General features: G+C 45.3%; 1 protein-coding gene across 1 annotated transcript; it reads right to left on the reverse strand.

Moving 5' to 3' along the window:
• Positions 1-3,301: 3,301 nt before the first annotated feature.
• CLCN1 (chloride voltage-gated channel 1) lies at positions 3,302-56,386 on the reverse strand. Its single transcript, XM_073552757.1, has 24 exons — positions 56,294-56,386; positions 51,917-52,024; positions 51,525-51,663; positions 51,288-51,419; positions 50,461-50,589; positions 48,781-48,914; positions 37,842-37,919; positions 35,766-35,844; positions 33,853-33,978; positions 33,364-33,448; positions 33,185-33,286; positions 32,822-32,906; positions 30,557-30,706; positions 26,922-26,991; positions 26,730-26,840; positions 25,034-25,247; positions 22,955-23,088; positions 16,517-16,716; positions 14,879-14,951; positions 13,602-13,684; positions 12,844-12,900; positions 7,862-7,966; positions 6,813-6,899; positions 3,302-4,276 (listed from the first exon to the last, which is right to left on the reverse strand). Exons 1-24 carry the CDS (start codon positions 56,384-56,386, stop codon positions 3,977-3,979), a joined length of 2,874 nt encoding a protein of 957 aa, XP_073408858.1. The 3' UTR covers positions 3,302-3,976.
• Positions 56,387-72,089: the final 15,703 nt, after the last annotated feature.

Consider the following 72,089-nt stretch of genomic DNA (forward strand, 5'->3'; position numbering starts at 1 on the left):
CCTCATTGGAGATGGAGATGGCATCGGCCCCCAGCAATCAAGATTCTGGGAGGCAAAAAAATGGGTTCAAGTATGTAGATGAAACTTGAGAAAACCCCTTTAACAGTTTATAATTATCACCTAAATTTGTGACCTCCCGTGACCTCAATAGGGACCCTAAAAGGTCACCAAGGACAAGACCCCACAAATGTTCCCAGCAGAATATTGGCCATTAATACCTATAGGCAAACAATCATTTTGCTGCCTTCTAGTGGCAGACATTGTGCGCTGTTTGCCCTGTGCACAGGAAGGAACAAAATCACCAGCAACCATTGAGGGAAGGTGGCTCACTTAAATCTTCCCAGTCAGTAACACCTGATCGCCAATCATCTTCTTCAGGTGATTGACCTCTGTCAGCCAGACCAACTTCATTACCCGCTGCAACCACCAGAGGGAGCCCAAACTCAGAAGCCAGGTCAAACGTGTTCACAACACGCAGCGTTTTACAATCCGATGCCTTTCTACCATATGAAACGCGTTGGATAAAAACCAGAATATTTATTTCTATTCATTCGGTTATGTTTTTCCATCTGTTCATCCTTTAAGTAATGCCCATGATTTTAGTAATTTCCTTGACACATGGGAAGGCTCACTGGACGAAGCCTAATAAGAATGATCTCCCGTCTTGGTCATTATAATTAACATGTATTTTTTTTTAATAAATCTACTGATTCGCTATCTCACAAAATCAACAAGTGCAAGATTCTATAAAAGCATTTTGCAACTTAGTAGAAAAATAAGACCATATAATACATCAGTGTGTGGTGGCATTGCTCTGCAGGATGGCTGCGCACCTCGCAATCTCTACCATGCCTTCATGTAATGTGCAGGACGGCTGCAGCATTAGAGCACTATGACAATGGCTGCCCTTGTAGTAAGACTTGGGGTTTCCTTAGTTATCACACCCGGACCTGTAACATCCAGGACCTGAGCTTATCCATACAACCAGAAGACTGAGGGTACAAGGCTGAAGAACGGAGAACAATGGGCTTAGCATCCAGAAAGTCCTTCTTCTTAGTGTCCATTGCACATCATTTTACCATTTGCTGTTTTTGGAAAATAAAAATCTAAAAATTTAAAATATTCTGGAAAATTTTTCCCAAAATTTACAATAGTAAAATATTAAGTTATTTTGCAAAACAACATAAAAATGCGCAAGTTCTTAGTACAGTTAGAGGGTTCGTTACCTCCCCAACCCATTCTACATGTCTCCCACACTCTTACCCCACAGTGTGGCTTTGTGGCCCAGAAGTGGATCACTGTGAGCCACTGGTGAGTCGCTGCAAGCCACTGGTGAGTCGCTGCGAGCCACTGGTGAGTAGCTGTGAGCCACCGAAAGCCACTGGTGAGTCGCTGCAAGCCACTGGTGAGTCGCTGCGAACCACTGGTGAGTCGCTGAGAGCCACTGGTGAGTCACTGAGAGCCACCGAAAGCCACTGGTGAGTCGCTGCGAGCCACTGGTGAGTCGCTGCAAGCCACTGGTGAGTCACTGAGAGCCACCGAAAGCCACTGGTGAGTCGCTGTGAGCCACTGGTGAGTCGCTGTGAGCCACCGAAAGCCACTGGTGAGTTGCTGCAAACCATTGGTGAACCGCCAAGAGCCACTGGTGAGTCGCCAAGAGCCACTGGTGAGTCGCTGTGAGTCACTGCGAGCCACTGGTGAGTCACTGCGAGCCACTGGTGAGTCCCCAAGAGCCACTGGTGAGCCACCATCAGGCTACCTTATCTGAATTGAAATGCCAGCATCATTTGGGCATTAGGTGGCACCGATATTTCAGTATTATGTGATTTTCATCAGTGTCCAACTAAGACCTGAAAAGGAGTGCAGAAGGTATAGATGAACCCGTGCCCAAGGGGGTGAAAAGACTCCACATAGGAGGACTCACATTAAAGTTGCAAAGAGTTTTCCAAATTGTTTCCAGTAGCTTCAATCCATTCATCTCGACCCAAGGAACTTGCTTTCTTATGGACCAGCTCCTGAACTTGAAGAACCTGCCAAAGCCATGGATCTAATATAATCCCCCCATGAAGGAGCTGGTGTCATGGCTGAAAGTAGTAATTATATGGGAAATTAGATTTTATCTCATAACCAGTGATGAGCGAGTATACTCGTTCCTCGGGTGTCCTCTGAGTATTTTGGCGTGCTCGGAGATTTAGTTTTCGTCGTCTCAGCTGCATGATTTGCGACTTGTAGACAGGCTAAATCCATGTGGAGATTTCCTAACAACCAGGCATTCCACACATGTATTCAGGCTGTCTAGCAGCCGCAAATCATGCAGCTGAGACGACGAAAACGAAATCTCCGAGCACGCCAAAATACTCGGAGGACACCCGAGCATGCTGGGGAAAACCAGAGCAACGAGTGTACTCGCTCATCACTACTCATATATTGTTATATTGCAGCAATCCCAACATTTTTGCAGACCCTCAATGGATATTAAGGGAATGTTCACACACAGATTGGTGAAGCAGATTCTGAGGCTGATTTCAAGCCAAAATCCACCTAAAAACGCTTTGAATGTGCCTTCCACAAGCTTCAAAAACCTGCGCCGATCACGCACATGTGACGGTCTGTCCGCACGTTTTCGGATAAACCTTTTTTTCACAGTTTGTCCATGCACCACAATACCTGCACGGTCTCCTGACTCAGATTTACAGCCTCTAGGAGGCTGAAAGTTGGGGGCCTGAGACCCTCGAGCAGTGCAGCATTGTGGGCCAACTTGTGAAAAATAAAGCCCATCTGAACTCGGGCTTTGAAAAGTATCAATTCTTTGGGTGTGCTATAAAATCAAAGCAAGAAGTGCGTTTTTGGTGCATTTTTTAAAGGTTTTTGCAGCAGAAAAGACACAAAAACGCCCCCTATTGCTACTCCCTATATTTTAAAATCAAAAATGCATCAAAAAAACATGAAAAAAGTGTCAAAAACCACATAAAAACATGGGTCTAATTCATCACTTACAGGGCTTCGTAAGTCGCTTTTCTATCTTGTCTTACGGTGTTCGTTGACAATTTTTGCACCAAATTCTTCAAGATGGCGCCGGCGGAACAAGAAATTTGCACAAGATAAAAAATGCTCTGTAACCGTTGCTAAGTTAATGCGGCCAAATTTGCTGCAAAAACTATGGCGTCCAATAAATCACTGGAGGACATTTGCCGCAAAAATGTGTGACTGTTTACAAATGTTGCAATTGATGAATGAGACGGAAAGATCTGGAAACCTCAACCGTCCCCCCCCCCCCCCCACAATGATGAACGTAAAAAAAAAAAGAGAAAAATAGACAAAAGCAGACCTTACAAAAGAAGAATAAGACGCGAATGAAAAACAGGCGAAAAAGATGCAATTGCAACAATGAATCCGCCCCATGTGTTTTTACAGAAAATCGACAAAAATTACATTTTCCTTTTGGGATCGTTTCTTAGATGTGGATTTTTCAGCCACTAAAATCCATGTCGAAACCTCCATGTGAACATACCCTTAGGATCGGGCAGCAAAATCCCTGCCGTGTTCTATTTAGCGCCCCCTATGTGTAGCTAGTCACTAGGTAGCTACTTATAGGTGGCGCTAGAGAGACATCGTTCTTCCTGGTGGAGAGTTTTTTCCCCAGATTGCAGTGACCTCAGATATGTCTCCTCAATGAGATCCAGTACCCCCAGAAATGATGTTTAGGACTCAGCTTCTGGTTGGGGAATGCACAGTGTTGACATGAAGAAGAGAAAGTTCTTGAAGAATATCATCAGAAATCTTCAAACTTCAAGCGAACTTAATGTAAGTATGGAGAGCAAGTGGCGAGATCTCCAGGCACCGGACATACAAGCGTCATCATCACCTCCATCCTAGGAGCCTTCGGAAAGTCCTCAGTGGCAGATCCAACTTCTTCAGACATCTGAAACAGATGCTGGATTCTATCTCCCGGCCTCCGAGGTGCTATGGGTGGAGGTTACAAAGGCCCATCCTCCTCACTGTGCTCTGAAAACCCTTGGAAGTCCCTCAGGATCTGCGATACGTTCTCTGATCCTTGACCCGACAGGTCGTCCAGCTCCGAATCTGGAGTCACTTCTGGAGAAGCTACAATTATGGGGTCATCGGGAATTATGGAAGGGTCAGGAGATGGAGGAACCTTGGGAACCGGTCTGTGGGATTCCTTTCGAGACAGGGAGCGACTGGCATCACGGAAACTGGCAAAGGGGGGACGGAGGCGAACGCCGGACTGAGCTGTTCCTTCAATGGCTTTTTGTAGCTAATGGAAAAGATAAGAAGGTTCCAAAGTTACACGTGTGATTGACGTATGTATGGACAGGTCAGTAGTGATGTCTATATGGGATGCAAAATTATCGAACCCCATAGTAAAATTCATTTATTAGCAAAACTTTTCAAAAAATTGTTTTTGCAATAAACCAATTAAAAAAAGAACAATGTAAATCACAGAACGCTAGTAATATAGCAAATGATTTTTCCAAATTCAGCACAAAATGCTTCTTTTACTGACTCCTGCAGTCTCCAGAATTATTCACCCCTTTGTGACCATTGACTCAAGTACTTAGTAGAGCCCTTCTTGCTGTTATGACCTGCTACCACTCTGGCTGTTATGAACTGCTGCCCCTTTGGCTGCTATGACCTGCTGCCTCTCTGGCTGTTATAAACTGCTGCCTCTCTGGCTGTTATAAACTGCTGCCTCTCTGGCTGTTATAAACTGCTGCCTCTCTGGCTGTTATAAACTGCTGCCTCTCTGGCTGTTATGACCTGCTGCCCCTTTGGCTGTTATGATCTGCTGCCCCTCTGGCTGTTATAAACTGCTGCCTCTCTGGCTGTTATGACCTGCTGCCCCTTTGGCTGTTAGGACATGCTGCCCCTCTGGCTGTTATCACTTGTTGCCCCTCTGGCTGTTATGACCTGCTGACCCTTTGTTTGTTATGACCTGTTGTCCCTCTGGTTCTTGTGAGTAGCTACCCCTTTGGATGTTATGACCTGCGGTCCCTCTGGCTGTTATGACCTGCTTGATTACAACTGTATACACAGTATTGACAGCAGTGATGTATAGCCCATTTAATGCCAATAATTAGCGCCCATAATACATAAATCATCATTTTTACTGTTTTTCAATTTTACATAAATATGCACTTTTCTAATTTACGTTGCATATCAATCCCTCACCTTTTTTCAAGATTTCTGCTTGAAAAAAGAACATTCATATTTACAGTGGCATGTAAAAGTTTGCGCACCCCTGGGAAAAATTACTGTTATTGTGAATAATGTAGCAAGTTGAAGATGAAATTATCTCGAAAAGGCCTAAAGTTAAAGATGACAAATTTCCTTTGTATTTTAGGCAAAAAATATATATATATTTTAATTTTTTAGCCAGTTAGGGTTATGGCTTGTTCACCATCATCGGTAGGAAAGGCCAGGTGATGTAAATTTCCCAACTTTATAAAAACCCGACCCCCTTTAACCTTGTGACCAAAAAACATCAGCCAGGGGTTCTTCTAAGCAGCTGCCTAGCACTCTGAAAATGAAAATGGTGGAGAGCCACAAAGCAGGAGAAGGCTATAAGAAGATAGAAAAGCATTTTCAAGTTGCCCTTTCCTCAGTTCAAAATGTAATTAAGAGATTGCAGTTATTAGGAACAATGGAGGTCAAGATAAGATCTGGAAGACCAAGCAAAATTTCAATGAGAGCTGCTCATAGGATTGTTAAAGAGACAAATCAGAACCCCCGTTTGACTACAAAAGACCTTCAGAAAGATTTAGCAGACTGTCAAGTTGTGGTACATTGTTCTACTGTTCAGAGACACCTGCACAAATATGGCCTTCGTGGAAGAGAACAACAAATAATTCCAGCGGATTCTTCCTACTTTGGCAATTAAAATCCATTTTATTATTCCATCTTTAAAATATTCCATTTGGAAGAAATCCTTATTATACACAGGGGGGGTTCTAACAAAGGGAACACTGCTGTTATATGTGTGCAGACAACGCGTTTCGACCTTCTTAGGTCTTCTTCTTCATGAAAAAGTCACCAGAAGAAAACCTCTCCTACATCCTCACCATAAAATTCAGAGTCAGAACTATGCAAGAGAACATCTAAACAAGCCTGATGCATTTTGGAAACAAGTCCTATGGACAGATGAGGTAAAATAGAACTATTTGGCCACAATGATCACTGGAATGTGTGGAGGAAAAAGGGCACAGAATTTCAGGAAAAGAACATCGCTCCCACCATTAAGCATGGGGGTGGATCAATCATGCTTTGGAGTTGTGTTGCAGCTAATGGCACAGGGAACATATATTATTTTTTTTTTTTTTTTAAATCCAAAGGAAATGTGTTCGATTGGTCCACACTGAAAGCAGAGAAAGTTTTGCTACTACAGCAATGAACATTTCCTAGACTGGATGCAATTGTTACAACCTCTCAGCTGTGAGAAGTATTAAGTCCGCTGGGGATCTGGTTCATGCTTAGGATGTTTCCTTTCACTGACAGTAAGCAGATGATTGGCCGCGAGCAGCGAAGTGACCCCGTATGATATATCTGACCTTCCAGTATTCATTTTGGTTTATACTCCAGTCACACACAGAGCTGCATTCGAAACTCTGCGGAAAGTGAATCTTCGTAGATGACGTCAGAATTTTGAATGCAGCTCTGGATGTGGGTGGAGCAGGAGATATAAGCGGCGCTCTGCTGAGTCCGGCAGGAGCAATATTTTTAGCAGCAGTCACATTGCGGCCGGCCCATGTTTACCGGGCTCCATTTCGCTGATGCCCCTCTAGTCTTTCTCTCACCTCTTTCAGAGCGATCACCCCTCTCAGTTTTCCTCCATTCGTGATAAACGCCTGGCTGAGGCCGAGGAGGGAGAAGAGCGTGTGCGTCTGGAAAGGAGAAAAGAAATGCCAAAAAAATGATAAACGTTAAAACTAAAACATAGAAAAAATGACCCAAAAGTGTAAATCCTCTATTATAGAACATAGGTAATAACACGTCCCGGGTGACGGCTCTAATACCGGCCAATACATAGAATATCCGCCATCGCTGCCACATTCACTTCTCATCCTTCTGATTTCCGTTCAGTTTTTTTTTTTTGATTAATAAAAACTGTTGTTGTTAATGGGAAACCATCAGCAAGCTGCAGTCATCAGATCTGTTTCTCTTTTTGTATCTCTCTTATTATGAATGGGTCATAGGTTGGCTAATTAACCCTTCAATGACTCGGCACCCCTGATTATTTCACCCCTGAGTCCCCAGTGGGACATTAGGTGATAACCAGACTATTGGGGTGTCCATAGGTAAATGACCTACGTTATAGGTTAACGCAGGAACAGAAAACATGATTATAATATAAATAAGAAAATTGCTATTATTTCTATCTGCAGTATCTCGCCTACTTGCTAATTGTTTCCATTATCGGCAGGTACAGAATCCATGAATGTAAGAAAAACGAAACCATTATAATACCAGTGTGCAATATCTAGCCTACTTGCTGATGGCTTACAGTATAAGCAAGTCCAAAAATAATAATGATATTAAAAAGAATAAAACCATTATAATATCTGTCTGCAAAATCTAACCTACTTGCTAATGGTTTCCTGTATCAGTAGAAAGAGAAACCATAAATATAGCAAACCGTTATAAGATCTGTAAAATCTAAACTACTTACTGACGGCTTCCAGTGTAGGCAGCTACAGAAAGCATAATTAGAATACAAATAATTGAGTTGTTATATTATCAGTCAGCAATATTTAGCCTACTTGCTGATGGTTTCCAGGTAGCAGCACTACCATTAAAATATACAGTACGATAAAGGAGCAGCTTTGTGTAGAACTTCCAGCGATACCTTATGAAGTGACGTTCTCTCCACAAGTTGAAATGGTGAGGGGTCAATGAGACAGCTATCGAAGGAGGCCACCTTCCCCAGCTCTTGCTGTTCCCAAACCGCAATCTGAAAATGGAAGATTTTTTTAGTGTCTTGTTTCACCAAATCGTCATCCAAGAGGGTATCTACTCCGTGCCTGGTACTGGGGGACTCGGGTAACATTGTCAGCCATGGTGCTCACATGCTCTCAGAGCTCCATAGCATGAAATGTCACAATGTTGTGATACAATGTATCAATCCATGAAGTGTTTATTATAAAAAGTACCTGACAAAGCTGAGCTGGGGTTCAGTTGTAGTGGATGTCACTGTGATGAACCCGCACCTCGTCACCCCGCCTGATTTCAATGTCACGTCAAACTGATCACGTAATGGGGTCTCTCCACTTTCACCAACATGATGTTCCGCACCCCCTGGCGACACGTATGGTCAGCTTGGTACAGTTTTACACAGATGCCCCCCTGTCCACACATACCTAGGCAGGCAAGGCGAGTGAGAGGAGGTGGCCCAAGCAGTCACTGATGTTGCACCACACTCTCTCACAACCCTGACAGGCTGAGAGGCGCCTTTTACTAGCATGAGTGAAACAGAGTGCTGCCAGCCTAGTAGTCCTGCCACCAGTTTCTCTTTAGATATAGTCCCGATCTATTAACAGGATTATATGAGGCCAGAAACCAGCCCCAGTAGCATGAAAAGTTAAACCGAGAAACAGATGTGTGGATTCGTAGATCAAGATTAAAGAGCAGCCCAAGGTTAAACTATATACACTGCTCAAAAAAATAATGGGAACACTTAGACAACAGAATATAACTCCAAGTAAATCAAACTTCTGTGAAATCAAACTATCCACTTAGGAAGCAACACTGATTGACAATCAATTTCACATGCTGTTGTGCAAATGGAATAGACAACAGATGGAAATTATTGGCAATTATCAAGACACCCTCAATAAAGGAGTGGTTCTGCAGGTGGGGACCACAGACCACATCTCAGTACCAATGCTTTCTGGCTGATGTTTTGGTCACTTTTGAATGTTGGTTGTGCTTTCACACTCGTGGTAGCATGAGAAGGACTCTACAACCCACAACCCACACAAGTGGCTCAGGTAGTGCAGCTCATCCAGGATGGCACATCAATGCGAGCTGTGGCAAGAAGGTTTGCTGTGTCTGTCAGCATAGTGTCCAGAGGCTGGAGGTGCTACCAGGAGACAGGCCAGTAGACCAGGAGAAGTGGAGGGGGCTGTAGGAGGGCAACAACCCATCAGCAGGATCGCTACCTCCACCATTGTGCAAGAGGAACAGGAGGAGCACTGCCAGAGCCCTGCAAAATGAACTCCAGCAGGCCACAAATGTGCATGTGTCTGCACAAACGGTTAGAAACCGACCCCATGAGGATGGTCTGAGTGCCCGATGTCCACAGATGGGGGTTGTGCTCACAGCCCAACACTGTGCCGGACGCTTGGCATTTGCCACAGAACATTAGGATTGCCAAATTCGCCACTGGCGTCCTGTGCTCTTCACAGATGAAAGTAGGTTCACACTGAGCACATGTGACAGACGTGACAGAGTCTGGAGACGCCGTGGAGAGCGATCTGCTGCCTGCAACATCCTTCAGCATGACCGGTTTGGCAGTGGGACAGTAATGATGTGGGGTGGCATTTCTTTGGAGGGCCGCACAGCTCTCCATGTGCTCGCCAGAGGTAGCCTGACTGCCATTAGGTACTGAGATGAGATCCTCAGACCCTCTGTGAGACCATATGCTGGTGTGGTTGGCCCTGGGTTCCTCCTAATGCAGGACAATGCCAGACCTCATATGGCTGGAGTGTGTCAGCAGTTCCTGCAAGATGAAGGCATTGAAGCTATGGACTGGCCCGTCCGTTCCCCAGACCTGAATCCGATTGAGCACATCTGGGACATCATGTCTTGCTCCATCCACTAACGTCACTTTGCACCACAGACTGTCCAGGAGTTGGTGGATGCTTTAGTCCAGGTCTGGGAGGAGATCCCTCAGTAGATCATCCGCCGCCTCATCAGGAGCATGCCCAGGCATTGTAGGGAGGTCATACAGGCACGTGGAGGCCACACATACTACTGAGCATCATTTTGACTTGTTTTTGTTTTAAGGCATTACATTCCACTTTAATTTTGTGTGGGAATCCAAATCCAGGCCTCCATTGGTTAATAAATTTGATTTCCATTGATGATTTTTGTGTGATTTTGTTGTCAATTTTGTACAGAACAAAGTATTCAATGAGAATATTTCATTCATTCAGATCTAGGATGTGCTATTTGAGTGTTCCCTTTATTTTTTTGAACAGTGTATTTAATCACCTTATGGGCACACTAGATAGTACACTATATATATGATGGTTTCTTATACAGAATGGTCAGCTATGCAAATACAGATAGGGGTAGGACAAAAGATATAAGCAGATGGATCATGTCAATTATCGGGTGATGTTCGGTCATGTGTGCACTGGGCTGCAGGGGGCATGGGCTATCAGATGGCTCCTAGGGCCTTCACAGCATGTTACTCAACGTAGCCCTACTGTCAAAATGGACCACATGCATAACAGAGAGAGAGACAACATGGCCTTACACTAGCCTTTATCCCTTTTCTCCCCTCCTGCCCTCTGGGCTGAACCTAAATCCCTTCCGCATGCCTCTGCAGTTAAAATCTCCAAAACCTAAGATGGGTCATAATTCCTGAATAGACGGTCTTAGAGAGGTTTTGACATAATCAGATCCGACCAGGCCTCTGCGACGTGTTAACACCAAACACAGCTTTGCTGTCTGGTTTCTACTAGCTGTTCTATGTATCTCCATACCCCTGGGTGCTAGAATGGGTTGAGACCCAGTCAGGTGTTCGCCATGTTCTGGGGATCTCAGAAATATAAGGCTGGTGAGACAGATAGTATCTCCACAGCACCTCATGGAAATATTTTCCTGAAATGTTCTAGAAGGTGTCTGCAGCTTCAGCAGGACTCTACTGCAAGCAAGCCTTTGTCCTGCTGTGAGCTGGTCAAGGTGGGAGATGTGTCACTCACAGCCTTTGAGGCTTGACACCCCTGCTGAGCTAGGTACCAGCTTTCTCATACCGTTGCAGGCTGAAGGGGGTTTTATAATTCCATGCCAGACAGGATACCAATAAGTGACATGAAATTGTATCTCCAATATTCTTCACACCTACCTCCTTTAGAGGGCGCTACGGGGCTGCGTTTTCCAGTGTTACTGGGCACGCCCCTCCACAACCTCACCTCGTCGGGATAACCTGTCGGCATTAATGTGGTCACAGCTCTTCTTGTGGCGAATTGTGAAGAGGTACTGCTGGAGCAACCTCCCATTCTTTCTGGATTCGGTGTGTAACCAGCTGAGGGGTTGTGGTCCAGTTCCACTGTGAATTGGCATCTGTACAAGTATGACTGCAGACCCTGCAGGGTCCACACAATTGCCAGATATTCCTTCTCCATTGTGGAGTAGGCCACCTCCCTCAACAGGAGCTTCCAGCTCAGGTACAAAATGGGATGTTCTTGGCTCGGTGAGTCAACCTGGCTGAGCACTGTACTGATGCCAAAGTCACTGGCATCAGACTGTACTACAAACACCTGTGTATGTCGGCTGCTTATAGTACAGGGAAGCTAGAAAGGGCTGTCTTCAGCGCCCAGAAGGCCGTCTCACAGTTGTTTGTCCAATCGACTGCGGAGGACAGTTCTTCTGGGTGAGGTCCATCAGGTGATTCGCCAGGCTACTATAGTGGAGGACGAACCTACTATAGTACCCGTCGGTGCCCGCGAAGGACATCACCTGTTTTTTTGGTCCTGTAGGTAGGCCAGAATGCAATGGCATCCACCCTCCTGGGCTCTGGCTTTAGAGCCCCCCACCCATCTCCCAGGTAGTGGACCTCACTCATAATACTCAGCTGGAACTTTTCCGGCTTAGTGGTCAAGCCAGTCTGGGGGATTCGCCCGAGCACCTGTGCCAGATACTCTAGGTGATCCTCCCAGGTAGGACTGAAGATGGCAAAGTCATCCAGGTACGCAGTCGCGTACCCTCCGAGTCCCTTGAGCAGCATGTTGACCATCCTGGCAGGTCCATCACTGTAGACTCGTACAGGCCAAATGGGGTGATAAAGAGCATTACCGTGCCTCGCGGATCAGGGTACAGCTGCATGCTGAAGGGGTTTTATAATCCGATGCCAAATAGGATGCAAATGATTGACATTAAGTTATATCTCCAATATTCTTCATAGTCACTAATTAATTCTATGTTCAAGGAGTAAACCATAGCCACACACCTGTAGAGTAAGGCTTATTATACCCAATAACTGACGACTCCATCATAATGTTCACCCGCTGCTCCTCATCTAGAAGTTCTCCTTCCCCAGTCCTCCCCCCTCTTCAGTTCATTGCCCATTGCCTTTCTTAAACGGGACCTGTCACAAGGTGAAAAGTGGCTAGTGTCTCATCTTATTTTATTCTCGATGGTCCCTTAAGTACTTTTTTTTTTTTTTACTAATCCTCCTTACGGTTTCAGAGATATTTGCCTTTTTTAATGGAAATTTTTATGGTTTTTACCAAGGTGACGGCGCTCACAGGATCCTCTTGGGTGCGTCTCTGGGCTGCTCTGCATAATTATCCTGGGTGACACACCTAAAACCAGCCCTAAATAAAAAGGCCGGTATCTTTGGAACCGTTTGACAGATTTAAATACAACAAAAAAGCAGAAAACTCAGAGGAACAGCCAGAATAAAATAAGAGCCCAGACAGTCACTTTTCACCTGGTGACAGGTCCTCTTCATTCTGCCTGATGTTCATGAGCAAGAGAATCGATCTAAAGGATCTACCTTTGATCTCCGGAGAGCATTGCCTGACTTATAAGACCAGCTAGTGGTCTCCTCAAGCAGAAAGTCTATCTGTCCCATGATTTATGTCTTTATGTGGCACTCACCTCTTCTGGTGTCATTGGGTCTTCAAGATCAGATTCCTGCAGAAAGAAAAGATGAAACTTTTGAGACTTGTCCTCACGTGACCGGTCTTGTCTTCATCGAGGATTCCAGCTCCACTGCTCCAATGCAACATCTGCATTCTGGGCTCCCATGTTTATGGGGTAGAGTAGAGGGCTGCCCAAGACCAAGAGTCTGTGTAATCCTCAGTCCATGATTTTATGTCGGGGTTCTTATCAGTAGTTGCCCATTAGATGAAGCATCCACATATGAAGAAAATAAGGATGGCACTCACCGTTCAAAATGTAGAAGACTTTATTCAAGAATAAAAAACATCAGCACTGGAGGAATGTGCAGAGTATGGACTACGGCCGTTTCGCGCTGCTGCGCTTCAACGGGTCCTACATTTTGAACGGTGAGTGCCATCTTTATTATCTTCATATGTGGATGCTTCAACCGTTTTGTTTCATGAATTGAGCACCCGTTCCAAGTGGGTTTTTTGGGCGTTCCAGAATGTGTGCGTGATTTGACCTGTAGGATTCCTGCCCGAGGTCGAGGTGGCGCAGCGGTGCGGAGTGTCTTTTTTTTTCCTCTTCCTCTTGCCCGTGTCTCAGATGCCCATTAGTGCTACATGAGCCAGAGCATTGGTAAATTTAGGAAATGCATGTGAAAATTTGGAATTTTAGAACATCTTCGTATATAACGAGCGGGTCACAGTCCGCTGCCCTGTCATGTGATTCCCACCCAATAATGCCCTGCAGACCTGTGGAGGGTTTTCAGGATGATCCTTCTTGGTTCTACAGAAGATCCTCGCTAGGGAAGTGCGGAATCTCCGGCAGCAACTTTCTGGAAAGAAAATATATAATTTTTCAAAATCTGAAATATTTTAAAAAAAAAAAAGTCCTGTATGGATTTCACAAAGTTGGTGGTTTGGGGCAACGGGCGACACAATTTTGAAGCAAATTAACAAATTATTGACCCTTTATAGACTTGAGAACAACTGAAACAACATTTTACCACCCGGCAGCTCTCCTGTCACATTATTCTCCATGAAATATCAGATCTGGAGGATCCGTTCTTAGATCTCTGCATTCTGGTGTTCCTCTGCCATTTCCTCTGGAGATTTATAAATAAACTGACAACTGGGTGTTGCCAGTTGGGGGGCGTGTTCCACGACACCCTGGTAGTGTCCAATCAGTACTAACCATGTAGGGACAAACCGCTTGAAGAAAGGGAATGGTGACACCCAGTTGTTTATTTATTTCAGACATTTCCAAGACGAATGAGAGAGGAACAACACAACTTACAGCTTATAGAATAATTATGGAACTGAAACCAACAAGTCAGAAGTGGCGAGGATATGGAACACGTCTTTTTTGGATGAAGGATCGCGGCGGAGGTCATCTTCCCTCTTCTCTTTGCATTGGTAATCACGGACCCGCATCTATTAAGTGTCTAAATTAAAAATACCCCTTTAACATAGATCTCAGGCAGACTCACTCATTAGAATATTAGATTAAGGATTAAAGGGGGGTGTCCAGGAATTAGTATGGGTCATCAATATCAGATCTGTGGGGGGTCCAGCACCCCCGACCAGTCAGCTTTTTTTCAGCTCAAATATACATGTTATTAAATTGCTGCCTGTAAACCTAGTCGACAGCCAGGCTCTTTACCGTTTCCAAGACACTGAACAAGCAGCAACAGCAACTTATTCTTTTCTCATATGCATGAATTGTCTTATGTTGGTATCTTCCCTTTGGAAGCTTTTATCTGGCCAAAGTCATAATAGGGTCCGATGTAAGTCTACCCATCCCTCCGGTAAGAGAAGTTCCCGCCAACTACAAGTCCTAAAGCGGTGTCTTCACCTGACCATGCATCTAGTCGTCCAGCTCCTTATCCATTGACCTCAATGGAGAAGACCATGACGGTGGATGCCCGTTACCCCATGGGAATTATTGGAATCCACCCTAATCAATTATTTACAAAAAGAGAATAGAAAACAAGAGGGCGACCCCTCAATGAGGAGGTGCAGGGTGTTACCTGGCTCTGCTGGAGTTGTGGGCACCTCCCCAGAATTATTTGGGGCGATGGGGCCGTTGCACTCCTCGATGGGCTGTAAGGAATAACAGACACAGAGGGTGTGAATACTTTCTCCGCCTCCATCAGACACCCCCCCCTCATCTGATCTGCATTCCCTCTGTAACCAGCTCCTGATGGAGACATGGAAATACGCAATGACGATGATGAGATTCGGATCCGGCGCCCTCGTCCAGGTCTCGCTGTTTATCGGTCCCTGCAGCTGGAGCCTCTCACACATTTCCTAATTATCTGTGTGTCCCTCTCATCTCTTATAATGGACCCTTATCTATCAAGGACTGGCAAGTGTCCAGCAATGCGCACCCTGAAAGGTATTTGATAAAGCTGCCACGACACAATGTAACGCACAGCAGGATCAAAGGGGTTGTCCAAGACTTACATATTGATATCGATCAATATCAGATCGAAGGGAGTCCGACACCCGTCACCCCACCAACGCACCCCGCCTGCACACAGCACATCTCCATACACCGTGTAGTGGCCGTTCTCTATACTAGAGCTCAGCTCCTATTATCGAAACTGCAGTACCAGAGGACGGCCACTACACAGTGTACGGCGCTGTGCTATTTTGTCTGTACGTTCGGCCATCTTGGAAGCTGCGAACAGTTGACCGGTAGGAGTGAGGGGTGTGAGATCAGCACCGATTTGATATTATTCTAAGGATAACGCAATAAAATCTAAATTATGGACAACCCCTTTAAGTACATAAGATATTCTCCTTTACAATTAAAGGTTTTATTTAATAAAGCGAAACTTTTTGAAATTGGCCTATTAAGGCATACAGACATCATCGAGGCGATATCCTTCCCCAGAACCTCTCCAGTAGCCTCTCGCTGTGGTTTATCCGGACAATCCCTGTAATACTTGATCGCCCATTTATTTGAATGGCCGGCATGTAATACCTTATCCTGCCAGTGGTGGTCGCTCTGTTCATACCCTCTACTGGCAGTCACAACAGAACCTTACAGACCCCATTCTAAGTTGATGGGACCTTTTTTGGGGCGGGTGGTTCCAGTTTTGTAATGGATCCAGCTAGAACTATTGTGTAAGCTCAGCCTAGAACTCTTTTTTGGATTTGGAACCTTCCATGTTGAATCGTGAAAAATCCAAAACCACAAATTTGAGTGGCTGTTAGCAGATTTCTTTCAGCTACTTTACAACAAGTCTATCAATTCTGCCTGGAAGTCTAGGGCAAGACATGGAAGATGAAGTCCACTTGCTGACCTGAAAGATGGAGCATCAAACCTTCAAGCTCTTGGTTTATCATTGACCACCAATGTGTCAACAAGTGGACAAATATCACAAGGCCGAGTGTCCAAGTATTAGTCGGAGAAACCCAACATGTACAATGTATCATGAAGGATCCTCGGTGTCCAAAATAGGTATCATGACGCTTCATCGAGCTCTGGGCTACAGACTGTTCTCGCTCTATGAACCTTCTTTGGACCTGAGGATCCTTTGGTCTCGAGGAAAGTTTTTGTTTTATTTTTCACGTCGCTCTTCCTCAATATTATAATGCGCTGATTGATGGGGACGTTTGGTTACCGTAAATCAATGTTCTTCTTATTCCTCCCTTCTCACCTCTTTCTTCTCCTCCTCCTCGGCACCGGCCTCCTCTTCATCTACAAATCGGAAGGAATCTCGTTTGCCCTCGGGCCCTGCTGTCCTCTGCCCTTTGTAGGGGGGTGAAGACATGCGGAGTCGCCTCTCCTCACTTAGGACTCTGTCCAGTAAATCTGCAATCTCTGATCTCTCGATCGACCCCAGAAGAACCATAGAATCTGCAAAATGGATTTAGGATATAGGAATCCGCACAGCGAGATCTCTTCAACAAGGACTTATTCCTTAGTCCCCAAGGCTGCCCTGCAACAAGGATTTAGTCCCCAACGCTGCCCTGCAACAAGGATTTAGTCCCCAAAGCTGCCCTGCAACAAGGATTTAGTCCCCAAGGCTGCCCTGCAACAAGGATTTAGTCACCAAAGCTGCCCTGCAACAAGGATTTAGTCCCCAAGGCTACCCTGCAACAAGGATTTAGTCCCCAAAGCTGCCCTGCAACAAGGATTTAGTCCCCAAGGCTGCCCTGCAACAAGGATTTAGTCCCCAAGGCTGCCCTGCAACAAGGATTTAGTCCCCAAAGCTGCCCTGCAACAAGGATTTAGTCCCCAAAGCTGCCCTGCAACAAGGATTTAGTCCCCAAGGCTGCCCTGCAACAAGGATTTAGTCCCCAAGGATGCCCTGCAACAAGGATTTAGTCCCCAAGGCTGCCCTGTAACAAGGATTTAGTCCCCAAAGCTGCCCTGCAACAAGGATTTAGTCCCCAAGGCTGCCCTGCAACAAGGATTTAGTCCCCAAGGCTGCCCTGCAACAAGGACTTAGTCCCCAAGGCTGCCCTGAAAAAAGGATTTAGTCCCCAAGGCTGCCCTGCAACAAGGATTTAGTCCCCAAGGCTGCCCTGCAACAAGGACTTAGTCCCCAAGGCTGCCCTGAAAAAAGGATTTAGTCCCCAAGGCTACCCTGAAAAAAGGATTTAGTCCCCAAAGCTGCCCTGCAACAAGGATTTAGTCCCCAAGGCTGCCCTGCAACAAGGATTTAGTCCCCAAGGCTGCCCTGCAACAAGGATTTAGTCACCAAGGCTGCCCTGCAACAAGGATTTAGTCCCGAAGGCTGCCCTGCAACAAGGCTTTAGTCCCCAAAGCTGCCCTGCAACAAGGATTTAGTCCCCAAGGCTGCCCTGCAACAAGGATTTAGTCACCAAAGCTGCCCTGCAACAAGGATTTAGTCCTCAAGGCTGCCCTGCAACAAGGATTTAGTCCCCAAGGCTGCCCTGCAACAAGGATTTAGTCCCCAAAGCTGCCCTGCAACAAGGATTTAGTCCCCAAAGCTGCCCTGCAACAAGGATTTAGTCCCCAAGGCTGCCCTGCAACAAGGATTTAGTCCCCAAGGCTGCCCTGCAACAAGGATTTAGTCCCCAAGGCTGCCCTGCAACAAGGATTTAGTCCCCAAAGCTGCCCTGCAACAAGGATTTAGTCCCCAAGACTGCCCTGCAACAAGGATTTAGTCCCCAAGGCTGCCCTGCAACAAGGACTTAGTCCCCAAGGCTGCCCTGAAAAAAGGATTTAGTCCCCAAGGCTACCCTGAAAAAAGGATTTAGTCCTCAAGGCTGCCCTGCAACAAGGATTTAGTCCCCAAGGCTGCCCTGCAACAAGGATTTAGTCCCCAAAGCTGCCCTGCAACAAGGATTTAGTCCCCAAGGCTGCCCTGCAACAAGGATTTAGTCCCCAAGGCTGCCCTGCAACAAGGATTTAGTCCCCAAGGCTGCCCTGCAACAAGGCTTTAGTCCCCAAAGCTGCCCTGCAACAAGGATTTAGTCCCCAAGGCTGCCCTGCAACAAGGATTTAGTCCCCAAGGCTGCCCTGCAACAAGGACTTAGTCCCCAAGGCTGCCCTGAAAAAAGGATTTAGTCCCCAAGGCTACCCTGAAAAAAGGATTTGGTCCCCAAGGCTGCCCTGCAACAAGGATTTAGTCCCCAAGGCTGCCCTGCAACAAGGATTTAGTCCCCAAGGCTGCCCTGAAAAAAAAGACTTAGTCCCCAAGGCTGCCCTGCAACAAGGACTTAGTCCACAAGGCTGCCCTGAAAAAAGGATTTAGTCCCCAAGGCTGCCCTGCAACAAGGATTTAGTCCCCAAGGCTGCCCTGAAAAAAAGGACTTAGTCCCCAAGGCTGCCCTACAACAAGGACTTAGTCCCCAAGGCTGCCCTACAACAAGGACTTAGTCGCCAAGACTGCCCTGAAAAAAGGATTTAGTCCCCAAGGCTGCCCTGCAACAAGGACTTAGTCCCCAAGGCTGCCCTGCAACAAGGACTTAGTCCCCAAGGCTGCCCTGCAACAAGGACTTGGTCCCCAAGGCTGCCCTGAAAAAAGGATTTAGTCCCCAAGGCTGCCCTGAAAAAAGGATTTAGTCCCCAAGGCTGCCCTGAACAAGGATTTAGTCCCCAAGGCTGCCCTGCAACAAGGACTTAGTCCCCAAGGCTGCCCTGCAACAAGGACTTAGTCCCCAAGGCTGCACTGAAAAAAGGATTTAGTCCCCAAGGCTGCCCTGCAACAAGGATTTAGTCCCCAAGGCTGCCTTGCAACAAGTCCTTAGTCCCCAAGGCTGCCCTGTAACAAGGACTTAGTCCCCAAGGCTGCCCTGCAACAAGGACTTAGTCCCCAAGGCTGCCCTGCAACAAGGACTTAGTCCCCAAGGCTGCCCTACAACAAGGACTTAGTCCCCAAGACTGCCCTGAAAAAAGGATTTAGTCCCCAAGGCTGCCCTGCAACAAGGACTTAGTCCCCAAGGCTGCCCTGCAACAAGGATTTAGTCACCAAAGCTGCCCTGCAACAAGGATTTAGTCCCCAAGGCTACCCTGCAACAAGGACTTAGTCCCCAAGGGTGCCCTGCAACAAGGACTTGGTCCCCAAGGCTGCCCTGAAAAAAGGATTTAGTCCCCAAGGCTGCTCTGAACAAGGATTTAGTCCCCAAGGCTGCCCTGCAACAAGGACGTAGTCCCCAAGGCTGCCCTGCAACAAGGACTTAGTCCCCAAGGCTGCACTGAAAAAAGGATTTAGTCCCCAAGGCTGCCCTGCAACAAGGATTTAGTCCCCAAGGCTGCCTTGCAACAAGTCCTTAGTCCCCAAGGCTGCCCTGCAACAAGTCCTTAGTCCCCAAGGATGCCCTGTAACAAGGACTTAGTCCCCAAGGCTGCCCTGCAACAAGTCCTTAGTCCCCAGGGCTGCCCTGTAACAAGGACTTAGTCCCCAAGGCTGCCCTGAAACAAGGACTTAGTCCCCAAGGTTGCCCTAAAAAAAGGATTTAGTCCCCAAGGCTGCCCTGCAACAAGGATTTAGTCCTTAGTCCCCAAGGCTGCCCTGCAACAAGTCCTTAGTCCTCAAGGCTGCCCTGTAACAAGGACTTAGTCCCCAAGGCTGCCCTGCAACAAGGACTTAGTCCCCAAGGCTGCCCTACAACAAGGACTTAGTCCCCAAGGCTGCCCTACAACAAGGACTTAGTCCCCAAGACTGCCCTGAAAAAAGGATTTAGTCCCCAAGGCTGCCCTGCAACAAGGACTTAGTCCCCAAGGCTGCCCTGCAACAAGGACTTAGTCCCCAAGGCTGCCCTACAACAAGGACTTAGTCCCCAAGACTGCCCTGAAAAAAGGATTTAGTCCCCAAGGCTGCCCTGCAACAAGGACTTAGTCGCCAAGACTGCCCTGAAAAAAGGATTTAGTCCCCAAGGCTGCCCTGCAACAAGGACTTAGTCCCCAAGGCTGCCCTGCAACAAGGACTTAGTCCCCAAGGCTGCCCTGCAACAAGGACTTGGTCCCCAAGGCTGCCCTGAAAAAAGGATTTAGTCCCCAAGGCTGCTCTGAACAAGGATTTAGTCCCCCAAGGCTGCCCTGCAACAAGGACGTAGTCCCCAAGGCTGCCCTGCAACAAGGACTTAGTCCCCAAGGCTGCACTGAAAAAAGGATTTAGTCCCCAAGGCTGCCCTGCAACAAGGATTTAGTCCCCAAGGCTGCCTTGCAACAAGTCCTTAGTCCCCAAGGCTGCCCTGCAACAAGTCCTTAGTCCCCAGGGCTGCCCTGTAACAAGGACTTAGTCCCCAAGGCTGCCCTGAAACAAGGACTTAGTCCCCAAGGTTGCCCTAAAAAAAGGATTTAGTCCCCAAGGCTGCCCTGCAACAAGGATTTAGTCCTTAGTCCCCAAGGCTGCCCTGCAACAAGTCCTTAGTCCTCAAGGCTGCCCTGTAACAAGGACTTAGTCCCCAAGGCTGCCCTGCAACAAGGACTTAGTCCCCAAGGCTGCCCTACAACAAGGACTTAGTCCCCAAGGCTGCCCTACAACAAGGACTTAGTCCCCAAGACTGCCCTGAAAAAAGGATTTAGTCCTCAAGGCTGCCCTGCAACAAGGACTTAGTCCCAAAGGCTGCCCTGCAACAAGGACTTAGTCCCCAAGGCTGCCCTGCAACAAGGACTTGGTCCCCAAGGCTGCCCTGCAACAAGGACTTGGTCCCCAAGGCTGCCCTGAAAAAAGGATTTAGTCCCCAAGGCTGCCCTGAAAAAAGGATTTAGTCCCCAAGGCTGCCCTGAACAAGGATTTAGTCCCCAAGGCTGCCCTGCAACAAGGACTTAGTCCCCAAGGCTGCCCTGCAACAAGGACTTAGTCCCCAAGGCTGCACTGAAAAAAGGATTTAGTCCCCAAGGCTGCCCTGCAACAAGGATTTAGTCCCCAAGGCTGCCTTGCAACAAGTCCTTAGTCCCCAAGGCTGTCCTGTAACAAGGACTTAGTCCCCAAGGCTGCCCTGCAACAAGGACTTAGTCCCCAAGGCTGCCCTGCAACAAGGACTTAGTCCCCAAGGCTGCCCTACAACAAGGACTTAGTCCCCAAGGTTGCACTGAAAAAAGGATTTAGTCCCCAAGGCTGCCCTGCAACAAGGATTTAGTCCCCAAGGCTGCCCTGCAACAAGGACTTAGTCCCCAAGTCTGCCCTGTAACAAGGACTTAGTCCCCAAGGCTGCCCTGCAACAAGGATTTAGTCCCCAAGGCTGCCCTGAAAAAAAGGACTTAGTCCCCAAGGCTGCCCTACAACAAGGACTTAGTCCCCAAGGCTGCCCTACAACAAGGACTTAGTCGCCAAGACTGCCCTGAAAAAAGGATTTAGTCCCCAAGGCTGCCCTGCAACAAGGACTTAGTCCCCAAGGCTGCCCTGCAACAAGGACTTAGTCCCCAAGGCTGCACTGAAAAAAGGATTTAGTCCCCAAGGCTGCCCTGCAACAAGGATTTAGTCCCCAAGGCTGCCCTGCAACAAGTCCTTAGTCCCCAAGGCTGCCCTGCAACAAGTCCTTAGTCCCCAAGGATCCCCTGTAACAAGGACTTAGTCCCCAAGGCTGCCCTGCAACAAGTCCTTAGTCCCCAGGGCTGCCCTGTAACAAGGACTTAGTCCCCAAGGCTGCCCTGTAACAAGGACTTAGTCCCCAAGGCTGCCCTGAAACAAGGACTTAGTCTCCAAGGTTGCCCTGAAAAAAGGATTTAGTCCCCAAGGCTGCCCTGCAACAAGGATTTAGTCCTTAGTCCCCAAGGCTGCCCTGCAACAAGTCCTTAGTCGTCAAGGCTGCCCTGCAACAAGGACTTAGTCCCCAAGGCTGCCCTACAACAAGGACTTAGTCCCCAAGGCTGCCCTGCAACAAGGACTTAGTCCCCAAGGCTTCCCTGCAATAAGGACTTAGTCCAGAAGGATGCCAAGTCCTTAGTCCCCAAGGCTGCCCTGCAACAAGGACTTAGTCCCCAAGTTGGCCCTGCATTAGGTGACATCTGGGTGGCACTAACGTCTGCCATATATACCCACCATACAACGCAGTGTCCCCTAATTCCTATACAGTGGTGCTACCCTCACACTGATAGCACACTGTACAGTGTTAGAGTCACATGTTTGGGTAAGTACCGCCATGTGGTGCTCAAATAATACCAACACACCGTCACCAAATAGCACCTCCATATTTAAGCCTGTAGCAACATATACGATAAGATATACAATTAATATTGAGATATTTTGCGGTCACAATTGTCCTCTCCTAGCAGAACTCCCCGTCAACAGGCTGATATATACAGTACAGCAAGTGTTATACATTCACATGTTCATCTGACTTTTCTGGCTATTTCTCGGCAATTATACGCCAGACGTTTGCGATCCTGCAATTTATTTTTTTTTGGTGCCGCATTGCAACTTGGTTCAAATCTCTATGAGCTGTATAGGGAGACAGCTGTCAATCAGCGACAGGTTGGCAGTGGGAGTTGCAACTTGTGAAGGAGGAATCAAAAGTCACAGCAGAATAACAGACATTTTATTAAAAAAATGCTAGAAAAAAAAAAGAACAGTTCTATTGTCATTATAAAATGTGCACTAAGAGAATGCAGCATATACCCCATGACAAAGTGACAAAAACGCTAAAAAAAAAAAAAAAACGGTAGTCAGTTGTCTTACCACTGGACTCCACTAGGGGCAGCGTTTTGTGCGAGCAGGTCTTCAGGACATTGAGAAGATCTTTGTAAGTGCAGTGAGAAGACACGTAATGAATTTGGCTCACCATGATGTCCTCCACGAAAATGTTGTATTTACTGCCAGAATTAAACAAAAAAAAAAAAAAAAATCTATAAATATTTAGAACAAATTTCAAAAAATTGTAATTTTTGATAAAAGAAATGTAAAATCCCTTTAAGAGCTATTAAAAATGTCACTATCTCTTTAAGAGATTTTTGCAAGTTGACAAACCTAACGGCATTTCCTCACATTGATCCCATATCTGCCAGAAGATCCCTGTGCAGCGCATTTATAGACGCAGGTAAGGCCTGTTTCACACATCCGTTTGTGTCCATCCGTCAAAATCCGCCGTTTTGCAAAAAAAACGAATCCGCCATTTTTCTTGGCGGATCCGTTTTTTTTTTCACATTGAGTTGCATTACCGGTGGATCTTGACGGATGGCCATCCGTTTCCGCCAAAATTTTGACGTCCGCCGACATGCCCAAACGGACCATGCAACGCTTTTTCTGGACGGCCAGATCCGCAATTTTCACTGCGCATGCCCGAAAGACTTCACTCGGCCGCAAATTTAACTCTAAACTCTGTTCTTGCGGCTGAAAAATTCTCTCTCTCTCTCTCTCTACCATATGAAAATGTAAGGGCTTTTATATGACAAAAAGGTATTTTCTTGTGCAAAAAGTAGTAAAACAAAACAATACAACCCAAATGTCATCATCATAACAATTTCAACTCGCAGAATAAAGTTAAAATGACCTTTATATCACATGCATAAAATAGTAAAAAAAAAAATACCATTACAAATTCATTCCGGATTTATAGTTTTTTTTTTTTTTGGTCCCGCCTCTTATTAAAAAGTGAAATAAAAAATGACAAAAATCTTGTATGTTTTCAAACATGGTAGCCACGGAAGCACATGATCATTACAGAATACGGCAAAAAAAAAAAAGGAAAAATAAAAAAACATAAAAAAAACTATATAAAATGAATATAATCTTAATCATATTGTCCACATCAATTATAGTCTATTGTTTTATGGGGTTTTTTATGTGCCCCAAAATGGGACCGATGGGAACACAAAAAAATCTTTCATCACACAGCTCCGCCTATGTGCGACTAATGGCTCTCAGAATATAGGGACACAGAAACAAATACCGTACTTACAGAATATTTATTGTACACGAGTAATAAAACAGTAGCCGGGATCGGGACCCGAAGGACAAAACTAACACTTTTTTTTTTGAACCACGATCAATAATGTAAAGTTGTAAATACAAAAAAAAAAGTCAGTGTCAGAATTGCTGTTTTTTTATACTCCTCCTCGTAAAGAATAAATAAATAAAGTTTATTAATCAGTTATAAGTACCACACTGTTAAATAAAACTTGTCTGAAAAAATAAACCCCAAACCCTTATAGGGTTACATAAACAAAAAGATAAAAAAGTTATTATTCCAGGAACTAAAAAAGTGGAAAAAAATGTTGTTGTTTTTATGAAGGCAAATACTGCTTCAATGACTTACCATTGGCTTACGAGTTCGCTTTGCGGATTACTGTAGTCTGATTTTATTTGGGGTTTCCACAAACTGCTGGGGAACGAAGTATGAAAGCAGTGCAGCAGAATTATCATCGCTGTCTCACTTTCAGACAATACAAACTTAGACTACACTAGAGAGTCGTAATGGTAAAGTCTAAGTTTGTATTGTCTGAAAGTGAGACAGCGATGATAATTCTGCCGCACTGGTTTCATACTTCGTTCCCCAGCAGTTTGTGGAAACCCCAAATAAAATCAGACTACAGTAATCCGCAAAGGGAACTCGTAAGCCAATATGTCACCACTGGAGCATGCTCTGTGCAGATGTCGCACAAGCAGGGAGATGTCAAAGTAGAAGAATGCGGAATTATGATTTCCGCTCTGGAGTATATCACAGGATCAGTATGAGACGAGTAATGCAGACTGTAATACGCAGACTTCCATCCCAGAATACATATATACAGGACACAGGTCCCACACGCTGGGTCCCACCTGACGTGACATCCGGAGAGGTCGGGTAAGTACGGCAATTTCTTGGTCTGGATTATGGAATCGTAAAGACTGGGCTGAAGATTCTGAGCGACCACATTCGCCATGATGACGGAGATGAGCATAGGGAGGATGTGAGAGATCTGGCCCGTCAGCTCGAAGCAGATGACAGCGGTGGAGACGGTGTGAGTGACAGCCCCTGTGAGTGCAGCCGCCCCTAGGAAACAGCATGAAGACAAGAAGGCGGCATGTAACAATGTATCACTGACAGTGCGGAATGTGGAAATGTCACAATGTATCAATCTGCATGTACATGGCTCACATGATCCGCCCACTCTGATTCCACCCCTGCGGCGCTGTCAATCATCTGCTCCTCTCTATTCTGCTAAGCAGGGGCGGAGCCCTGACAACATCTCAGGCTTCACAGAGGGGAGTGGTTGTCAGTAAAGGAATACCATAGCTTCCATTTCTGATATTCGGTTTGTTGATCTTATTGACATCTAATCTAAAGGAAAGCTCTCCGGTGGTGTTCCCCTTTAAGGAGGCCGCAGTATTCCACCATAGCCACCATTCTAACAGGATATTTATCAGAATCTGCACAAAGTCAATGTCTCCGTGTCAGAACGTCTGCATACAGCTGCCACCACGGAACAATGCAGCTTCTATCAACGCCAAACTCCAGAAGTCAGGGGAATCCCATGTCTAATTCACTGAGGAATGTCAAAGCCCCCAGGGCCGGACCCTCCAAGCCGACATATTGGGCGTCAGAGTATTGGCACCAAAATCACCCACACAATAATAGAAGAGGCTCATCCAGCTACTCAGACGCTGCTAACCATAGGAAAACTACAACCCTAGTGAAGGATGGATGGATGAATAGATAATAGATAAATAATAGATAGTTGGATATATAGATAGACAGATAATATATATATAATAGATAGATATATAGATAAAAGATAGATAGAATCAGAGAGATAGATAATAGATGGATAATAGATAGATAGATAATAGATATACAGATAATAGATAGATATAGAGATAGACCGATGATAGATAGATAACAGATAGATAATAGGTTAATTGATAATAGATAGATAGATACTGTGAATATTATAGATACAGTAGATATGAGATAGATGGAATGATAATTACATAATAAATATGAGCTCAGGGGCGTCATGCTCACGGTCACCTGTGTGGGAAGGGGACTCACCAGCACCAGTGCTTATGTCAGCTGGATGTGCATAAGAGGACACACATTTCCCTTAGATGCATCGTGGCACAGAGATCTGCCAGGTCCCTGCTCCACAATCCACGCTGGCGGCCAATCAATCACGCAGGCAGCGCATGGCAGTGACATCATGGCTGGATGTTGCTTGCTGACGTCGGCTGCAGGCCTCTTTGCCAGGATACGGTACATATATTACTGGAAGGGGCCAGGATGGGGGATATATATCACATTATGAGGGGGCAGCACATATCTCTTTATAGGATTTAGAATGCTACAATGACCCATGTTACTGTATGCGATGCAGTATATACCGTATGTGCGTGGAATAGTTATTTCGGTGATTATTTTTCTCAGCTTTAGTCTACAGACAGTCTGTGATTGGGGTCAGTAATTTGGACCCTTAATAACATGAATCTGACATTAGTTACAGGTTAGTTATTATCCAATCAGTCAGGAGATAGTCACCGATCACGGCGTAGCCCCCCGGCAATATCTTGTAGACAATTCCATCAAAGAGGATTCCGTTGGGAAAGAGATAGGCCATCAACTCTCCGACGATCCTCCCGAAGGCGGCCCCTAGAGAGAAGGCGGTATGTAATCTATGGTGAGACGGGAGGTCGGCGTCCGGCTGGAGCCATCATCTGCTACACAACCCACCTAATATAAACACCGGCATGAAGGCCCCGCAGGGGATCGGCATTGTGGTAGCGATGACCGACATCATGAACTGGAAAAGAAACAGGAACAATGTGAATAACCGGCCGGCAACCAGCAACGAAGCAGAGGAATGTGACAAAACATGTGACATCTGAATGTAGATTCTCGGGGGGGCTGGAAACAGAGACCGTCATCGGATGCCAATGACCAAGTGTTAGTAAAGACCACGGATGAATTCAGGTTGGATTTAGGAAGATTTTCAAAGTCTGGTGGTATCAAGAGTTCGCTATATGAACAACGCCGCTGCACAGCGTGGCTGCCAGCGCCCGGGGCATGGCAAGGATTGTGCAACCACTATCCCATGGACCAGTCGCGCTCCGGGTGCCTTTCACCAGTCTAGTATCAAGCACCTTATCATCCAAGCACACGTATTGCATTTTAAGAAAATACTGATATAGTTCAAGTTTGCCATTTGACCCTCTTTTTTTCACCTATCTGACAAAATCGGGCATAAAATTTAAGAAAAATAGTTATACATTGTTGTTATGTCTTTTCCACATTTTATTTTACTATTTTTTTTTATGCAGCCATTTAATCACAGGAGCCCTATCTGTAACCCTATTCTTAAACCTAACCCTATAGCTAACCCTAAACCCTAGACCTAACCCTATCCCTTTCACTAACCCTAAACTTAGCCCTAATCCTAGAACTAACTCTAAACCTAGCCATAACCCTACACCTAGCCCTAACCATATCCCTTTTCCTAAGTCTAACCCTATCTCTAATCCTATTCTTAGCCCTTACCCTATCCCTTTCACTAACCCTAAACTTAGCCCTAATCCTAAACCTAGCACTAACCCTAAACTTAACCCTAATCCTAGAACTAACCCTAAACTAACCACTAACCCTAAACCTAGCCGTAACCCTACACCTAGCACTAACCATATCCCTTTTCCTAAGTCTAACCCTATCTCTAATCCTATTCTTAGCCCTTACCCTATCCCTTTCACTAACCCTAAACTTAGCCCTAATCCTAAACCTAGCACTAACCCTAAACTTAACCCTAATCCTAGAACTAACCCTAAACTAACCACTAACCCTAAACCTAGCCGTAACCCTACACCTAGCACTAACCATATCCCTTTTCCTAAGTCTAACCCTTTCTATAATCCTATTCTTAGCCCTAACCGTATCCCTTTCCCTAACCCTAAACCTATCCTTATCCTAACCCTAAACTTAACCTTAACCCTGTCCCTAACACTATTCTGAGACCTAGCCACAACCCCTTCACTTACCCTCTTCCTTTTCTTAACTAAGCCTAGCTCTACCTTAGTTAAAAAAAAGTGTAAAATCATAAAATGAGTTCTTATTACTGAATGAAGACCGTACTGAATGGTGCGCACTGACTATGATTGACTCCTGTCTCCATGCATTATCTGCTCAGTTTCTCATCTCTGTTATTGCCTATGCAGAGTGCAGCAGCTGAAGACAAACTCATCTCCTCTACTGTTCATTCATAGGCAGTGCCATGTGCCGCTCATTTGACAGTGGGTGCACAATTTTGCACCCTCATAGACTTTGACATCCGGAGCAGCCGCTCCTGTGGCCTCACCCATGTTTTACCATTTCTCAAAAAGTGCAAAACCTCAGGGTTGGGGGGAGGGGTATGTGAAATTTCCATTTATCGCTGGATTTGTGCCAGATTTGACCTTAGTCTCCATCTACAGAGCTCATCCGCAGCGCTTTGCATTAATATGATCGGACTCCTGTGAATTTCCAGTTTACTTTTAAACATAGAAATGTAATTGGTGCAAATAAAAAAGGAGAACTGGAAACCATAAATTACAGAGATCATAAACCTCTCACTACAAGGAAACAGTTGTAAAAATTCTCCAGTCAATAAAATCCACCAAGGAGAGGAAGAAATAATAGCATCAAGAAAACAGAACATGACCGATACTTTAACCCCTTCAGGGTGCCTTAAAGGGTTAGTACAAGCTTTTACATTTATGATAAATCCCTAGGAAAAGCCATTAAAGTATGATAGATGGGGGTCTTACGTCTGGACCCCCATCTACAATATCTCAAGTATGGGGAGAGGTGCTGCACGTTTTCGCGTTGGATTTCTGAAAATTGCCGAGCAATTGCCGAGCCATCCTGTGGTTATGCCATAAGTATACATGATGGAAATATCCCTTTATGTATGATGCAGTTTCTTTGGGTTTTTGCTTCCGAAGTCAGAAAGTCGTGATTTTTTTAGTGTTCTATCAATGTCGAATGACTTTTTTGCTGCTATATTCTGTAAGGTCGTGAATTTTTAAAGGGGAGATGGGAGGAGGGAGAATAATAAAATAAATGATCAATTCCACTATAGAAAGTGTCCAAAGCTGAGAATGAACGGGGAAAGTTGCAAAATACTTATAGTTGCATCTCCCGCCCCCGCTGTGCCGATTTTGTCAGTGATGCCGCCTATGCCGTCCATCACGAGTCTCAGTGGTCATATGTCGTACATGAAATCTCCACTCCTGACGGCAATGATCAAACAGTCATCCTACACTCTGCTGCCCAACTAATCCTCCTGTCTCCCCGCTATTCCCCAGCCTCCCCCCTATGCCAGGCCCTTCACTGGCTTCCTATTGCCCAGAGGCTCCAGTTCAAAACCCTAACCATGACATATAAAGCCATCCACAACCTGTCTCCTCCATACATCTGTGACATGGTCTCTAGGTACCTACCCGCACGCAACCTTCGATCATCTCAAGATCTCCTTCTCTACTCTCCCCGTATCTCTTCTTCCCACAACCACATACAAGACTTCTCCCGTGCTTCCCCCATACTCTGGAACTCTCTACCCCAACACATCAGACTCTCACCATCAACGGAAACCTTCAAGAAGAAGCTGAAGACCCACCTGTTCCGACAAACCTACAGCCTCCAATGATCACCAGTCTACTCAACCACCGCAGAACCAGCTCTACCCTCTCCTACTGTGTCCTCACCCATCTCTGTAGACTGTGAGCCCTTGCGGGCAGGGTCTTCTTTCCTTCTGTACTTGTGTGTCCCTTGTCTTACACATGTTTATTTTTCCTTTTCACATGTAAAGCGCCATGGAATGAATGGCGCTATATAAATGTATAATAATAATAATGTGGTGATTGACGGATGGGACGCCATCAAATTCAGTGCCAGCAGGGACCACCGGAGCAGCAACGTTGGAGCAAGCGGAGGATTTAAGACATAAGGGACTATTTACTACTCTTTCACAACTTTTGGAAAAACCCTCAAATACTACTTTGGGTTACACTGCCTTTTTACTACTTTTCCACAACGATTTTAACTAACTTTTTCAAGATCACTATGGTGGCACGGTCGCTATTGATCGTGGCAACTGGGATTGGCATTGCCACGGGGTAACAACCGGTTCTTGCAAATGAACAGATCCTGTGCTTTTGCAATCACCTCAACAGATCATCGCCTCACCGTGGCCGCCAGTTTGTCAGCAGTAAACAATACGACGTAGGAAACATCTACAGTTGATGTCAACCACGTTGGCCAAGGATGACCTAACCGATATTTTCTTCGCACCCATGTGAGTTTGCACGTGAAGAATGAGGGATACAGAAGATGGACATTACCTTCATGACGAAGAACAGAGGCAAAGTGACGAAGACGCTGACGGTATCGTTGATGAAGGCGTTCCTGTGTCTCAACGTTGAGGTGTTACCCTCTTCCTTGGTCCAGGTGTAGTTATCAAATAGCACATTGATGCTCTCCCGGGGCATAATCTGTGAGACCATCGGATTAAGATATAGAGAGTTAGTGGGATGAAGAGCAAGACAAAGAGGAGAGATGGACAATGTGCACTGGTCGATTAGTTCTTATCAACCATGAATTAGGTATTAAGTAAGAGAGACTCATTGGGTGGGAAGGAGAAAGGCGTCGTTTGGTTATGTGAGGCCTTTCCATGATATTTTGGACAGTTTATGGTGGAGATGTATCTGTACCGTGCAGATCCTTAGTATGAAGACAGACAGAGCCCATTTGTTGCATACTATCAGCATCTATGTGCATGGAGCAATATGGCCTCCACTACTCAGCCGCCATAGGAACATGCTGCCCTAATGACGTGCACAATGACGTCCGATGAATCGTACGCTGTATTGGGACAGGACTAGTAGAGTCTGGAGGTTTTAGTGAAAGGGAAACGGAGGGGAGGCCGGGGCGGGCGGCTACAGGAGAGTGTGGTGCCAAAAGGCCTGCAGACTGACGGGGTGGTGGAGAAGGCCGGCTGCGGCAGAGAGTCTATAGTGAGCGGGAGCCCATGCAAACACTAGGGTCGTAAGGGACTGGAAGTGGGGAGGGCGGGGGTCAGTGCACACAAGAAATCGCACCTTGGTGACACTCGCTGCCCATACTAATGTGCCTTGTCGGTGGCTGCAAGGTAGGGCCCTATGGCCTGTGGTCCAGGGCGTCTGCTGCGTGCTGTAAAGGCGAATATAGACAGTGTTGTCTGCCAAGAGAGCAGACGTGTGACCTGTGCCCATGTGCCCTCAACCTGGGGGCAGCATGTATTTTGTATGCACTGGCTATGCTGTGTCTTGTGTGGCAGGAAAGTTTCTCATTTGCCCCAGTTGGCATATGTTACCCCCTACACCCCTACTTCCAGCATGCTCCTCTGCCCTGCAGCTGTACTCAGGATCCTTCATAGCTTTGGCCTCAATCAGTTCACAGCACCATTTGGAGCAGAGTCACCCAGCGGTGCCTGTCAGCTGCCCTTACACATCAGATGGTGTCTGATGAGCTGTCTCATTCTCACTTTTCAGGCAATCATGGATTGGAATTTCTATATGAACTCTCTTTAACAATGGCCGACACCAGGCCATTATCTGCCCAGAATGTCATCTCGTAGACTGATACCATATCTGTGCATCATGAATTGTGGTATGTGTTAAAGGGCCCACTGAGACTCTTTCACCAGGGGCCCACGACAGCCTAGAGTCGGCCCTGACCGAGCCCTATGTGCACACATAGTCGTAGAGGTCTCCAGCCTCCAACTCTGAGACCTTCAACTGTCTCCACTCGGGAGTTGTAGTTGTGCTGATAAAGAGCCGCCGGATGGAGATCACCGATATGGAATATGCGCTTCTCTGTAGGATACCATATTATCTGGCAAATAAATTGGATATTTATCAACCAAACCCCCTGGAACCTGGTGGCACCAGTCAGCCATCCAAAGTACATGGGGTCCTCCTGGAGATAAGGATCGGGAAGATGGATTTCCAGTGTTTCATCCTCTTGATCTCAGGAAGAAGGAATTGCCCCAGAGGAGACTAATTACGGCTTATTCCCATCTCCAAATCCAAATTGAGAACACAAGCACGCTTAGACTAGCCGAGCATGCATGTATATAAAGGAAATTAGAAAAATAGCTGTTGACTGTTCAGCTAGCCAAAGATTACGGTCAGGTTCTTCTTTACCTAAAATGTTTTATAACTTTGGACATTCCCTTTTAAAAGCATGGCCTTGCGATGAGCTCATTATAGAGTACCCTGATGTTGGGGCTTCCAATGATTGACTGCAATCTTTGTAAGAACTTAGCAGTAAGTGTTCAATTTCCCTGCAGCACCTCCAGAGGTGACATGAAGTATTACATGGTTCCCTTCGAAACAATGGGCCAATTCCTCAAGCAAGAAAAATGTTTGTTTGTTTTTTCCCAGCAACTCTCACAGATGAGGCTGGAATTTGCTCAGAGAAAAGCTACAGCAGAAAATTCTCTGTTGGGTTCCCACTGGAGTGGCAAAAGGAAAGTAGACGATGTCATGCCAAAATGAGGTCGTCGGAGGTGTGGAGACCCGTCATTGCTCCTGTTTTTTATGTTCTCTGGTATGACACAGGCTTACCTCTCCGGCCATGAACTGTCCGAATCCCTTTGGGAACGTAAGGGTTGCAATGCAGAAAGTAATCACAGCCGGGTAAATGAAGCGACTTGGGGACAAAAGGAAAAACAAGAACAGAATTAACAATTTTTGAAACTTCAGATAAATTATTAGATAACAGATTTTCTGATCGTACTCGAAAAAGAAGTCATTTTTTTATAGGAAAATTTGAAAAAAACAACTATAACAAAGGCGTTGTGAGTTACCATGAGGGTCTTCTTCCATATATCGGCATGTCATATATAAATGGACAGGATCTGATGGGTTTTTATTACATCAACTGATTTGCATTTTGTAGATTTTGGAAGAATTCAGTCCTATACTTACTAACGACTCAGAAAACTGCTCAGGGTTTGGTTCTGGCGGATTCCAAGCACCACTTGTCGATTCAGGAACACAAAAAAGGCCCCGAGGAAACCGCAACAGATTCTGCACAGCAAAAATATCATTATAGTCATTGCAAAATCTCAACATTTCTAGGAAATATAACTCGGAGGAGACATTACCCGATCACTGCAAAGGCTGGTAACTCCTGGAGGTCAAAGGGGAACTCCATCCGAAAATTGGTGCGGAAAAGTGCAGTAATGGTGACTGAAATAGACAAGCAACTATTACTCCTGGATGTATAGAGGTTTGCAAGAAGAGATGGAAAATGGGGCTGCAGGAGCTGACTACACATGGTTTATTTCTAGCCTGTAACCATGAATACGTATCGGTCTGCGTCAGACCTGTATACACAAAACGGCAAAATTTACTTTTTGCAAACTTTGCTTTACTCCATATTTTAGATGCCTTGGAGCCTGAGCAGGAAAACATGGTGACGTGGACAATCATCGGATTGGTTGGGGTAAACAACGAGGCTAGACCCATAAAACTAGTTATAAAAGTGTACACACCCTTCAAATTCCTAAAATTTTACGGTCTATATTTACATAATGTTTGTGGGTTTGGGGGAAAATTTCCGAACATTTGGGGTAATAATAATCTCAACCGACCTGCATCCTTGTTCCATACAGCGAGAACCCGGAAAATGAAGGCACTAAATGTTGCTGCAAAAAATCCACGCCAGTAGTTCCTCACCGCAAAGTAGGAAGATGTCACCTCGATACTGAACAAGACACCTGTAGGACAATTCACAGCGACAAGGGAACACCATGATCACACGCGTTATCTGGAGCAAAGGACGGGACAAGGAAATAGACAACTCACTCAGGCACAAATATGGAATTCTTTGACTTGTCAAAAGTTTTGATCGATGGTGGCCAACTGATTGCTGAAGGAAAGGGGGCTGAAGGAGGACAAAAACTTTCTATAAAGTCATATTTGGCTTTGGGTGACATTCCCAAGAAATTGAACAAATGGCTCAACAATTGGTGAAGTCTCAGCGTCAGAACTTCCCACTGATGAAAACTTCTGCCATGTCATGATGGTCTACCTCACCTAAGACAGACAGTGCAGCAACAAACATAGAAGAATTGGACTTGCCTCCTAGCGGGGTTCCAAAGCAACAGCCGACACCAACAGCGCATCCCACAGTCAATACGTCAGTGTAATAATACGCCTGCTACTGATAGGCCATGAGTGACCACAGGACACAGCCAAGAGAAAGACCACCGAGATATGGACCATCACAAAGAGATGAGATGCGGAAATGGATACAACGAGCCAAGTGGAAGGAGGGACGACGACAGGACAAAAACGGCCAATGAAGGCATAAAACAAAGACGAAAATGGAGACAAAGAAAGGGTAAAAGAAAAACCAGAGCACAAACAACAAAAAAGAAAAAGAAGATAAAATCAGCAAAGATCTCACAACAGCCTGATTTTCATAGAATGCTTTGTGCATGCAGCCGAGTCCTTTCCCAAGGTTTGAGAAGATATCGGACACAAGTGACCAAGAGCTGACGCTTTCCAACTCAGGGAAGAGCAAAAAGCAATTTGGTAGAAACCAAACACCACAGTATGCAGGGAAGTTTAAAGAAGACACAGGCAAGATGCAAGGAGCAACGACAGAGGGAGAAGAGCGACCATTAATACAAGGATCGTTAGGTGGAGATGAAGTCAATGTCACCCTGGAGGGATCTACATGAGACACAACATTATGATTGGCCAAAGCCAAGCACCATTAACGTGTGATGTGACAGCTTAGGTCTAATATGGACTGAAGGTGCTTGTACACATAGAGGAAAGGAAGATGAAGATTTTGGCAGAATCATTTTTCAATTTCAATTTTCCCTCAATGCCAGAAAGATAAAAAAGACTGGACATGTTGGATTTCAGCATGTCCGATCCTTATTTCAGAATTAATATGAGGTTCTAGACCAAAAATGTATGATAGCTGCAGATTTTGCTCAACCATTTAAAAGCCCATGCACATTCTGCTGAGCTAAGCAGACATATGGACATATTAATAGTGGAGTCATGGGGGGGGGGATAACTGTCTAAAGTGTATGGGCATCTTAATACATTGGCATGATGTCTTAATTACCGACTTATTCACCCAAAGTCCATTAGTTTTCTTCTTTTCCTAATCTCTGCTCTCAATTCCAGTTCTATGACTTACTCTTCAAACCCAGAACATTATTGAGTATGTCATCCATCAAGACTTTCCAAGGACAGGACCCAAATTTTGCAACCCCATTTTGTGGAGTGCAGTTGTGGACCGAGCAGAATATTGCATGGTTTGCGCCACTTTGCGGTTGGGCTTCAGATGTCACTTGGATTCACCTCCTTGGAGTCATGATAGAATGGAAATACGCCTGGGTGGTTTTACCAGATTGCGTCATCACATTATGTTGCTCATGTAGCTGCCTCTGGTTGACAAAACACATAGGAAGTAGTCAGAGGGGATAAAGTTTAGAGCTCAAGACGGCCATCACAAGAGTTAACATTTATAGGCAGCACTTGCCTCCAAGTGGGGCACCAAAGCAACATCCAACCCCCACAGCACAGCCAGCGGCCAAAAGATCCAGACTTCGAAAAGGGTCCTGAGTAAGGGTGTCACATATATGTGAATGGATGAGGCAGGTCATAGATGCATTTATTATTATTACATGTCGTCTTCATACAATAATTGATATAATTCACAATGATTCACAGCTAGAACCTCCATAGTCTGGTTAATATGTGTGATATAAACCAGTGGTCTTCACCTTGTGGCTCCCCAGCTATTGTGAAGCCACTAACTTCACGCTCCAGCTTGTGGGAAGCTCCAGTCTAAAGGTTAGAGATAAGGAACTAGTTACCCTTCATGGAGACTTTTATAACATCCATCACCTGAAAGGTGATAAATGTAGAATCGCTGGACCTTCCTTGATCACTACAATGGGGGACCCGAGTAGTCCGATCCACCTCATCGCTCATCTCATCAAGGTCCAAAGAATGGAAAGTTCTCTAAATTTGTCAACTTTATCCCTAGTACCTATTGAATTATGGAGAAGTTGGCAGATCATCCCTCAATGTCTCACTTTCCAGCCTGGCTCCTCAACAATGGTCTATCGGCATAAATGCTACCAACTAACTCTTCACCATGTCCATGAAGGATTCACTTGACCATGGATCAGAAGATCTAAGGACATTTTTATAGCAACTTTCAGACTCTATGAATAACTCATATTCCAAGGGCAAAGGTGGTTCCTATCCAGTGTTAGAAAGGTGCCAGTAAAGAAGAGACCACTGAGTGATTGCAGACTTGGTTTTCAGATAAGCGCGAAGAATTAACTGTCTACGATCGCTTCCTATTACACTTGCATAAGTTTAGTCGCACACAAATAACTTTTGGGGGGTAGTTTTCCAAAATGACCCAGGATCGTAAAACACTAATACAAGAGTCAAACTTGTCCAGTAATCACCAATGAGGCAACCATTTAGGGAGGAATTGTACTTCGCCTAAGGGTATCCACTTTCCAGTCTGCAAGGGATGGTGGCACACGGCATTAATTGGCCGTGGTGGCAGCGGACGGGGGAGAAGAGGATATTGTTCTGTAGGGAAATTTAAAAAGTATTTGCCGCTAAGATTGTCTTGTGAGATGATCGGCGGATGATTGATCTTCTGGGATAGGAAGAGTTGGACTACAATGATGCTGAATTTGGGGAGGGTGATTTTTTGGAAAGCTTTTTTCATTTTTCCAGGTAGACATTCTAGACCTTCTCCTTTGCTTCCTAATGGAACCAATGGTTCATGAATCTTTCATGGTTCCGTACCATGAAACCACAGCTGCCTTATGGTGCCTGTATGCCTACTCCGATGGTATTCTCCCCTAGAAGTATCTCTGTGATCTGATATGTGACGTAACGTGCCATGATTGTTTTTCATAGGATTATCAATCCAAATCAAAAAGGAGGCCCTTTATTTGCATAGGTGCAACCATTAAATAAGAGTCGGTCAAAAACAGCAATTTCGATGGGATGTCCAACTGTCTGATGTGTATGAAAAGCCAATATGGGGGGAACGTTGGACCTGGCACGTTGGATTTTACCAAAGGTGTGTCGACCCTATTCTGAGTCCAACCATATGGGGAAGTCGGGAGGAATAAGTGAACAAAAACCTGTAACACAACAACTACATAGAGTTTATGAGCAGCTTTACCTACAAGTAAACATGTTACATTTCTTGTTACTGTTACTATAGGTCGGGTTATTTTAGATGAAAGTGTCTTAAATGTGGAAATTATATGGGGAGTGAGAATGGGTAGCTCGATGGAAGCAAAAACAAATATCAGCATTTCTTGACTGTTAGTTCACTTATCATCACGTAATGGGATGTTGCATTGTAGTGAGTCATTTACATGTGGAAAGTAGAATAATTAATAAGAGAGCTTCGCATTATCACAAGATTAGTACCAGCTAAAATCACTCTAAACGTTCTCCTGCCAAGTCAAAGCCAAGGCACCTGGAGCTCACGCCAGTCATTGCCAGGCAAAGGGGGCAAAGTGCCAATCAACACAAAGGCAAACATGGCGTTCGGTTAACTTTAGCTCCTTACCTCGTAGACGCCACAAAACACAGACATGAACTTGCTCAGGACGGCCGCACAGATACTCGAGATGTGCACAAATGGTCCCTTAAGGAACAAAAGTGGGGGAATTAATAGCAACATTTTTAGAATTATTTCTGCTAAGCCAAATAATAATTTGCACTGATGAGGTATAAAAGGCAGGAACAGATCGGAGTCTAGGAGCAGCTGTGACACCGGTCATGCTCTAAGACTCCTGCTGAGTCCGGTTGTCAGGAAATAATCAATAGTTCGCTCTTGTTCAAGTTCTGTGCAGAATTATATCTCAGCTTTCCTTCCTCAGTTGCTGCCCTAGCCAGGGCATGGATGCTTGTTGGAGCCCCCTTTGCACCATATCCATCAAGCCCCTGTGGTCTAATTAGAGAATAATTTTCCTTGACGTTTCCATACTTTGTAGCTGGTTATCTGATAGCAATATTATAAAATGTTTTTTTTTCCAAGGGCTAATCACAACTTGGTGGAGATGAGGTCCAAAACAGCAGCGACACTCTTGTCTGTAGGCTCCCTATGTTACTGCAGTTTAGCCCCAGCACAACGCACTCTTCCTCCAAGACTGGAAATTATTACTCACCTTGGACAACATCTTTATCTTTAGCTCTGCGCTATTAAGTATCAACTACTATTATTTTTCTATAAACTATTTAGAGAGAGAGTAGCACTTTTCGGTACACAGTAGATGAGCATTAATTTTACCATTAAAGGAAAAACTTTTCACCTCCCAAGGTTGTGCAGGTAGAGCACAACTCCGTAAATCTCGTGAATAGGGTTGAGCGAACCTGGACTGTATAGTTCAGGGTTTCTACTGGTGTCCGGTGTTGAACTTCGAAGACGTCTGTGTGACTGTTCAGAGTTTGGATACTTAATAAAGTTTGTTGAAAGGCTGCAGTGCATCCAATCAACAAGGTTTTAGGCTGAGGGTACTCTGTAGCCATCATCGCCATGCCAGCATGCCAAGTATTGGCATGGCTATGATTGGCCAGTGCCACCCATGACCAGGTGTGTATAAATACCGGATCATGGCTGCCACTGCCATTGTGCTCTGACTAGCTTAGGGCCAGTTCGAGGGAGGGACAGTGTAAACTAAATAAATAAATAATTTAAAAAAACGACATGGGGTCCCCTGTATTTTTAGTAACCAGCCAATGGAAAGCAGACAGCTGTTAGGTGGTGTTATTATGCTGGGAAAGGACCAATATCCATGGACCTTCCCGCCAGGCTCAGACTGGCCCACCGGAGAACTGGAGAATTCTCCGGTGGGCCCAGGCACTGACACCTGCTGGCATACTGGCCAGCAGCTGCCTAGGGCCCCCACTGCTCCAGGGGCCCCAACCAGTGGCTATGGGGCCCCTGAGTCAAGGGGATCCGCCCTGTGCCAGCGTAGCAGCAGCTGGAGACAGGATCCTGTCCCCGCTGCTAAAGTGAAATGAATATTCAAGCTTCCCCACGCCCCTATGGGCGTGGAGAGGCGTGAATACCATTTCTCTTTAATAGCGCGTAACGTTAGCGGCAGGCTGCAGCTAACACTGCCGGCATGGAAAACCCCACCACCGCATCACACACACAAAGCACCGCACCACATACACACACTCAGACACACAGCGCAGCACATCCCGGCGTCCTGCCCGGCGCTTCCTGTCTGAGACAGCCCAGCTGGATGATGTCATTACCAGCGTGCTGTCTCAGGCAGAAAGCTGCCGGTGAGGAAGAGGCTGCCGGGATGTCCTGCGGGGAGGTGAGCTGTGCTCTAAGTCTGTGTGCTTGTGTGTGTGTATGCGGTGTGGTGCTTTGTGTGTGAGTGTGAGAGTGATGTGGTACTGTGTGTGTGTGTGTCTGTGAGAGGGGGGTAGTGGGAAAGGACAATGATATTAGTGGGGGGAGGCAATGATGGTGGTGATGGACAATGATGGTGGGGGAGGCAATGATGGAGGTGATGGACAATGATGGTGGGGGAGGCAATGAAGGAGGTGATGGGCAATGATGGGGGAGGCAATGATGGAGGTGATGGTCAATGATGGTGGTGGGGGAGGCAATGATGGAGGTGATGAAATGGGCAATGATGGTGGTGGGGAGGCAATGATGGAGGTGATGATGGAGGTGATGAAATGGACAATGATGGTGGTGGGGGAGGAGGCATTGACTGAGGAGGTGGAATGGGCAGTGATGGGGTGGTGGGCGAGAATGATAGGGGTGGTGGGGGAGAAGGCAATGATGGAGGTGGTGATGAGGACAATGATGGGGTGGAGAGGGTCTGCATTATACTTTATGAGGGGGCTACATTATATTCTGTTGGGGGACAGCATTATTCTCAGGGGACTACATGATATTCTGGGGGCTACATCATACTATATGAGGGGGCTACAGTATACTGTATGGGGGCCTACATTATATTCTGTGGTGGGGCTGCATTATTCTCTCAGGGGACTACATTATATTCTGGGGGGCTACATATTTCTATACGAGGGGGCTACAGTATACTCTATGGGGGGTGCATTATATTCTGTGGTGGGGCTGCATTATTCTCTCAGGGGATCACATTATATTCTGGGGGGGCTACATCATACTATATGAGAGGGGCAACATTATGCCCTATGAGGGGGCTACAGTATACTCTATGGGGGGGCTGAATTATATTCTGTGGTGGGGCTACATTATACTATATGAGGGGGGCTGCATTATACCCTATGAGGGTGCTACATTATATTCTATGGTGGGGACTGCATTATACCTTATGAGAGGGTTGCATTATATTTTGTGGGGTGCTGCATTATATTCTATGAGGGGGGCTGCATTATATTTTATGAGGGGGGCTGCATTATATTTTATGAGGAGGCTACATTATTTTATGAGGGGGGCTACATTATATTCAATGAGGGAGCTTCCCCTCTATGATTCTACCCCAACCCCTGCTACATAATTAAGACGTGTACTACCTTATATTATACCCTCCTGATATTAGCGTGTTTTACCACACAAATGGTGGTCTTGTATTTATTTTTATGTAGCTACATAGTGGACCCCAAGAATGATTTTCTCTGGTGGGCCAAAGGTTCTCCAGTCTGACGCTGTTCCCCGCCCAATAGTATTATCCCCCAGCTGTCTACTTTGCCTTTTCTGGTTATTAAAAATGGAAGACCCCCCAAAAAAAATGACATGGGGTCCCCCCCTATTTTTTAATAACCAGCTAAGGCAAAGCAGACAGCTGTGAGCTGATATTACTAGTCTGGCAAGGTTCATGGTTATTGTCCTCTTCCCAGTATAATAAGACTAACTCACAGCTATCTGCTTTTCTTTGCCTGGTTATTAAAAATAGGGGACCCCACATTGTTTTTTTCCATTCATTTATTTATTAAAAAGTACAGTAAACTACGCATGCAATGCACAGCTCCACTCCACTCCTCTACTTGGACCTTTGCCTCCTGGTTCAAGATTATTTTTTTATAATTTTTTTGTTCTATGTTTTTTTAAGTAATTTCCCTATCTATATTTGTTTACAAGGCACTTATCCTACTCTTACCCCATTTGCTTCCTTTTTTGAGCCCCTAGCCTTTACTACAACCATTTACAACCATTTTACAGCATCAGAGTTCGGGTACCCATTGACTGTTTTGGGTCCGGGGTCAAGATCGGGTCAAGTTCTGGTACCCAAATGAAACTTTGGACTAAAGTTCATCCGAACCCGAACTTCCACGGGTCCGCTCAACCCTACTCATGAACTATTGCAGATGAGTGCAGCCAACCTGTTTGGTGTGGAAAAGTCTTCTAGGGAAAGATTCAACAGAGACTAATCAGACAGAGATAACCAAGTGACTGGTGCTTCCTACGGCAAAAAATTGATAATTCACTGGAATTAAAAAAAAAAAAAAAAGATTTGCTAAAAACACAACATGTTTCGGCAGTATCCAGCCTTCATTGGGTATCTCACACCTGAGGAAGGCTTAGTGGAACTGAAACGTCTTGTCTTTTTAATAAATCTTTATTTTTACGTATTCCAGTAAATGATCCAGTTTTTACATAGATTTTCTCCGTCTGATTATTTTTTATATGTTCAGCTCGATCTATGGAACACTACGCTAGTTGTGTGACTTGGTCATCCATCAACCTTGGATTGTAGTGACCAGGTTACACAAATAGCAAAGTTCACCATAGTGCAAAACGAGCACTCATCTGGTGCTTGCTACATCTCTAGATTGTAAATCTAGAATTATCTTATGGAAAATCTGCCTTTTTGGCTAATAGTGTTGAGCAAACAATTTTCCTGGACCATGGGCGAGTGGCCACATCAGTAATCTATGGCTGATGGATAAGAGCCCTGCATCCTGTAACTGTCATGATCCAGGATGGGCTTTGTCTTTGGCCCGTCCTGGTCAGACAGGGGTTAATTGTTTCTGCCTCTCTCTGGCAGAGGGCGGCTATTTAATGCTCACTTGACCTAGGTCCGGTGTCAGTTATACTCCTGCCCTCGGCTGAGTTAGTTGGCCTCTTGTGTACGTGTGCCTTGTGCCTGATAACTTGTTGCTTGTTTGGTTTTGATCCGGTTCTGTCCCTGTTACGAGTTCTGCCTGACCCTCTTGTACTGTGCTACCTCTCTGTGTATGACCCTCTGCCTGTGACTTGACTATTCTTTGCTCGTCCCTCTGGTACCGCACAGCCCTCTCCGTGTACGAACCCTCGCTTTTCTGACCTGCGTTTTCCTCTCCTCTTCTACAGTTTCCCTGCAGTAGGTACATTATATCATCTGCTGCAGTAGAACGCTAAGCCCCGCCCCCTGCAGTCACATGATCTACCATTGTGGCCAAAAGTATTGACACCCCTGCAATTTTGTCAGATAATACTCAGTTTCTTCCTGAAAATGATTGCAAACACAAATTCTTTGGTATTATTATCGTCATTTAATTTGTCTTATATGAAAAAACACAAAAAGAATTGTCCTAAAGCCAAATTGGATATAATTCCACACCAAACATAAAAAAGAGGGTGGACAAAAGTATTGGCACTGTTCAAAAAATCATGTGATGCTTCTCTAATTTGTGTAATTAACAGCACCTGTAACTTACCTGTGGCACCTAACAGGTGTTGGCAATAACTAAATCACACTTGCAGCCAGTTGACATGGATTAAAGTTGACTCAACCTCTGTCCTGTGTCCTTGTGTGTACCACATTGAGCATGGAGAAAAGAAAGAAGACCAAAGAACTGTCTGAGGACTTGAGAAACCAAATTTTGAGGAAGCATGAGCAATCTTAAGGCTACAAGTCCATCTCCAAAGACCTGAATGTTCCTGTGTCTACCGTGCGTAGTGTCATCAAGAAGTTTAAAGCCCATGGCACTGTGGCTACCCTCCCTAGATGTGGACAGAAAAGAGATTTCAATGCAAGATTGTGCGGATATTGGATAAAGAACCTCGACTAACATCCAAACAAGTTCAAGCTGCCCTGCAGTCCGAGGGTACAACAGTGTCAACCCGTACTATCCGTCGGCGTCTGAATGAAAAGGGACTGTATGGTAGGAGACCCAGGAAGACCCCACTTCTTACCCCGAGACATAAAAAAGCCAGGCTGGAGTTTGCCAAAACTTACCTGAAAAAGCTTAAAACGTTTTGGAAGAATGTTCTCTGGTCAGATGAGACAAAAGTAGAGCTTTTTGGGCAAAGGCATCAACATAGAGTTTACAGGAGAAAAAAAGAGGCATTCAAAGAAAAAAACACGGTCCCTACAGTCAAACATGGCGGAGGATCCCTGATGTTTTGGGGTTGCTTTGCTGCCTCTGGCACTGGACTGCCTGACTGTGTGCATGGCATTATGAAGTCTGAAGACTACCAACAAATTTTGCAGCATAATGTAGGGCCCAGTGTGAGAAAGCTGGGTCTCCCTCAGAGGTCATAGGTCTTCCAGCAGGACAATGACCCAATACACACTTCAAAAAGCACTAGAAAATGGTTTGAGAGAAAGCACTGGAGACTTCTAAGGTGGCCAGCAATGAGTCCAGACCTGAATCCCATAGAACACCTGTGGAGATATCTAAAAATGGCAGTTTGGAGAAGGCACCCTTCAAATATCAGGGACCTGGAGCAGTTTGCCAAAGAAGAATGGTCTAAAATTCCAGCAGAGCATTGTAAGAAACTCATTGATGGTTACCGGAAGTGGTTGGTCGCAGTTATTTTGGCTAAAGGTTGTGTAACCAAGTATTAGGCTGAGGGTGTCAATACTTTGTCTGGCCCATTTTTGGAGTTTTGTGTGAAATGATCAATGTTTTGCTTTTTGCTTCATTCTCTTTTGTGTTTTTTTCATTTAAGACAAATTAAATGAAGATAATAATACCAAAGAATTTGTGTTTGCAATCATTTCCGGAAGAAACTGAGTATTATCGGAAAAAATTGCAGGGGTGTCAATACTTTTGGCCACAACTGTAGGTCCTGGGACTCCTTACTATTTTCAGTGCCGCAGGTCCTGTCTGCTTAAACTGTCACCACAGTATTGGACCCCGCGCTCTCCCATAGTGTGGGTAAGTCACCCTGCTCGGCGTGGCAGTTTGCTGACGCCGACAGGGTCCTGACATTAGAGTCCTGACAGTAACATCTATAACCCCTAATCTGATTAGCTGGCCGCCACAACATCATGTTGGAGAGCAACCGCTAGACCATGGTCTTATTGTTCATCTCTATTGACAAGTATAACAAGGTCAGAGTTTGGACCATTGGAAGGCACAAGCTTCGATAAGCAATTAACCCCTATGCATAGTTACAAAAATTGCCAAAACTAATTTTAGCATCAGTTTAGTCCCAATTTCCTATCTAAAAACATCTTTTTTTTCTACACAATGGCCATTACTCTTTTGGACATCGTGACATTTTTCATGATTGCTCTAAGGGTCCAGCATATCATTAGCAGAGGTGACTTTGGAGTAATCACTCACCACACGGGCTTACTACTTCTTATGAGGAGCATTAGCAATAACCTATGGATTTTGCCGATCTGTCCTGTATGTACAGTCATTACGCTATAGATTTTTTTATTTTTGACAAGTTTCGGCTTGATCTCAAGCCATGGTGACCTGATGGATGAACACTCTGTAGGAAGATCGATCCTGTACAAGCCTAGATAGATCCACCAGGATCTTTTCTACTGCTAACAAGATAGTATAAAGCCACCAGGTTGCTGGTCTTCCACTTCTCCTTGTTCCTTCTATTCTTCCGACCATGATGTCCTTCTCCAGTGATCGCTCTCTTCGTATCATGTGTCCAAAGTAGTCAAGTCCGTAGCTTGGAGATCTTTGCCTCCAGTGACACGTCTGGCTTGATTTGTTCCAAAATGTATTTGTTGGCTCTTCTTGCTATCCATGGTATTGATAGCATCCTGCTCCAGCACCACATTTTGAGGGCATCGATTCTGCTTCTGTCTTGTTTCTTTATCGCCCAGGTTACCACAGAAAAGACCAGACTACATATGAGCTTTGTCTTCGTCACCAGTGAACAGTTCCTCGATTTGTAGACCTTGTCCACTGACTTCATTGTTGACTTGCCCATAGCTATGCTCCTACTGACTTCGATGCTGCATTTTTAGTGATTATTGATCCAAATAGGTTGAAGTTCTTTACAACTTCCAGTTTGTCACCGTCCATCTCAAATATGTCCCGGTTGTACATGGCGTTAGTCAATATCTTTGTCTTCTTTGTGTTGAGTATCAGTCCCATGTTCGAGCTTTCCATCTTGACACTCCGTAATAAGTCCTTCATTCCATCCACGTTTGTCGCTAACAATATTGTATCATCTGCGAATTTATAGATTATGATGCAATTAATAAAGAAAGCATGCAAGAAGAAAATTTCCCTTGGTGAATCCCAGGAACCTGGATCTGACATTCCCAGTAAATATTAGTCATTGAGTTCTCTGCTAGTGGGAATATCTTCCTGGATAACTTGATATATTTCCATTCAGTAATTTGGAAAAACTAGGTGACAATCCCTGTGGCGTCACCATATTAGGGCCGTGTTACCTCCTGCGTTGAGCCCCTTTGGTTTGTGTCGTTCAGTCATTACTGGCGGCAGCTGGTGCTTAAGTTATTGCAGAAGAATTTTCACTGAGCGTGGGCCCTGATAGGGAAGCCCTCCCGAGTACACCCTGCGCATCTCTCCGTCCCATCACAACCGATCAAGTAACGGAGCTCCTGCCGAGTGTCTTATTTATAGATGGAAATATCATGAAGTACAAATCCAGAGCAAGAACGTCTGCTGAATGTTTGCTTTGGACACAGACAGTCGCTGTGTTGACCTGTCCACATATATTACATCATGTGATCCGACAGTAAAGACAATGTGTGGAAATAACACATTATTCATGGATTGTACATATTCTTTGCTTGTTTTTCTGCTTTTTTTATATTATCTACATTAACAAAAATGTTGACATTTTGCTTGTTTCAAACTTATTACTTGAATACATACAATAGGCTCACACTTCCTGTTATCTGCGGCTCACTTGTCAGCTTTGCTGTATAGACTGGTACTGAATGAGCAGTGCCATTTCTGTTATGAATGGGTCACCGAGGAGGAAAAAATCAAAACATGCTAAGTCTCAGAAAACCAGAGAGGTTGGTAACTATGCAGACTGTAGAGCCCTAATCTTAACACACAACTAGAAGCAGTCGTGGAGCGTTCCTACGGTGGTCCTGGATGCCTCGTCACAACCGGAGAGGTAGATAACCCTTATTTAAGAAAAGAGGAAAACTAACTCCCCAGAGCAGACCCCATAGGAAAGACAGCCCCCCACATGTATTGACCGTGAAGCAAGATGAAAACACAAAGGCAGAAAAATAGGCTGAGCAAACGATGGGGCCAAACTAAAATGAAAGGACAGGAAAGGAAAGATACTGTCTGCAATCTGCCAAAAAAACCCTACCAAAAATAATGTCCAACGCTTCTGATAACAAAATTAACCCTGAAGTCACTAGACTTCTCCCACTATATCAGCACTCTGGAATATTCTGAGACAGAGCAAAAAGAGGCCAATTTAATAAGGGACAAAAAGGCAAATTGGCAAATACAAATAAATAAGAGTGGAAATTCAGCACAGCCCAGCCGGGCTGGCTGACCACACAAAGACTGAGTTGACCAACAAGAGCAAGTGTGAACATTAGCAAAAAAACAAACTTAACTTGAGATGACTGGAGCAGAGCTGAAGTGCAAGACCTGAGAAACAGACTGAATCACCAGCAACAGGATAGGGCGTTGGCTGTCTTATATCCAGTCTGATACTCCAGAGATCCAATCACTATCCTCCTCGTCAGGTGGTAGACCTTTACCAATTAAACTAACCTCACTACCTCCTATCACTACCAGAGGGAGAACGGAAGGAGAACTCCCAGCTGGTGGAGCAGAAAATGAGCTCATAACACATTTCATTATGAGAGTCCTATTGTATTTCTTGAATCCCTTTAAAGGCCAAATAGTAACACTATAAGCTAAACACAAAGATCAGGCTCAGTATGCAGCTTCGTATGTTTTGATTTTATATATATTAATTTCCACATTAAGTAAAATCTTACACTTACTAGTGGAGCATGCACACAATAAGCTAACATTTCCTGTTAACTGCAGCCCACTTGTTAGCTTTACTGTATAGACTGAGACTGAAGGAGCAGAGTCATTTCATCATCAATATTATGAGAGCTCCATTGTATTTCTTGAATCCTTAAAAAGGCGAAATTGTAATACTATAAACTAAGCACACAGATAACACTCTATATGCATGCAGCTTTGTTTTTTTTTATATTTATCAACATTTATTTTAACAAAAGTCTTAAAATCTTGCACCACTGGAGCACAAATGAGAAATTAAGATTTCCTGTAATTCAAAGCCTACTTGTCAGCTGTGCTGTATAGCTTGGGACAGAATGAACAGAGTCATTTCGTTATCATTACTATGAGATCTATCACATGTTTCTTGAATTCTTGATAATCAGAATAGCAAAACTACAAAGTAAACACAGATAAGAGTCTGTATACAGCTGACATTAGGGAAGATACATATGCTGCATATTATATATATATATATATATATATATATATATATATATATATAAGCAACAATGTTTGATAGAAAAGAAGAGAAGAAAAAAAAAGATATTTCTATCCTACAGGCAGAAATCTAATTTCTAAGGCTTAATTTGAATGCATGAGACATTCCCTTTAAATAGCCAGCAGATTGTCCTCAGAAATCATTTTAGTCCAGAAATCGCTGGGGGGGGGTCTGAACTCACAGACTCCTATCAATGTCTTCCTTTAAGAAGCCTATGTGACCACATTTTTTTTAAAAGAGTAAGTAAACTTTCGTCTATTTTTTTTAATACCTTTACAGCCCTTTAATTCTGAGCAGATTAGTGGGTGTCCAAATCCTGATTGTAAGGGATACGATTTCCAAAATGTTGCATTGATTGAGAAGCAAAGTAGACTTAAAGGGGAAATCCACTTAAAGGATAAGTAAACTGTTGGCTAATTTTTTTTTTTTTTTATACCTTTTTGACCCTTTAATTCTGAGCAGATTAGTCAAGGTGTGGGTCCCGGGTCCTGAGACCCCACTGATCGCTCTAAAGACCTCTTAGAATTGCGCGCACAATAAAGTATGGATCCAATATAAATTCAAAGGCATTCTACCGCATCCGTACTCTGCTCCTGTTTCCTGGCTACACACTTCTAAGAGGTCTTTTGAGTTATGAGTGGGGGTCTCAGGACCCGGACACCCACCATTTTGCTCAAAACTAAAGGACCTAAAGCATATAAAAAAAATTATACAACATTGGATTTCCCTTTAAATTTCTTTGCTTTTTAATCATTGCAACATTCTTTAAATTTTATCTCATTTCAATCTTTCTTTCCGTTTTTTCTTTTTACCATGTGACCTCCATGAATGTTCTTACCTCTTTTCCTAGGGGCATCCCACTCCCCAAAGAGGCCGTCAGACCAATCACTTTGGCTACGAAGGCTTTGAGAGTTAAGTATTCTTTCAGTACGACACCTCGGAGAATAACTTTCATTTCTGGGATTCCGGATCCTTAGAAGAAATAACAACATGAAGGTTTGAGGACCTCAATTTAACTTGATTCAAAAACTGTAATAAAACTTTTTTTTTTCATTTTTAAAGACTTTTACAATCACGTAAGCATTTATCGGGAATGATCCAGCTCAGCGGTGGTCCAAGAAAATAGGAGATTTGTAAGCAAAACATCCTCGTGCTTTAAAAGGTTCAATTTGTTGCAGAGTTTTTATCTTTTGGTTGGGTCTCATTTCTACGAATACTTACATGGAAGCACTCCAGTCAGTGATTGCACAAAAGAGAGGAAAAAATAAAATGATCTATTAGAAAAAAATAATTTGGTGAAATATTTTGCAAAAATTGAAGTAGAATGGGCAATTGATAAGACGACAAATAGTTTAAGGAGTTGTCTCAATATGATCTTTCAGATCACTAGAGGTCATCCACCGGTCAAAGCCCATAATGGCGAGCTATATCCTTGAGATGGTGGTCGTCAAACAGTTAAAATGGACTCCAGCACAATCACCCATCTCTGGGCTCGGACACTCGTACATATTTTTGTCAATGACCCCTCTGGCATCCTCTTATCTCCCATGGGAACAAAGGACCAAAACTTCGTCTGCCCTTAGGAAAAAATTGGGAGAACCTCATATACAGGCCAACCAAAGGCAATAGATTTGGCCAACTTTTGTCTAACGTGTTTGACCAGTCTATGGACACCTAGAGGATATAAAAGTGGAAAGGATTTGAGGAATTGACCCGTAGATCCTTGAAAGGAGATGGGGCAATCAAGTTGAGTGATGTGCTAGGAGGTCAACTTTTGGTGGTTGGGGGTCTGATCTCTCAAGCGCTGAGGAGCCATACCGTATCTTTTTATGGCTCACATAGGTAAAATGGCTAGCATCTGTTGATTGTCCCATTTATCCTTACCAAATAAAGAGGTCTTAGACACCACAAAGGACAGTTTTGGAGAAAACATGAGGAGGTCAGGAGCTCTATTTTAGAATATTTGGGTATCAGTCCTCATGGCTGAGTACTAGCAACCTCAATGGCTAAGATTAAGGGAAATTGGAACGAATGGCCCGTCTGGTTCCCCTTCACATATATGTCTATAAAGAAGCAGCCGAATGTCAACACTAAGATTTAGTCAGGATAACTTGTTGATGGTTGTGTTTGTTGGATCTACAGTGTCGACAGAGGGTTATGTAGGGACACACGATGAGACTGGCCTCGATGGGTGACCATAGTCTTAGCTGGGTAAGTGACTCACACCAGGATAGAGTTTAATGATAAATTCACTGTCAAGAGATAGCTGATACAGTCTCCGGTTACCCCGATGGCCCACAACGCTCCTCAAAGATGACCCAACTGAGAAGTTTCTGCTACATGCTTCGGAGGCCCCGTAAGACACATGCTAATATGGCACCAACATTAAAGGACTAGGAGGACTTATGTGTGGTATAATGATAAAATAAGAAAAGATATATACAGAACACAGTAAGATTAGGGCTAAGAGAAGCAGACTACCAACGGCTTCTGAAGGCCAATCATGACACCTACTTACCTATGGCTTGTGGAGACACTAAGTGGCAAAAGACGGCAGCAAATAATATAAGAACGAGAGGGTAGGACACCCAAGCCATATACTGGTACCAGACATTGTGAGAAGCTCTTTCATACATCCACTTATATGCTGGGAAACAGAAAACAGAAATGAGGTGAGATGTTATGGGTCAAGAACATTATTACTATATTTAAGGTTTTTTTTCCCAGTCTAATATTGATGATTTGTCCTAAAGAACCTCAAACTATCAGCAGAAGGAAAAAGCTATGCCTTCTATACTGTAGTTCCAGACACAGTGACCTCCGACTAGTGTGGTTGTGGCTGGTATTGCAAGTGATCCAAAGTGCCCCTTCATACTACTACAAACCGGTGGTAGGATGCCCCTCAGTCGTAGATTGAAGAACTATTATTTGGGACCAACACCAATCAGGATAATGAAAGTGCACTGATTCATTCACTGCAATACCGAAGTAGTGACCATCATACCAGAGTGCATGGGCCTGATACTGCAGCCCATAAATACTGCTAGTAGGATGGCGTCCAAGTGATAAGATGCACATGAGTCTTACACCGAAAGGACATTAATGTAAATGGAAAAGATGCAAAAGGCTGCATAGCGGGTGGCGCTGTTGCATTGGAGGCTATGAAAAGGTTTTTCCACTGGTGCAGTGGTGGTAAAAGGTACTGCAGGCAGCTAATGTACCAAACATAACTATAGCTAGATATTTATGTTGCATCCATCAGAAATGGAAACCACATCAAGTCCACAGTCATATAAAGTACTAGAAACATTCATATCCTGTAGTACATTACAAAACCAACATTACCCTGTAAACTCTTGGCACTGGCATAGTCCATACTCCAGCTCACCAACGCCATGACAAGACCAAGAAGAACAAGGAAGATCCAATCTTCTCCCAATTTTTTGATGAAATATTTCTTCACCCGTTGCATGCAGGCTGAAAAAAAATGGAAGAAAGTGTAATTACATCATAAGGAAGTAATAATTATTATGACGTCTGCACAAAGCTCCGAGGTTATGATCTCTCGTGATGACGTCTCACCATGGCACTTGGAGTAGCATTGCTTCTGGACATCAGGGGGCTTGGTTGTGCTGGCACTCGCACTTTGCTTCTCTTGTAGTAATCTGACAGCTTCTTTTCGAGCAAATTGAGAAAGTTCTTCCGTATAGTGGCCATAGGTCTGTTAGGAGACACAAAACGTTTCCAATTCGGGTTACAAGGCAAACTCAAAGGGTCAACAGATAATCTTTCTGGCTTGATGAGCTACAACCATAGTAGGATGGTGACCATCGCTCTACGCCTGGGTCCGGTCACCAGCCCACAGGTAAAAAGAACAAAAAACAATCAGCGATGGAGGAGCAAAACGCTTGTTCGTTGGGTGAAATGATCCTTAAGCTTGACAACCTATGTGCACAAAATGATCCACTACCGACCATTCTGTGCTCATCTGAAGAGCAGTCCGGCTGTCCAAAGAGGCAATCGGCAAACATGAAGCCGATCGGCCGGTGATTGGGTTGACTATCGTAAATCTGCCCTAACGACTGCCAATGGAGAAATAGAACGAAAGCTCCTAAGGTTTATATAGAAATTGTATTCCTGAGCTTAGAACGTATCTCCACAAATATCCCATCCCGAGATTCTGACATTCCAACTATCTCATGAATAAAGCTTTCATAATTGAGCCTGGACGCACCGGAAACGTAAAGAGCAAGAAGCAGATGTCAGCGGGTAACAATATTAGTTACCACTGATCATTTACTGACTCACCGGCTGCACATGCGGTTATTGCATTCAAGGTTTGTTATCGTTTTCGCACTTACATCAGACCTTCACGGTACCATCGCCTGTGGAGAGCGCCTCCACAAACGACGTTCATGATGTAAGACCGAAAATGTTTAACAAACCTTGAATGCAATAACCGCATGTGCAGCCGGTGAGGCCCCTGCAGGGCGGCTAACACTGAGTGCAATCTGGCCTGTTTATCCGGCCCCGAGGCTCCGGGGGGCCACTCATGTGTGGCGGGCAGGGAGCGATCCCTGCAGCTCCACTGCCTATAGGACAAAATGGCAGCAGAGTGGAACTGCAGGGATCAGTCCTGCTTCCTGGCCGCGCTTGCTGTCTGACATAGCAGCATGGCTGGATGATGTCAGCATTCAGCACGCTTCTGTGTCAGAAAGAAAGCTGCAGGGAACGTGCATCGATGTGAGCGGTGCTGTGTATGAGTGTGTGTGTCTGTCTGTGTGTGTGTAGGTGGTGGAGATGTGTGTGTAACTTGCAGAGAGGTGATTGGTGTGTGTAAGTGGTAGAGAGGGCAATAATGGGGGTGATGGAAAGGGCAATGATGGGGGTGGTGGGGGAGAAAGCAATGATGGACGTGGAGGAAAGGGCAATGATGGGGGTGGTGGGGGAGAAAGCAATGATGGAGGTGGTGAAAGGGAAATGATGGGGGTGGTGGGGGAGAAGGCAATGATGGTGATGGGGGAAAAGGCAATGATGGGGGTTGTGGAAAAGACAATGATAGAGGCGGTGGAAAGGGCAATGATGGGGTAGTGGAGAAGGCAATGATGGAGGTGATGGAGAGGGCAATGATGGAGGTGGGGAGAGGACAATGATGGGATGCGAGGGGGAGGAGGACAATGAGGAATGTGGAGGATTGGGATGGGAAGAAGGGGGACTTATAATAGCCTTATGAACAGGAGGAGGTGAAGGAGATTAGATATGGCTGTAAAATTAATTAAGTGGTGGAGGATGCTAAGCCCCTAATGGCATCCTCCCCCATCTCACAATTCTTTATGATGCTATTGGGGACTTAAAATTTATTGGGGATTGGGAGAGGAGGTGATAAGATGCATAGGACCCTTTAAAATTAACTGAAAGGTGGGAGAAGACGCTATCAGGGACGTGTAATGAATTAGGAGGTGGCGGGGGATGCTCAGTACCTGATGGCACCTTCTCCCACTTCCAAATTCATTTTGATGCTATCAAGTACTTTAATGAATGGGGGTTACACAGGACAGTGACGTGGGCTATGTGCATACATTCAGGATTTGCAGGAGAAAATTCTGCTGCATATCCTAATGTGTTGGCAGGAAGAAAGTTGTGTAAAATACATTTACCGTATATACTCGTGTATAAGCTGACCCCAGTATAAGCCGAGGCACCTAATTTTGCCACAGAAAACTGGGAAAATATATTGAATCTAGTATAAGCCAGGTATGCATTGTCCCCTCATCTATTTCCTTGTATGCATGGATCCTCATCCCTGTACTGGTATGCACAGGCTCTTCATCCCTATCCTGTTATGCATGGCTCCTCATCCCTATCCTTGTATGCACGGGCTCCTTATCCATATCCTGTTATGCATGGCTCCTTATCCCTGTCCTTGTATGCATGACTCCTTATCCCTGTCCTTGTCTGAATGGCTCCTCATCCGTGTCCTGGTATGCACGGGCTCCTCATCCCTGTCCTTGTATGCATGGCTCCTCATCCCTATCCTTGAATACAGGGCCCCCCCATGAGAAAAACATAAAAAAACAACTCCTACTTACCTTCCCTATGCGCCCTCGCAGCATCCTTCCTGTTCCGGCGCCAGCAGCTCCTGCGGCCGAGCGATCACGTGTCCCGGCTCATTAAGGTAATGAATATTCACCTCTCTCCACTCACCGGGGACACATGATCACTTGGCCGAAGGAGCTGCTGGCACCATAACAAAATGCTACGAGGGCACGCAGGGAAGGTAAGTAGGAGGGGTTTTTTTTACAGCTGCTGGAAGAAGGCGGCTGCAGCTGTAACTGTGTATTCTATAACAGAAATGAATATTCATTGCCAGAGCAGTGAATATTAATTTCGCTTTAGCAGCGGGCCGCCGGCTCCTGCCTCCTGTGACCCGCTACTCCGCCGCCCCCGCCAGCTTCTGGGACAATGACTCGAGTATAAGCTGAGGGGGGCGTTTTCAGCTTATACACAAGTATATAAGGTATTTTTTTCTCACATTTTTGCCATGCTTTTGTTACGTATTTTCCTCCTTTAGTACAGGTGAAACACGCTGCAAGAATTGACATTATGCAGATTTTAATCTGCTGCAAATCTGCAAAGAAGAAATAAGCAGCGTGTGCATGAGACTTCAGAGATCTCAATCACCGTGACAAGACGAGTCGTGGCTGGGAGATGTCGTCATGAAGGTCTGACCAGATGGAGAAGAAACAGGAGAAAGCGGCTCTAATCAGACGAGAGGTCAGCGGTAAGTGCCTGGATGTATCTGCACTGTATGATGTGGAGTGATGTTGCTTTTTTGTAAAATCCCTTATTCTACATTCTCACATTTGTGTGAAATGTCCATGTGCTTCAAGGTTTTTTTATCGGAAGGCACACGGACTCAGAGTTTTATAGGTCCATTCACACATGCATGAAAATCACGGATCTGAGAATGAGATCCGTAAAGGTCAGAGAATGTCCTGCTCTGATCCGATTTTGAGAATCAGAATAGGACATGCTCAATGCGTCTGTAAAAGTGGGTAGCACACCGACACTGCACACGGATACAGGGATGTAGCCTTATTATGTATAGCACAGTCCCTTATATATAGTGCACACTACTCACTTATTATGTATCGCACAGTCTCTTAGTATATAGTGTATTCACTTATTATGTATAGCACAATCCCTTAGTATATAGTGTACTCACTTATTATGCATAGCACAGTCCCTTAGTATACAGTGTACTCACTTATTATGTATAGCTCAGTCCCTTAGTATATAGTATACTCACTTATGTACAACACAGTCCGTTAGTATATAGTGTACTCACGTATTACGTATAGCACAGACCCATAGTATATAGTGTACTCACTTATTATGTAAAGCACAGTTCCTTAGTATATAGTGTAATCACTTATGTACAGCACAGTCCCTTAGTATATAGTGTACTCACTTATTATGTCTAACAGTCTCTTAGTATATAGTGTACTCACTTATTACGTATAGCAGTCTCTTAGTATATAGTGTACTGACTTATTATGTATATCACAGTCCCTTAGTATATAGTGTACTGACTTATTATGTATATCACAGTCCCTTAGTATATAGTGTACTCACTAATTATATACATTATAGTGGCGTCCTAAGTTACATAGTTTTCTCTTCTATTATGTGTAACACCGTCCCTTATTGCATACCATCCTCTCTAGTTATATATGGTGCTGTCCCTTATTATATAGCTTCCTCTGCTATGTATAGTGCTGTCTCTTACTTAGTGTATTTTTGTTATTTTTGTTATTCACAGCGACATCTTTTACTACATAGTCACCTTTTTTGTTAGATATAAAATCACTGCTGATGACGGAGCCGGTGACCAGACTACCAGTCAATCAGCTCCTCCATTAGAAAAGAAGCTTTCCCATGCTCCATCAGCCATCACTGCATTATATATCTAACAAGACAGGACGGTATGTAATAAAAACCAGGGCTCTATATAATCCGATATGTAAGGGACGGTACTGTACATAAGATCGGGCACTGTATAAGGGACGGCAATATACATAATATGGGAGACTATGTAATATATATACATGTATGTGTGTGTGGACATATATATATATATATATATATATACAGCTCTGCAAAAATTAAGAGACCACTGCAAATTTTTCATTTTGTCTGATTTTTCTCTTTATAGGTATATTTTTAGGGCGAGCATATCGTCTGTATGTGACCAAGCGTGCAAATCCCATATGTGCTTTTCTCTTTATTGCCGTATGTTAGAGTTGGAGCAGAAATCACATAAATTCCTAGAGACCTTGCAAATAAGTCACCAAGCCAGGCCACGGATCATCGGGATAATGGCCGTGTTGCACCAGCTCCATGGATCCAGAAGAAGGGATGCCGATCAGACGGGCATGTTCCATTTTAATCTGACGGGGGGGGGGAATATCCTTCCTGACAGCATCACAATAATGAGATTATTCTGTTATTAATCCTCCCAGCGACTCCGGTTACTAATTATAGAGGCTTCTACAGTTTCCAGAATGAGCGGCATCTAATTCACAGTAAACCCACTTAGTCCATCTGTTATCACCCCCCAGACAATTCCTGATCCCCTTCTGTCATTCCGCTCTTCTACCGCAATAGACCTGATTCATAGTATTAAAGGGGCAGTGCACCAGGTGGCGCCTCACTGCTGGGATCTCTAGTGATCAGCTGTAATCTGGTGGGACACACGGCAGAAGCTCTTCACCAGCCACAGTGAAAATTTGTGGGATAAATACTCTTTTGTGCTTCCTCACTAAAGTCTACGAAGGTGCCAAATTTTGCCCCCCACGCCGTATCCCTTCAGTGAACCGCCTCCACGCTCTAGTGATGGTTCGCATTGCTTCTTCATGGCCCAGCCAGAGCTGCTAATGCAGAGTGCAGCAGGAGAGAAGAGTTTGTCATGAAATGCTGCACTCTGCATAGGCAGCAAGCAAAATGGCAGATGAGGAGATAATGAAGTAAGACAGTGATGCATAATGTATGGGACCAATGATGCAATACAGTCTTAATTTTTCACTAATGGCTGCTTTAATATTTTTCCACTTTTGAGGGATTTGGGCTAGGGCCAGGGGATTGGTTTAGGATGAGGTTTAAGCATTAGGGACTGTTGTGACTGGTGGAAAGGACTAAAAGAGATAACAGTTCCCAGGCTTGGGCACAAAAAATATTTGCAACCCACATTACACCACAGCTCCCTCCTGTCATCCCTGTACACCAGAGACCGTAGCACCAAACCTGCAAACTGGGCCTAGGACCACTGAGCCATAATATACAAAGAGAGAGCACAGTACACCCAGGACAGCGACACCAGACCACCAGGGACAGGTTATCCAAACCACTGTACACCAGGGGCAGGGGCACCAGACCACCAGGGACAGGTTATCCAAACCACTGTACACCAGGGGCAGGGGCACCAGACCACCAGGGACAGGTTATCCAAACCACTGTACACCAGGGGCAGGGGCACCAGACCACCAGGGACAGGTTATCCAAACCACTGTACACCGAGGACAGCGGCACCAGATCACCAGGGACAGGCTATCCAAACCACTGTACACCAGGGGCAGGGGAACCAGACCACCATGAACAGATTATCCAAACCACTGTACACCAGGGACAGGGGCACCAGACCACCAGGGACAGGTTATCCAAACCACTGTACACCAGGGACACCTAACCACCAAGGACAGATTATCCAAACCACTGTACACCTGTGACAGGGGCATCAAACCACCATGGACAGGTTATCAAAACCACTGTACATCAGGGACAGAGGCACCAGACCACCAGGGACAGGCTATCCAAACCACTGTACACCGGAGACCAGGGCACCTGACCACCATGGACAGGGTATCCAAACCACTGTACACCAGGGACAGGGGCATCCGACCACCATGGACAGGTTATCCAAACAACTGTGTAACGCTCGCGCCCTGACTGGTTGGCGCGAGCGAGGGGTGTGTGGCCCCACTGGACCACAAACCAGGCTACCCTGGAATAGGGTAACTAAGCAGCTACCTTGGTGTTCACTGGAGCCTCTGATGGTGAGGTCAAGGTTGTGCGGCAGGTAGCTGCCAAGTGCCACTCCAGGGTGGTGTCTGGCTGTGGCTGCTGATCCCACTGAGGGACTGGATACTGCGAGCAGGTGCGGGCTAGTACAAACGGACATGACGGGTACTCTAGCGGACATGGCTTGAGACACTGGCAGGCAGGCAGGCACAGCTGAGACACTGGCAGGCAGGCTGGCACAGCTGAGGCACTGGCAGGCAGGCGGGCACAGCTGAGACACTGGCAGGCAGGCGGGCACGGCTGAGGCACTGGCAGGCAGGCGGGCACAGCTGAGACACTGGCAGGCAGGTGGGCACGGCTGAGGCACTGGCAGGCAGGCGGGCATGGCTGAGACACTGGCAGGCAGGGGGGCACAGCTGAGGCAGAAGGGACAGGAACTGACTCGGTAGTGACAGGACAGATACTCGGACTGGGGCAAGTGGTATATGTAATCAGGTAGGGGGCTGTTCACACTGGCAGTGCAGGAACTGGTTCGGGAAGGACGGGAACATAGACAGGTATGAAGGGTATGAGGAATCAGGTAGAGAACTGTTCACACAGAAGATGCAGGAACCAGTACAGACGGGTAGGACAAGGATCCACGGAATACGGAACAGAAACAGAGCAGAACCGCAGGATTGCAGAGCAGAGAAGAAGTGCAAGGAGCGGAGCAGGGTGGAACCGCAAGGCTATAGAGAGGAGCTGCAGTTGTGGTAAGGGGGCTGGATTGGGGGGTGCTCCACTGCTTACCACGTCCGGACGACACAGACACCAGGTGAAGCAAGGGCAAGACGGAGGCAGAGTTCAGTTGTAACAGTTCCGGATTTTATTCGTCGTCCTCCTGACGACCACAACCACGCACCGCAGCCTCTTTACAGTTCTCTGTCTCCAGGCTCGGGTACCTGCACCTTTCCTCCAGTCGAAATAACATCCCTCCCGGATCTTTCGCTGGGGCTGTCCTAGACCAATCTACCGCCAGCGCTTCACCTGCTCAAGGTCGTCGTCCAATCGGTACCCCCGGGGCCTCGTCTGTCCTGCGGTCCGTCGGGTCAGGGCCACCCCCCTGACTGTCTCTTTCCTGTCAGTCCCCTAGTCGAGCTCTTCGCTGTTCTCCGTCTTCTGCCGAGCTCCTCCCGGGACTAGCCTGCCTGGAACCCCAACCACTCCTATTTATCCCCTCTCTCACCGGGAATTCCCCTCCTGGGTTCCTATCTCCCCGCCCCCCATTACTAAGCGTTTCTCAAGCCCTAAGCTGCTGTTGAGTCCTGTACTACTCCCCCCTGCCATCTTGTGGTCATTTCTAGGTACTGCACTCTCTTGTCTGTCTTTTCCCAGCTATCACCCTGCTGTCCTTGTCAATCTCCTTCCATAGTGCACCAACCGTTCCCTCCTACTTCCAGTCAAGTCTGTCTGTCAAGTCACCTTCCCCACACAGTTTGCAGCAGGAGGTTCTGCAGCAGCAGGTGCCACAGAGAAGAACAGCAATGCGGAACCGCAGGTATGCGGAGAGAAACTGCAGTTTGCAGCAAGAGGTTCTGCAGCAGCAGGTGCCACAGAGGAGAGCAGACCAGAACCGCAGGAGGAGCTACAGCAAGAGGTTCTGCAGCAGCAAGTACGAAGCAAGGCAGAACTGCAAGGTATGCGGAGAGAAGCTGCAGCAAGAAGTTCTGCAGCAGCAAGAGCGAAGCAAGGCAGAACCGCAAGGTGTGCGGAGAGAAGCTGCAGCAAGAGGTTCTGCAGCAGCAAGAACGAAACAAGACGGAACCGCAGGTATGCAGAGAAGAGCTGCAGCAAGAGGTTCTGCAGCATCAAAAGCAGAGCAGAGCGGAGCTGCAGTAGCAGCAAGACAGAGGGAGTAAAGACAAGGGTACACCAAGCAGAGGAGGAAGACCTGTGAAGACTCAGACGTCAAGGTTAGATTTCAGAAAGGCAGATTTTAAGGGATTCAGAAAGAGAATTGGAGGGATCCAATGGCTGGATATCCTTAAAGACAAAAATGTCCAGGAAGGATGGGAAATCTTGAAAAATGAAATTCTCAAAGCACAATTGTTAACAATTCCGAAAAGAGGGAAGAATAGGAAGCATTTAAGGAAACCAGGATGGATGAACACAGAACTTAAGCACATGTTAAAAAGGAAGAAAAAAATGTTTATAAAATGGAAAGAGGGAGGCATATCTAAAGAAGAATATAATGCTGTCTGCAGAACCTGCAGGGCACAAATCAGATTATTAAAGCTGACAATGAATTGAGGCTTGCAAGAGATGTCAAAAGCAGCAATAAAGGATTTTGGGGATATGTTAAAAGTAAAAGAAAAGTCAAAGATGCTATAGGATTTTTACAGGATGAAAATGATGAAATGGTAAGACAGGATGTTGAGAAGGCCGAACTTTTGAAATTCCTATTTTGCATCTGTTTTCTCTCAGAAAGGAAATGTAACATCGACTGTTCTTCACTGTCCTATTAAGGGAATAGAAGAATCCAGGATATCTATAAACAGAAAGATAGTGAGGAAACACTTAGCTAACCTAAATGAATTCAAGTCTCCAGGTCCAGATGAATTACACCCCAGAGTACTGAAGGAGATAGCAGAAGAAATTTTTGAACCCCTCTCCATAATCTTTGAAAATTCTTGGAAAACAGGAGAAGTCCCAGAAGACTGCAGAAGAGCAAATGTTGTTTCTATCTTCAAAAAGGGGAAGAAGGTGGACCCAGGCAACTATAGGCCGGTGAGTCTGACTTCTATACCAGGAAAGATCTTTGAACAAATAATTAAACAACATGTATGTCAGTACCTGGATAAGAATGAAGTGATTAAACAGAGTCAGCATGGGTTTGTAACTAATAAGTCATGTCAGACTAACTTAATTTCCTTCTATGATGGAATCACTGATTGGGTGGATCAAGGAAATGCTGTAGATATAGTATATCTTGACTTCAGCAAAGCATTTGACAAAGTATCTCATACACTCATTGAAAAAATGACTAAGTATGGAATGGACAAGGCAACTGTTAGGTGGATTCATAACTGGCTTAGTGATCGGACCCAAAGAGTGGTCGTAAATGGCTGCACATCCAGTTGGAAGAATGTCTCAAGTGGGGTACCACAGGGCTCTGTCCTGGGCCCTGAATTGTTCAACATCTTTATCAACGATTTAGATGAAGGAATTGAGGGTAAACTGATTAAATTTGCTGATGACACAAAGCTAGGAGGGATAGCTAATACTAGAGAAGAGAGAGAAGATTCAAAAAGATATAAATAAACTGGAGTAGTGGGCAGCAACTAACGGAATGGTTTTTAACAGAGAAAAATGCAAAGTACTACATCTGGGCAATAAAAATGAAAAAACATATAAAGAATGGGAGGAATGGGGCTAAGCAACAGCACATGTGAAAAAGACTTGGGTATACTAATAGATCACAGGCTGAATATGAGTCAACAGTGTGATGCAGCAGCAAAAAAGGCAAATGCAATTCTAGGATGTATTAACAGAAGCATACAGTCTAGATCACGTGAAGTCATTATTTCCCTCTACTCCTCTTTGGTCAGACCTCATCTGGAATATTGTGTCCAGTTTTGGGCTCCACATTTTAAAAAAGACATCAACAAACTGGAGCAAGTTCAGAAAAGAGCGACCAGAATGGTGACCGGTCTGCAAACCCCGTCTTATGAGGAAAGGTTGCAAGATTTGGGAATGTTTAGTTTGCAAAAGAGAAGACTGAGAGGAGACTTAATAGCTGTCTACAAATATCTAAAGGGCTGTCACATTGTAGAAGGATCATCTTTATTCTCATTTGCACAAGGAAAGACTAGAAGCAATGGGATGAAACTGAATGGGAGGAGACACAGATTAGATATTAGAAAAAACTTTTTGACAGTTAGAGTGATCAATGAGTGGAACAGGCTGCCACGAGAAGTGGCGAGTTCTCCTTCAATGGAAGTCTTCAAACAGAGGCTGGACAGACATCTGACTGGGATGATTTAGCGAATCCTGCTTTGAGCAGGGGGTTGGACCAGATGGCCCAGGAGGTCCCTTCCAACTCTACGATTCTATGATTCTATAAGCAGGGAACGAATGGTCACAGATGGGGATAAAACAGACACAGGTATAGGAGAGAGTTCAGACTAGGCAACGTACAGGGCAAGGCACAAACAGGGAAAAGACGGACACAGGTATAGGACGGAGTTCAGACAAGGCAAGGTACGAGTCAATGCACAGAAACAAGGACATAGACCGGGATATTCTGCCTCCTGGTGGGCGGAACTAGAAATGCGCAAGGCACAGAGACAGGGATACAGAGACCAGGATATTCTGCCTCCTGGTGGGCAGAAAACATGACACAAAGAACACGGAAACAGAGCTGGGTATGATGCCCCCAGAGCAGGCAGAGACAGGACAGGACCTGGCAACTCAGCAGCAAGACACTGACTGAGTAAATGCGTTGCTTAGGCAGCTACCACCGGGTGGAGCTGTCTTAAAACTAGAGGCCTCTTGGTAATTGGCTGGGACACCATAGGCAGGTGAACACTGATTCTATAAGAACCAGAGAGTGCCGGCGCCGTACCCCTATGCACACAGCCAGGAAGTATGCAGAGAGCAGGCAGGAAGCAAGAGGCAGACAGCATGGAGCCGGCAGCAGACAGAACTCACAGCAAGGCCCGAAGTAGTGAGTAATGCAGGTGGGGAATGGGAGGCCATGCAGTGATGCTGGCAGGATTGTTACACACTGTACACCGAGGACAGGCACACCAGACCACCCTGTACAGGTTATCCATACCACTGTGCATCAGGGACAGGGACATCAGATCACCATGGATAGGTTATCCAAGCCACTGTACACCAGGGACAGGGACACCAAACCACCATGGACAGTGTCATGATCCATGCTGGATCAGGACTGATATAAAGCACAGGTAACCTATTTTTTTCCTAAGCTGTGCTTGAGGTCTTTTTGCCCCCGGTGGCCATTAGAATTATTGCACTGTGGTGTCGTCTGTTCTAAGTCTCCCCCCGGTGGTGGTGAGCGTCATTGCACTCTGGTTTCTTAGTTAAGTGCACATGATTATAATGCAGGTGTGATTGCTTCCTCTGCTTTAAAAGAGTCACAGGTGTTGCAATCAGTGTTGGTGATAGTGTTCATTTCAACCATCCTTGGTGGAGGAAGGAGCTGGGGAGCAGCTCTGACAGAGCCTGGTGCGAAAGGAGTCATAGGAGATTTACTTAGCTCTGATAGAGCTTGGTGGCAGCGATTCAGAAGAAGAGCCGCATTCTGGTGGTGGACTCTGTTGCCAAGAGCAAGTGCAACAGAGTAAAGCTAAGTGGTGTTTCCCTGTTTGTGTTTTTCCTTAGTGTGTATTAGTGCAGCGGTGGGGCCAGTGCCTGCGCCACCCAGCTCCCTAGCAAGGGATAAGGGTAGGGTGTGCTAGGGCGACAGGTTCGTGATCGGCGCCCAGTGCGGAACCGGCATAGGGAACGCTAGGAGCGTTAGGGACACTGACTCAGGGGAGTGCAGGAGGTCTCCACGTCCCCTTTCCCTATCGCAGGGCCCACCATTGTAACTGTTTCCCTACCCCTTGTCTTGTTGTTTTAGTTACCGGCCTGCGAGCCGTGTCACACAGGACAATATCATGTGCCGCGTCTTGTTACCGGCCTGCCGGTCGCGTCACACAGGACGGGTCCACGTGACAGACAGGTTATCCAAGCCACTGTACAACGGGGACAGGGGCACCAAACCACCAAACACAGGCTATCCAATCCACTGTAGTCCAGGGACAGGGGCACCAGACCACCATGGACAGGTTATCCAAACCACTGTACACAGGGGACAGGGGAACCAGACCACCAGGGACAGGCTATCCAAGCCACTATACAGTGGGGACAGGGGCACCAGTCCACCATGGACAGGTTATCCAAGCCACTGTACACCGGGGACAGGGCACCAGACCATCAGGGACAGGTTATCCAAGCCACTGTACACCAGGGACACCAGACCACCATGGATAGGTTATACAAACCACTGTACACTAGGGACAGGGGACACCAGTCCATCATGGACAGGTTATCCAAACCACTGTATATCGGGGGCAGGGGCACTAGACCATCAGGGACAGGTTATCCAAACTACTGTACACCGGGGGCAGGGGCACCAGACCACCATGGACAGGTTATCCAAACCTCTGTACACCGGGGACAGGGGCACCAGGGACAGGTTATCCAAACCACTGTGCACCAGGAACAGGGGCATCAGACCGTTGCACACCGGGAACAAGGACACCAAACCACCAAGGACAGGATACCCAATCACTGTACATCAGGGACACGGGCACAAAACCACCATGGACAGGCTATCCGAACCATTGCACACCAGGAACAAGGACCACAAACCACCAAGGACAGGATATCATAACCACTGTACACAAGGGACAGGGGAACTAGAACATTGCATACCGGGAATAAGGACACCAAACCACCAGGGATAGGAAATCCAAACAGCTAGAAAGATAGATAGATAGATAGATAGATAGATAGATAGATAGATAGATAGATAGATAGATAGATAGATAGATAGATAATAGATACAGTGAGGGGAATAATTATTTGATCCCGTGCTGATTTTGTAACTTTGCCCTCTGACAGACATGAACAGTCTATAATTTTAAGGGTAGGTTAATTTTAACATTGAGAGATAGAATATCAAAAAGAAAATCCAGAAAATCACATTGTATAAATTAAATAAATTTATTTGCATTTTGCAGTGAGAAATAAGTATTTAATCCCCTACCAATCATTAAGAGTTCTGACTCCTACAGACCAGTTAGACGCTCCTAATCAACCCGTTACCTGCAATACAGAGAGCTGTCTTACATAGTAACCTTTATAAAAGACTCCTATCCATAGACTCAATTAATCAGTCAGACTCTAACCTCTACAACATGGGCAAGACCAAAGAGCTTTATAAGGATGTCAGGGACAAGATCATAGACCTGCACAAAGCTGGAATGGGCTACAAAACCATATGTAAGACTCTGGGTGAGAAGGAGACAACTGTTGGTGCAATAGTAAGAAAATGGAAGAAATACAAAATGTAAAATCTCACCTCATGGGGTATCCGTGATCATAAGGAAGGTGAGAGATCAGCCTAAAACTACACTGGGGGAACTTGTTAATAATCTCAAGGCAGCTGGGACCACAGTCACCAAGAAAACCATTGGTAACAAATTACACCGTAAAGGTTTAAAATCGTGCAGTGCCCGCAAGGTCCCCCTGCTCAAGAAGGCACATGTGCAGGCCCATCTGAAGTTTGACAATGAACACCTGGATGATTCTGTGAGTGATTGAGAGAAGGTGTTGTGGTCAGATGAGACAAAAATTGAGGTCTTTGGCGTTAACTCAACTAGCCGTGTTTGGAGGAAGAGAAATGCTGCCTATGACCCAAAAAACACCATCCCCACTGTCCAGCATGGAGGTGGAAACATTATGTTTTGGGGGTGTTTATCTGCTAAGGGCACAGGACTACTTCACCGCATCAATGGGAGAATGGATGTAGCCATCTACCGTAAAATCCTGAGTGACAACCTCCTTCCCTCCGCTAGGACATTAAAAATGGGTCATGGCTGGTTCTTCCAGCAAGACAATGACCCAAAACATACAGCCAAGGCAACAAAGGAGTGACTCAAAAACAAGTGCATTAAGGTCATGGAGTGGCGTAGCCAGTCTCCAGACCTTAATCCCATAGAAAACTTATGGAGGGAGTTGAAGCTCCGAGTTGTCAAGCGACAACCTCAAAATCTTAATGATTTAGAGATGATCTGCAAAGAGGAGTGGAGCAAAATTCCCCTTGACATGTGTGCAAACCTCATCATCAACTACAAAACACATCTGACTGCTGGGCTTGCCAACAAGGGTTTTACCACCAAGTATTAAGTCTCGTTTGCCAGAGGGATCAAATACTTATTTCCCCCACTGAAACTAATAGATGGATGGATAGATAGATAATAGGAGAAAAAAGTGAAACTAGAGAACCTCTTCCCACTACTTGATGCCCTGTGCCCTGATAACACACGACCTCCTGCATTTGCATTGCTGGTAAACTACTGCTATAAATGAAGCAGTAATAGTTTTTGGCGCCATCCTTGGTCGGACGCTCAGCGATTGTCGCCACCTCCGCATATCGTGGATATGGACGTTCTGGTTCAGTTCAGGCCTCTGAGTTTATGTAAATCTCAGGGCTAAAAATATCCGTGCAGCGAGGATGAGGAATGGAGCGAGCTCAGCAGTGTCAGCCGCCTGCGGCCGCTGTTTACCCAAATCCCCAGGACACCAACAAAATAAAACACACTGCATTACTCCAACGGCCGCTCCTCTCTGTCACGGGGCACTCAGGGAATAGCATCCGGCCTGTCCGGCAGCCATTCTGGTGGCCTAAACCTCTCATCATGGAGATAAAGGATCATCGGAAAAAAGGTGCCAGTCGTGGGCGGTAGAGGTGAACTAAGCAAAGGATCCAGAGAAGGAGGTTAAAGAGACATGAAATATGCCACAAGTATTAGAGGATCCAAATTATTGGTCTATAGGCAAAAAAGCGCGTCTGTAAGACAATATTCAGAGATCCCACATAGCTGCACCACGAGTGGATGACGCAAATGTGTAACACTTTATCTTATGATTTGTATATACAGTTGTGGCCAAAAGTATTGACACCCCTGCAATTTTGTCAGATAACACTCAGTTTCTTCCTGAAAATGATTGCAAACACAAATTCTTTTGTATTATTATGTTCATTTAATTTGTCTTAAATGAAAAAATACAAAAAGAATTGTCCTAAAGCCAAATTGGATATAATTCCACACCAAACATAAAAAAGAGGGTGGACAAAAGTATTGGCACTGTTCGAAAAATCATGTGATGCTTCTCTAATTTGTGTAATTAACAGCACCTGTAACTTACCTGTGGCACCTAACAGGTGTTGGCAATAACTAAATCACACTTGCAGCCACTTGACATGGATTAAAGTTGACTCAACCTCTGTCCTGTGTCCTTGTGTGTGCCACATTGAGCATGGAGAAAAGAAAGAAGACCAAAGAACTGTCTGAGGACTTGAGAAACCAAATGGTGAGGAAGCATGAGCAATCTCAAGGCTACAAGTCCATCTCCAAAGACCTGAATGTTCCTGTGTCTACCGTGCGCAGTGTCAGCAAGAAGTTTAAAGCCCATGGCACTGTGGCTAACCTCCCTAGATGTGGGCAGAAAAGAAAAATTGACAAGAAATTTCAACGCAAGATTGTGCGGATGTTGGATAAAGAACCTCGACTAACATTCAAACAAGTTCAAGTTGCCCTGCAGTCCGAGGGTACAACAGTGTCAACCCGTACTATCCGTCGGCATCTGAATGAAAAGGGACTGTATGGTAGGATACCCAGGAAGACCCCACTTCTTACCCTGAGACATAAAAAAGCCAGGCTGGAGTTTGCCAAAACTCACCTGAAAAAGCCTAAAACGTTTTGGAAGAATGTTCTCTGGTCAGATGAGACAAAAGTAGAGCTTTTTGGGCAAAAGCATCAACATAGAGTTTACAGGAGAAAAAAAGAGGCATTCAAAGAAAAGAACATGGTCCCTACAGTCAAACATGGCGGAGGTTCCCTGATGTTTTGGGGTTGCTTTGCTGCCTCTGGCACTGGACTGCTTGACCGTGTGCATGGCATTATGAAGTCTGAAGACTACCAACAAATTTTGCAGCATAATGTAGGGCCCAGTGTGAGAAAGCTGGGTCTCCCTCAGAGTCATGGGTCTTCCAGCAGGACAATGACCCAAAACACACTTCAAAAAGCACTAGAAAATGGTTTGAGAAAAAGCACTGAAGACTTCTAAGGTGGCCAGCAATGAGTCCAGAGCTGAATCCCATAGAACACCTGTGGAGAGATCTAAAAATGGCAGTTTGGAGAAGGCACCCTTCAAATATCAGGGACCGGGAGCAGTTTGCCAAAGAAGAATGGTCTAAAATTCCAGCAGAGCATTGTAAGAAACTCATTGATGGTTACCGGAAGCGGTTGGTCGCAGTTATTTTGGCTAAAGGTTGTGCAACCAAGTATTAGGCTGAGGGTGCCAATACTTTTTTCTAGGCCCATTTTTGGAGTTTTGTGTGAAATGATCAATGTTTTGCTTTTTGCTTCTTTCTCTTTTGTGTTTTTTTCATTTAAGACAAATTAAATGAAGATAATAGTACCGAAGAATTTGTGTTTGCAATCATTTTCAGGAAGAAACTGAGTATTATCTGACAGAATTGCAGGGGTGTCAATACTTTTGGCCACAACTGTATATAATATAATACATTGCTCTGTTTTCTGGTGTATAGATTGTGTGCATGGTGTTATACAATATTACATTGAGTTAAGCTACAATATTATATTGTTAGCAAAAGCAAAGGAAAAAACAATGCGTGTATATACCCTAATGAAGATAAATAAGTAAAAAAGCAAGTGCTCTAAATAACATAGGGTACTTGGTAAACACTGGTTTGATCAAAAAAGTATAAAGCTGTCCCACCACGGCAAGGTGTACCCATTTGAGACAGTAACTACACTAACGGTAAAACCTACCTAGTGTGAATAGTGGCCGAGTCTCTGGGTCCCAAACGGACACCCAGCTTCAGAGGGCCTATAAGTAAACTACACAGCTCAGTAGAAAGGAGCTGATTTTTTCCTTTGGTTTTTCTTGCTTTTATGGCCAGTGTGAACATGCTTTTACATCATGCAGGTCCTTCAAGTCTACTCCAGTTCAGTTTTTTTGTGTTTCTTTAATATTATATTGTTCCAGCGTGAACGGTTCAGTCTTACGGTCTATTGTATTATGTATCGTCATGTTCCTGAGTCTCTCCAGCTGTTGCCAAACCACAACTCTCATCTTTCTCTGAGATGCACACTGTGACGGTGGGAGTCGTAGTTTGGTAATAGTTTGAATATCACAAGTTGGGGAACACTATTCTATTATGTTGCATAGTCTTTTTACGTTGTATTGCATCTTATATACACATACAGCGGCATGTAAACATTTGGGCACCTCTGGTCAAAATTACTTTTACTGTGAAAAGTTAAGCAAGATGAAATGAGACCTAAGGCTAAGTGCACACGTGCGAGAATGATGCGGAAATTTCCGCAGCATTTCCGCAACTCCTGTCGCGGGTAAAATGCATGCGAATTCGCATGCGTTTTTCCCGCGAAAAACAAGCATTTTTCACTTGTGGAATGCTTGCGCATTCCAAGCGAGTTCAAGCATCGCTTGGAAAGTGATTGACAGGTTGTCACACAAGCATAGTGCTTGACAAGTGTGACCAACTTTTTACTATTATTTTATTTTATTATTTTACTATTTATTAAAAAAAATAAAAAATATTGTTATTCTCACCTTCCGATCACTACCGCAACGTCATCAGCGGTCATTCGCGCATAGCATTACTGGGACCGGAAGATGCCGGGAGCGTTGTGAGAGGTGGGAAGGACTCCGGTGGCCGTCGGAAGGTGAGAATAACAATATTATTTATTTTTATTCTATTGTTTACAGGAATATGGAACCCAGGGCATGTAGAGTCTCCTCCTCCTCCAGACCCTGGGTACCATCCGCACATGAAGCGCTTACTTTACACATGGTGAGCGTTTCAATGCAATCCTATGGCGGCGGAATCACCGCGATTCCGCAAAAAGAATGAACATGCTGTGGATTTTTCCGTTATGCAATTCCGCAGCATTAGCACAGCATTGTGGAATCCCATTGGATTGCGGGTTTTTTTGTGTTTTCGCGGTGATTCCGCAGCGGAAAAACGCCACAAAAAAACGTAGCGTGTGCACACAGCCTCAAGGTAAAGATGTCACATTTCATTTATATTTTAGGCAAATATATATATATACTAGATGGAAGGCCGATGTGATGGAGGTAATGTCACTATGGGGGCAGACTCTGCAGCGTTGAGACTCTCGCCCCCCATGTGCTCACCCACCTGTCCACTCTCTCTTTCCCCATGTGCTGACTTCTCCCGTCTGTGCTCTCTTCTTTGAGCTGTCTACCCCATGTGCTATCCCCCTTGTCTGCTGTCTCTCTCCTTCCTCTGCTGTGTTCTCCCCTCATGTGCTGTCCCGTTTGAGCTGTCTCCCCCTGTGCTCTGTCTCTCTCACCCCTGTGTCTGACCGTGTACGTAGAATACCACAGCTCCTGGGCAGGGGAGGAAGCAGAAGACAATACTGACATTACAGCAGGAGATCGCAGAGGATTCATTTTGTGAGGTAAAATATTGTTTAAATACAGTCAATGAAATATTTTACCTCACAAAATGAATCCTCTGTGATCCCCTGCTGTAATGTCAGTATTGTCTTTTGCTTCCTCCCCTGCCCAGGAGCTGTGGTATGCTCCGTACACGGTTAGACACAGAAATTTTAACATGAACTTTCATTCGTGGGAAAACCCCTTTAATGTGACCGGCTTCCTCTGCCTGTAGACACATCGTGCATCTGCTGCCGGGATCAGCCGAATGATTCACTGCGCCTGCGCAAATGCTGTGCAGGCGCAGTGCGACGGTGTTCCACTGGAGGTACTGCACAAGAGGCTGCATGAGTGTGAGAGTGTGAGTGTGTGAGTGTGACTGTAAGTGTGATTATGTGTGAGTGTGAATGTGAGTGTGTGAGTATGTGTGTGGTGCATACGGCATATAGAGTGTGTGTGTGTGTGTGTGGTGCGACGGTGTTCCGCTGGTGGTACCGTGCAATAGGTTGGTACCATCAGCAGTTTCATATTGAGACACCCAATAGCTCCTACCATACAGTCTCTTTTCATTCAGACGCCGACGGATAGTACGGGTTGACACTGTTGTACCCTCGGACTGCAGGGCAGCTTGAACTTGTTTGGATGTTAGTCGAGGTTCTTTATCCAACATCCGCACAATCTTGCGTTGAAATCTCTTGTCAGTTTTTCTTTTCCGTCCACATCTAGGGAGGTTAGCCACAGTGCCATGGGCCTTACACTTCTTGATGACACTGCGCACGGTAGACACAGGAACATTCAGGTCTTTGGAGATGGACTTGTAGCCTTGAGATTGCTCATGCTTCCTCACAATTTGGTTTCTCAAGTCCTCAGACAGTTCTTTGGTCTTCTTTCTTTTCTCCATGCTCAATGTGGTACACACAAGGACACAGGACAGAGGTGGAGTCAACTTTAATCCATGTCAACTGGCTGCAAGTGTGATTTAGTTATTGCCAACACCTGTTAGGTGCCACAGGTAAGTTACAGGTGCTGTTAATTACACAAATTAGAGAAGCATCACATGATTTTTCGAACAGTGCCAATACTTTCGTCCACCCTCTTTTTTATGTTTGGTGTGGAATTATATCTAGAGTTGAGCGATACCGTCCGATACTTCAAAGTATCGTATCGGATGGTATCGGCCGATCTTTAAAAAAAGTATCGGTATCGCCGATTCCGATACCGGAAGTCCCATTCAAGTCTATGGGACTTCCGGTATCGGAATAAGAAAAACCCTTTCCTGCCCTTGTACAGCCTCTCTGGGGTCTGTACGGGCCTTTCGGGGGGCTGTGCCGGCCTGCCAGGGGGTCTGTGCAGGCTCCGGTGGTCTGTGCCGGCCTGCCGGGGGGCTGTGCCGGCCTGCCAGGGGGTCTGTGCAGGCTCCGGTGGTCTGTGCCGGCCTGCCGGGGGGCTGTGCAGGCTCCGGGGGGCTGTGCCAGCCTGCCGGGGGGCTGTGCCGGCCTGCCGGTGGTCTGTGCAGGCTCCGGGGGGCTGTGCAGGCATCGTCCGATGGGACTACAAGTCCCATCGGGCGATGCCTGCTACCATGACAGTGATTGACATATTAGCCAATGATGGGACAGTAGTAGTCCCATCATCCGGCTAATGTGTTAAATGTAAAAAAAAAATAAAAAAATTACATGCTACATACATACAACATGCATACTACATACATGCTACATTCATAATACATACTACATACATGCTACATTCATACTACATAAATACTACATGCAACATACATAC

Source organism: Dendrobates tinctorius, unplaced genomic scaffold (genome assembly GCF_039654945.1).
Source record: "Dendrobates tinctorius isolate UK_male_01 unplaced genomic scaffold, ASM3965494v1 ptg000196l, whole genome shotgun sequence".
Taxonomy (NCBI): Eukaryota; Metazoa; Chordata; class Amphibia; order Anura; family Dendrobatidae; genus Dendrobates; species Dendrobates tinctorius.

Bases quoted from the DNA above. Each gene is read 5' to 3' on its own strand.
- CLCN1 (XM_073552757.1), bottom strand. From the start codon at position 56,386: ATGGAACATGCCCGTCTGATCGGCATCCCTTCTTCTGGATCCATGGAG. The intron at 16,717-22,954 runs GTAAGACAACTG...TCCATTTTGCAG, and splicing joins GCCCCTAGTGGAGTCCAGTG to ATTCTATGGTTCTTCTGGGG. The intron at 12,901-13,601 runs GTCTGCAGGGCA...AAGTCTCAAAAG, and splicing joins ATCCTGAAAACCCTCCACAG to TTTCATCTTTTCTTTCTGCA.